This window comes from Nicotiana tabacum, chromosome 7 (genome assembly GCF_000715075.1).
Source record: "Nicotiana tabacum cultivar K326 chromosome 7, ASM71507v2, whole genome shotgun sequence".
NCBI classification, from domain to species: Eukaryota; Viridiplantae; Streptophyta; class Magnoliopsida; order Solanales; family Solanaceae; genus Nicotiana; species Nicotiana tabacum.
In genome coordinates, this window is record NC_134086.1 from 145,289,085 (window position 1) to 145,361,173 (window position 72,089).

Consider the following 72,089-nt stretch of genomic DNA (forward strand, 5'->3'; position numbering starts at 1 on the left):
TATTTTAGCTAAAACTCCTAGAATTAATCAGTCATCCGAGAATATACTACATGAATAAACTACAAATATAGGACAATAGTTCATGGGGTTTTGGAGATACCGGATAGTTTAATTAGGTATTTGACCAAAAAATTATAGTTTTTAGGCTTAGATAAATAGCCACGTGTAGTACCACATATCACTTTTTAGATGATTAGGAGTGTGTACTAGACGCACCTTTAAGAATGCAACAAGAAGGGTTTAATATGAAGGGTAATATAGTTCGGAAAAGTTTCGGGGACACCGAATAGTTTAAGAAGAAATTACACAATATATCACTTGGGCCATACAACCCATTCGAAAATAAGAACGGAGACATACAGTTTAAATTTCAAAAATCAGGAGTCCGCCTGGAGAATAGAGACATTCAAATTCAAATTTAGCAATCAGGAGTCCGCCTGGAGAACAGAGACATACTTTTCAAGTTTGATGTCAGGAGTCCGCCTGAAGAACAGAGACACACAGTTTAAATTTTAAAAGTCAGGAGTCTGCCTGGAGAATAGAAACATTCCATTTCAAAGTTAGCAATGAGGAGCCCACCTGGAGAATAAGGGAATACAATTCAAATTCTAAGTAGTCAGGAGCCCCCCTGAAGAATAGAATGGCGATTTATTGGTTGAAATCTCGCCAACCTAAAGAAAGGAGTGGCATTTTTAAAGTTGTTGTTGAAGTTGGGAGCCCGCCCAGATAACAGAGGCATACATTTCAGTCTTTACATTTCAAGTGTTGAAGTTGGGAGCCCGCCCAGATAACAGAGGCATACATTTCAGTCTTTACATTCCAAGCGTTGAAGTTGGGAGCCCGCCCAGATAACAGAGGCATACATTCAGTCTTTTCATTTCAAGTGTTGAAGTTGGGAGCCCGCCCATAGAACAGAGGAATACATTTCAGTCTTTATATTTCAAGCGTTGAAGTTGGGAGCCCGCCCAGATAACAGAGGCATACATTTCAGTCTTTTCATTTCAAGTGTTGAAGTTGGGAGCCCGCCCATATAACAGAGGAACATATTCAACATTAATTTTCAAGTATTAAAGTTGGGAGCCCGCCCATACAACAGAGGCATACATTTCAGGATCAAGTCAGAGGACAATAAAACAGAGGGTTACAATAGAAATCCCCAGCAGGAAACAATAAAATTCCCCGACACTGGGAAGCAGAAGGTTGCAATAAGAGGTCCCAGCAAAAACTCAAATGCATGTGTCTAAAGGAAGAAAAGCATCGGAAGAAAAGCACCGGAAAAAAAATGCAAGCAGACAAAAAAGCAAGGCAACAAAAACAAATTGCAGTCTAGCCTAGCTTCTTGTTTTCTTTTAAGCACGGTGTAACAAGGAGATCGGTAAGCAGTAGTAATAACATGCAACAACAGTAACATTGCAGTCCCACGGTAGTCCTAGCTACCAAAACTTCCCGAACTACATTGACCTGATTCCTGTTTAGCCTAGGATATGTAGGAAACCTTTGAAGCAAAGGTTCGGTCAAATCTTTTTCAAAAAAATGCTTCACACGGAGTACTCGGATGGGCAAAAATCGCTCGCTTTATCTTTGCACGAAAACCCTTCGTGTCTTCGGGCAAAGAGGGGCAGCTGTAAGCACGTGATTTTTGCCCTATATGAGAATTACTCCCAAAAAATTCAAAAATAAAATAATTTTTCTTGGTGTGCAATTTTTGTGATATTTTGTGGTATTTTTGTGTAATTATTTGTATGTTTGTCTGTGCATGTTTATTTGTTAAATTAATAAAAATAAAAAAATATGTCGCATTTTGCATGTAGGATTTAATTCTACAATTGTTAGTAATTAAGTTTGTTTTACAAAAAAATAAAAATTACAAAAATAGGCATCGTTTGCATTTTTAGCATTTAATGTCCGAATATACAATTTTATGCTTAATTATTACTTAATTGTGCGTTAATTGTTATTGGGAGTTAATTTGCGCTTTTATAACTTAATTTAGTTCTTAATAATAGTTTAAGTATTTTTATAATTTAGTTTTAGAAAAATAAAAGAAGAAAAGAGAGCAAAAAATAAAGAAAGTCGGAATTGGGCATCTTCTTCAAAATTCAAGCTACAGGCCCAAATAATTGCCCAACTTTCCCCATGACCCGGTCCACTTCAAACCGGGTCGACCCGGTCCGCTCCATTAACCCAACACCCCTTCTTCATTTTTGTCCAACACAAAACAAAACCAAAAAAATAAAAAATAAAAGGTGAATTATCACTATTAATAGTTTTATTTTTTGTTTTTTTATATATAAAAAATCCGAAAATATTTTTTTTATTTTTTTTATTTTTTATTTTAAAAAAAATATATAATAATTTCGGGAATGATTTAAAAAAATAATAATAAATAAGAAAAAGGGAAGTATTGAATAAAAAAAATATAAAAGTAAAAATAGGTGAAATTCTCTTTTTTTTTAAAAAAAAATAAAAGAATGTAGAAAATTTAAAAAAATAAAAAGTTTTGTGGAAATTTTTTAAAAAAATTAAAAGTAAAAGAATGTTGGAATTAAAAAATAAATATAAAGGTATCTGAAAATTTAAAAAATTTAAAGTAATTGAAAGTAGCATTTTTGAAAGAAAAAGAAAAGATAGTGGTTTGTTTTTTAAAGAAAAGTTAAATAAAGTGAGATTCTCTTTTAAAAAAATAAAAAGTGGGATTTTAAATAAGATAAAGTAATTAAAGTTGGAATTTTAAAAATAAAAGTAAATAAAGGTGGGATTTCTTTTTCTAAAAAAATAAAAGCAATTTGTAAGTGGGATTTCTTTTAATTAAAAAAATAATAAAATAATAAAAAACAAATCTGAAAATTTCGAAAATTTTGCTATAAATAGAAGAGAAAATTTAAGAAGAAGGGGGTGGAAAAAAGAGGAAAAACTAGATAGAGAGAAGAAGAAAAGAGGGGGCGGAAAGAGCAGTATACACTCGATATACACTCTGGATATACAGAATATACAGGGACAGAATTCATTTTGGAGAGAGTAAAAAAGATATAACCAAATTTTCTGAAATATTGAGAGCGGAAGAACACCATAGAGAGTTCAAATCTAGAAATAAAAACAAAGAGAGATTTCCGCACTATTTTTCTTCTCCATTTTTACTAGTTTTCTCCGTGTTGCTGGGATTTCTGGATTGAGGTGTTGAAGCTACTGTGTTGGGCTTTATGCTGCTGTATGTTGCTGTGTTACATACTACTTTGCTGACCTTCTTCTTCTTGTATTGACAATACCAGGTACACAAACGATACACTGGTTCATCTTGTAAGCTACTCGAAACATGAATGCAAAAAATGAGAAAGATTTGAAGTTGTAGTTTAATGTAGTCTTTTCTTTCTTTTACTGTTTGTATGTAAAACATTCTATGCGCTGCCCATGTAAACTCTTTAAACGACTCACTTTCGAAACTTAACTATAATAACTCGAAAGTATGTAAATAAAGTAGGACATTTTTCTTCATTTATTTTAGAGAAAAACGAAAAATAAAAAATGTAGTCATTCTAAGATTATTTTTTTTAAAAAAATAAATAAATAATGAGACGAGCCTCGCCAAATAAAATGCAAATTGCGGGGCCCTCAATAATTGGTCATAATAAATACTTAGAATTCGGGATGGACTGTTTAGTGAATTTCACTGCCTTCCCCAAAGATAATAACGCGTTAGACTCTTTAGACGCGATTTAATTAAATTACTTTCTTAAACTCTGGTGCACATTTATGTGACCCAAATCTAAATCTCAACGGAGTCGAAATGTGTCTCTAATCACGGGTACATTGATTGTGACGTGATCCGAGATGCATGTCCATGACGTTGCAAATTCCTTTAAAAAATAAGAATGAGATGAGCCTCACCGAATAAAAATACAAAATTGTGGGGCCCTCGGTAAATATTTGCTTTAAAATTGCTTAGACTTCGGGATGGACCGTTTAGCAAAATTTCACGGCCCTACCCAAAGTAAATGATACGCTAGTCGCTTTAGGCACGCCTTTTAATAATTTAATTTTCTTAAAACTCGGGTGCACATTTATGTGACCCAAATCCAAATCTCAACAGAGTTGAAATGTGCCAACAACCACGGGTGCATTGATGTGACGTGGTTGGAGATGTATTTCCATGATGTTGCAATTCTTGAAAAAATATATAAATAATGACGAAAGCGGTTAAAAGTTAAAACTTGCACATTAGCTCATAATTGTATAAAATCAGATAAACAAGCCGAATATGACAGTTGAGCGACCGTGCTAGAACCACGAAACTCGGGAATGCCTAACACCTTCTCCCGGGTTAACAGAATTCCTTATCCGGATTTCTGATTCGCGGACTGTAATACAGAGTCATTCTTTTCCTCGATTCAGGATTAAATTGGTGACTTGGGACACCCTAAATCTCCCAAGTGGCGACTCTGAAATAAATAAACAAATCCCATTTCGATTGTCCTTTAATTGGAAAAACTCCCTTGTCCTCACGCGGGGGCGGAAAAAGGAGGTGTGACAGCTACATATGTCCCAAATTGTGCTTCACAAACCATCCATCATAGACATAGAAGATGATTGCATTTCTCCTGAATAGTCAGTTCGACAGAAAATACCAGGAAAATATGCCAAATCTCCATATTTGCCAATTTTTGATTCGGGGGCATCAGGATCGGCGCACAAGCTCATTTTTGATATCAAGCATCCTTTCACGATCAAAATTGATGGTTTTGATCCATTGTCGCCATTGGCTAAAGAGTTTTGTGCGTTTGTTGATAATGGGATGGATACGAGGCGAAGGTATCTTCACTTTCTTTAATCTTTCATGTTCTGATTTTATACTTGTCAATGAATGTAGTTCTGATTACTTTTTATTTTTTGTGATTTGAAGTGCCAAAAATATATATCCCGATAAAGTAAATAAGCTTGCGGAAGCTTTTACTTTTGGCTCGTGTCATGTGACCACGAAGGATTGATTCCACTCACTTGCGTATTGCGGTCGACCTTTGATTGACACAATATTTAATAATTTTCTGTTCTAATGCCGTTTTTTATTTGTTGCATATCTTTATTGTTTGAGACCCCCATAATATATACATAGCTTTGTATAATCACAGTATAAGAGTATAAGATTGTATACTGTTGTATAAATATGTATACCTCTATATAATAGTGTATAAATTTCTATATTTAAAAAAATTGGTAGTGATGGTTGTTCTGTTTTATTTCTTATCTCAGCACTTGGATGTCCTCTTTTATTATTTGAGGAAGAGGGGAAAATATGGGCCGAGTGTTGCCATGCGGTTTACTACAACCGAATTTACCTTTGGTAACAAGATCAACTCCATGTATAAAGATTTCAAAGTGAATCAAGATCCTTCAGTGATTCCTGAAGGGCATGAGATAGAAGAGTACATTAGAGGATATTATTGTGATACAAATGTATTGTGGCACACTGTTGACCATGTCTTATTCCCTATCTATGTGAAGCGCGGAAGAGCAAAATTGGGCCATTAGATTTTGGGGTTGTTTACGTTCATAGATAGGTGCATCCACATCTATGACTCTAACCGTGGAGCTATTAATGATAGACTTGCTTTGTATGTTGCATTAACTTATGCAATTCTGATACCTTACTTCTTGAAGAGTTCTAATTTTTATGTCGAGAAGAAGGGCATTGATTGGAACAATGGTGCATGTGCCCCAACAGATCAAATGGTGGGTTAATCTCAATTGTTTTACTATTTTACTATTAGTGTACCTATTTGAATCTGATTTGTTTCCTTTTAATTACAGTGATTGTGGTGCTTTTGTTGCTGGCTTTGCTGAGTATTTCATCCTTGGTAAGGAAATTCGAAAAGATAATTTTGACATTGAGACACTTCGCACTAGGTGGGGATCTTTATTGTGGGATTATGGAAGGAAAAAACAACAGTCCAGTGCAATTAGTGGTGATGAAATTACAGGGAGACTTTTCAGGAAGAGGAAGAGGGGACGACCGAGAAAATAGTTCAGTTTTTTCCATTTTACTGTACTTTTTCTATGTATCAGGAGTTGTTGCCTAGTTTTGTCTAAGTACTATTCTGCTACCTGTGAGATAACCTTAAAGGATATTATAGATGTTTTTATTTTTGTGTAATTTGTGGTAGTCATTACACATTGTGGCTGTGAATGAATTACATTTTAATGAATATTTGAGTTACTTTTGTCCTTTAACAAAGTATGTATTTTCATTATGGTTGCAGTTTTGTTAATGTAGCAGGGTTTATACATATGTATACAATAATATACATAGTTATACAAACTTATACTCTCATTTATATATCTGTATATATATAATACCATTGATTGTTTACAGTTCTGTTTTGTATTTGTACAATCTATCAATATATTTAGCACCATTAAAAATAGCAAGACACTATTATTGGATAATCAAAACATGTATAATGAAACATCTCAACTGCTTGTGAAACTTAACTACTCAACATTTGTAACTCTATTGTTTGTGAAACTTAACTACTCAACATGACAACAAATGTAATAGGAAGTGTTATGTTTCCAACTATTTATTTTGGTCGATTCCTACATGTTTTTCTATTGTGATCACCTTGTCCACACACAAAACATGAAAACGCCCTCTTAGACTCTTTCTCTGAAGCAGGTTTGAGTCTTTCCTTTCTTGGCCTTCTTGCATTCCTTCTCCCTTTAGGTGGTAGGACCACATCTTCCAGCACCTCTGTTGGGATTACCCATAAACTCTCATCTGGCATCGGATTCACTGAAAATTCATAAGTTCTAAGGAGTTTATCCTTCTTGTAGTAAAAAGAGCAATACTGGCCAGGTTTCAATTGCTGGTTCTTTAAAACCGCCCAAGCATACGGACATGGAAGTTCATCCATTTAAAATTTTTCGCAACTGCATGTTCCCTCTTCAAGGCACACTATGTTTCGCCTTACCCCTTCAAACACAGTATATAACTGCTCTATAGCAGGCCTCACCTGCAAAAGTTTTTCTTTTTTTTTAAAAAAAAAGTTTAAAGAACATTATACATTATTATACAGAGTTATACATCCTCATACAAGCAGTAAAATGCAAGTCAGCAGTGCCAAACATCATTATATTTGATTCATTTTACCGTCATTTGCTCCGATGCAATCAGATTTTCCCGAAGGAGTTTGTTGTACTTTTCGCCAAGCTCTATAGATGTCTCCATTGCACTTTTTCTGTTTTTGTTGTTCCACTGTTGTAGCAAATTTGTCATGTACTCCAGCAATCGCATTACTGATAACTCTCTAGCATCCTTGTTTGCTGCATTAATTGACTCTGCAATATTGGAAGTCATTACCATCGACTTTTTCACTTTGGAATATGCCCTAGACCACTTTTCGTAGCCAATTTCGAACAAGTAAGGTTGTACCCTCGGATCAATTTTGCACATTTCTGTCATATGGTACTCAAACTTCTCTATCGTGTAAGCTCTAGCCAAAGCAAATAAGATATCCTTCAATTGTTTGTGATGTTTCTTGAATGTCCGCTTTACATTCTGCCACAAGTGAAACGTGCAAATACAATGTGGTACTTCTGGGTACACAGCTTTTGTGGCATTGAAGATGCTTTCATTTCTATCTGAAACTATACACATCCCTTCTCTAACTCCAAAAGTACCCTTTATCTGGACAAAGAACCACTCCCAAGATTTGTTATTCTCTAAATCTACAATTGCATATGCAAGTGGAAGGATTTTTCCTGTTTATACAAAATAGATATTAGGATTCAGACAATTATACAAATCTTATACACAGTTATACACAATTATACAACTTTATACCAACTGCAAATTTTATAAAAACAACAGCTGTGAAATCCGATACATTTTTATACATGAAACTACAACATTATACAAACTGCAGAAACAAGGTAGATGCAATCAACTCACCAGCTCCATCCTGTGTGCAAGCAGTCAATATGGTACCCTTATATGATGCTTTAAGGAAACTTCCGTCTACGATCATTATCGGTCTGCAATGCTTCTAGCCCTTGATAGATGCATATAACGAAACACATGCATAAAGAAAGCATCCATCTTTTGATTTGTGCAACTTTGTAACCGTTCCTGAATTTGTATGCTCCAACATATAAAAATACTTCGACAACTCCTTATATGAATCACTTGGACTCCCTCTTATCATTGCCATTGATATCTTTTTAGCTCTCCATGCTTTCATGTAGCTCACTTCAATCCCGTGTTGCTTTTGTATGTCCTATATTATATCATTTGCGGTGTAAACTTTTTTTGGATTAACATACTTGTCCTTGACTATACTAGCAATTACACCCGAAGTAGCTTGACGTTGTGTTAAGTATCTTTCACCATAGCCGCACGTGTGATTATTATTGTAACTTCTCACTTTGAATATGTTTGCCTTGAAAACGGCAGAAGATTTGAAACTCCAAGCACAATTGTCATCCATACACATAAGGTGATACCTAGGATTAAAGATCATTCAACTTCTAAATACACTTGTATACAAAAACATAACTACATATATACTAATTTTAATATCTATATACAAATATATACTACTTTATATATATAACAGAATATACAATTATTGACATACCTTGTTGCACTTGATCTCTTCACCTTGAATTGGAACCTCACGCATACAGCCAAGTTCTTCATCACATTCATAACTGTCTCTTTATCTAATAAACTTGATCCTCCTCAACAAATTCGTTCAGCATATTATCTATTATACCCCGTTTTCACTAAGTTTCGTGTTTTCAATCAATTCGATATCAGGCATAATCTCAGTGCTATCAATTGTGGATACATCTATAAAATTGGAACTTGTAGCAACCAAACAACTTGAACTTGTAGTAACCAAACAACTGAAACTTGTAGCAACCAAACGATTATCATAAATCTCTTTCACTGTCACAAACAAGGGATATTCAGTGAAATTCAAGCTTTTCTTCTTTAATTCGATATACACCTTAACACATGTATCGTTGTAAATCAGGATCTGTGGCAAACCATCATTTGGGAGAAAGTTAATCTCTATTGTGTTTAACTCACTATAGATCCTAATCTGTTCCGAAATAGCTGCAACTAAATTGTTGTAGCTAAATGTCGACTCGATTGTAAGCACAATAGCTGATGAAATTGATAAACTTGTTTTCTTCCCATTCACCACTATGAAGAACGTAAACTGAAAAAAGCTCCATCGAACAAAAAATTGAAATCAAAATTGCAGCAAAAATAAAAATTGCGCTGATTTGCAGCAAAAAAAATTCACTTTTCGTGTTTGATTTGCTGTTAATTCAAGATGAAGAAGAAATTCTAGGGTTTTTGGAGCTGCATTGATGGCAAGATCTCGTTTTTGTAGATTTGGGGAAGAAGAATGGAAAGAATCAGAGATCTTGCCATCAATGCAGCTCCAAAAACCCTAGATCGAACAATCAACAACTGATAGTATGAAGCTGAAGACGAATGGAGCTGAAGACGATGCCGAGAAAAGGAATGAGAACTCTTAATTGGTTTTCTCCTGAACATTCAACAACTGATAGTACTTTCACCTTCTCGGCCGAGTTTTTCAGAAGCGGTAATAGATCGAACTCTGGAAATGGCAAGGAGACCCGTTTTAGCCACTTTGTTGCAGGTTGCTTGAATAGATCCATCAGGGTTTTAGGTTTTTTCATTGTAATTCAATGTATCTCGTTGTATTCCATGTATTTCAATGTATTCACTGTTTTTTTTCATTGTATTTCAATGTATCCCACTGTATTCTATGTATTTCATTATATTCACTGTCTCGCTATATGCCATGAATGTATTCATATATTTTTTTAATTAATATAATTTATGTATTCAGATGTATTATATAATTTTTCTAAAGATTGCTATATTTTTGGGGTATTTTTCTGTTGAGAATCTTTTTTATAACTGAAAATACAAAATTTGTGTGTTATAATTGAGTTTGTTGAGTTATATTAGGAGTTTATTATGTTAATTGATTCACTTTCCGTTTTAAAAACAGTGTAATCCCCTATTTCACGCCGTGAATACTCAAATACAGTTGAATACAATAATCTGTCCAGCTGTAATCTCATGTTTCACTCCATGAATACAGTCGAATACACTCGAATACAACAACTGATTAGCCGGATTTCCCTGATTCACGCCTATTTTTGCTACTATATTCATGAATACAATAACTTAAATACATCAAATACATCTTATAACCACACAAAAGGTATCTATAATCCGTAATATAGCAAATGATATCTATAAATGACTAATTACTACCAAAAGATAGTGCTTTATGAAAATATCTCTAAATTGAAATATGGGCTATAAAGTTGAAAAGGAGGCATCTCAGTTGTTTTAACATGAAATTTTCCCATAGTTTAAGTAGGAAACTAACAATAACGTAATAATTTAGGATGGTTTTAGGATATTAATGTCAAATAAAAACACAATCGAGAAACATCATAATTGTCGAAATACATTTAAGAACAATTGCAAAACTCAGAACTAAACAGACAAAATTACGCAAGCAATAAAAATACACGGTCACAAACTGAAAGAGATGTGATTGTATTCCAGTGACTAGTGTAAGCACGTGATTTTTGCCCTATATGAGAATTACTCCCAAAACAAAATTCAAAAATAAAATGATTTTTCTTTGGTGTGCAATTTTGTGATATTTTGAATAATTATTTGCATTTGTCTGTGCATGTTTATTTGCTAAATTAATAAAAATATACAAAAATATGTCGCATTTTGCATGTAAGATTTAATTCTACAATTGTTAGTAATTGAATTTGTTTTACAAAAATTAAAAACTTACAAAAATAGGCATCGTTTGCATTTTTAGCATTTAATGTCCAAATATACAATTTTATGCTTAATTATTACTTAATTGTGCGTTAATTGTTATTGGGAGTTAATTTGCGCTTTTATAACTTAATTTAGTTCTTAATAATAGTTTAAGTATTTTTATAATTTAGTTTTAGAGAAATAAAAGAAGAAAAGAAAGCAAAAATATAAAGAAAGTCGGAATTAGGCTTCTTCTTCAATTTCAAGCCACAGGCCCAAAAAATGGCCCAATCTTCCCTACGACCCAGTCCATTTCGAACTGGGTCGACCCAGTCCATAACCCAACACCCCTATTATCTTACAAACAACACAAAACAAAAGAAAAAACCCTAAAAAACTAAGAAGTCATCCGCCCCCACCCCTCCTATCTTCTTCTTCTTCCTCAAGCTTCTCCACCTCCCATGGCTGCCCTTCCTCACGCCTCCACCACCTCAACACACAGACACACACACACGACATTCTCCATCGTCCCATCGACCCCAACACGAGCAGCCATGGCTGCTTTCTCCCCCCATTTCCCGTTGTCGAAACCAAATGACCATTGGAGTAGCTTCACGTTCGCCATTGTTGCTGCGTTTTCTTCCAGTCGTTGCAGCTGCTACTGCTGTTCCTTCGTCATCCATGGAGGGCCTTCTGCTTCCATCTTCTCAACTTCAAGTCCAAGCGACCAAGCTGCTCCGTTCTCCAAAACGCAGCAATGAGAGCTGCTCGAAACCAGCCCAAAAACGAGCTCCACCGTTGCTCCGTCGTGCTGCTGCGTCGCTGCTGCCTCTTCGCCATGACCAGCACTGCTGCTCACGTTTCTGTTACTCGTGTTGCTGCTGTTCCTTCTCCTCCGAGCTGCTGCTTCTCCGCCATGGACGAGCAAGCGTCGTGCTGCTGCCATGATAACGCCGTTGCTACTGCTTCAAAGTTCTTCTTCAATGCAAGCTTCGTCTTCTTCGTTTCTTCGTCGTTGTTTTGAATCGGTTAGTTGGTTTATGTTTCAAATTTCGTCCATATCTTGTTCGTTGTTTTCGGATCCAAAATCGCTAAATATTTGATTTTTGTTTTGTTTGTTGTTCATCGTTAAAATAATTTTCTAGTTTGTTCATATGTTTTGTTAAAATTAATTTTCAGATTTCAAAATATAAGTTTAATTGGTTGTTTTCATGTTATTTCATGTTTGTATTATTGTTTAAATGAATATTTGTTAGTTTAATATTAGTTACATACAAATTGAAGTTTAATTAATTGTTTCTTCAATTTGTTTCATGTATTTTATGTATTTTCCGGAAATTGTTAATATTGTTAAGTTCAAGCTTAAGTTCATAATTGTTTCTTCTTAGGTTTTGTTTTGTCATTTGCCTAAAAGAATTTAGTTGTAATAAGGGAAGTATGTTGGTTTTAATAATTTGAATCCATCGTTTTTATTTTTAGATTTAATTCATGTTCATATTATGTTTGTTTGATCTTGAATCCGAAATGTGTATAGTTTGATTTTTTGTTTATCATTTATGATTATTTCTTGAATTTGTCTCATAATCTTGTTTATAGGAATTGTTTGTTGTAATGTTGTTAGAGTAGTTGATTTTAAGTTCAATATTATTGAATTTAGAAATCTAAATATACTTGTTTGTTGTTGTTGTTGAATCCGAAAATAGGATTGTTTGTTGCTAAAATATTGTTCAATCAAATTTTAGTTATTCTTTGTTGTTCAATTTGTATTCATGTGATTTGTTGTTGAAATGTTGTTGAAATCATGTTCATGTGCTTTGTTGTTGAAATGTTGAAGAAATCATGTTCATGAAATTTGTTGTTTGAACTTGTTAGAAATTAATCATATTGTCTATATTTTGGTTATGTTTGATTAAATGATGTGTTATAGCTGATGGGTAGTTTGGTAATTTGTAGTGCGTTCAGGGGTAGTTTGGTAATTTCAGTAAGGTCGTAAGAGGTAGTTTAGGAATTGTACATTTTGAAATTGTTTATTTGAAGCATGGGGGACAAAATGAAATGGGGTGGGTTGTGATATAGTTGTTTAATATAAAGGGGGACAAGATTTAATTTAAAGGGGGAATCTTGCATTATTTTAAATGAAGCATGGGGGACAAAATATAATGGGGTGGTGTGATATGTTTATTTAATGTAATGGGGATGAGTGGAAAGATAATGGGTTGGGTAGAGAAAAAGTATTGATTTTAATTAATTATAAGGTTTATGGGATGTGTTATATATGTGAAGTCTTGAAGACATAGAAGAACAGAAATACAGAGAGAGAACACATACAGACGAGAAAAAATACACACACAGATAGAGAGAAAAAACGGACAGAGAATAGAAGAGAGAAAAATTCCGAAAAATATTTAAGCTTTCAAAATAAAAATAAAAGCTAAAAAAAAATACTGCTTTCTTTCTTTGTGTGAAATTAGTATTAATGGTTGTTGTTACATTTAAAGCTTAAAGCTTTTGTTTTTGGGATTACTACTCCACCGGTCTGTTACTGGGTTGTTACTGTTGCTGAGCAGTTGTTGCTATTGCACTGTTATTACTGTTGCTGATTTTCATCTTCATTTTCTTTTATTTCCAATATCAGGTACATATCTTTTAAACTCATGTTGTGAAGAGCTTCAACATGACAAGTAAATGAAGTTTGGAATTATAAGGATGTCTTCTACTCATTTAGATTTTATTAGTTTAAATTTCAGTTTTGTTTTAATTGGTTAATATAGTATTAAATCAATTAGTAGATTAGTTCTCTTTCTTAATAACTAATGGCTTAGTTATTTTAGGAACGCGATCAACTCATTTCTTTTAATATATGAAATAATGTCAATGATTTTTTTACAAAATATAGAGTTAAGTTTGCAAATAGTCGCATAGGCAGAGAATAAGAATTGGTTTATTTATCTCAAACTCAATCTCTGTAAACAAATTAACCAAACAATTATAACTTTGGACTAAAAACAAGTATATGAGAAGGATATGGGATTTACAAGCACGAATTGTAACATTTTATGTCAAGGATATGTAGAAATAGAATTCGCATTAAATGTAACAATAAAATTTCTGCAGAAACTATTAATTTGTTTATCAAATTAATTCTTTTTCCAGTTTTATATGCGATTCAATTTTTGGATATCCACGATAAAAATGGTAGTATTTTTAGTTACATGTTGTTTGTTTCTTTTTCATATCATTAATTCTTGAATAGTTTTGAGGTATATAATTCATACGCGTAAAATAAGACTTGTAGCAACGCCTAATAAATTTTGAATTCTTTGTCAAGAAATTTGGTGGCATCCCAATCGGTAATTCTCCACGATTCTTACATTTAAAAATAGATAGATGCAATAAACATTTATGGAAAATCTATACTACTATTAAGAATCTTTTGCGTGATTAGGGATGCGTTCGCGTAACCTGATTATATTTCTAAAAGCAATTCGGATTATGCGTTCGCGCAACTTCGAACGAACATTTAATAAAAAGGGGGCTCTTCGGAGAATATCAATATTAATTTCATATAACTCGAGATGTGCGGTTCAATATTTAATTATACAAGAGCGACGAACGTTCATAATTTTATTTTAGCACAATTTCGAACTTAAGTCTTTTTTCTTATATAATAGAAAAAATCGAATAAATAAATAAATAAATAAATAATTATTATATTGTGTATACATACGCGTGACACGATTTTCACGTTAAAAAATATTAATATATAAAACGAATACACGTACGCGTGATTCGATTCGAAGAAGGGTCTTTAATTATAAACAATTTAAATAGAAGCGGTAACAATAAAATCACGCAATAAAAATGTATTTAATAAATCAAAATAATCAAGCCAAATATAACAGTTGAGCGACCGTGCTAGAACCACGGAACTCGGGAATGCCTAACACCTTCTCCCGAGTTAACAGAATTCCTTATCCGGATTTCTGGTTCGCAGAATAATAAACAGAGTCATATTCTCCTCGATTCAGGGATTAAAACCGGTGACTTGGGACGCCTTAAAATTCCCAGGTGGCGACTCTGAAACAAACAAACAAATCCCGTTTCGACTGTCCTTTAATTGGAGAAAACTCCCCACGCGCCCCCGGGCGCGGAAAAAGGAGGTGCGACAGCTCTGGCGACTCTGCTGGGGACTTAACCCAGAACCACTGGTTCAGGGTTCAAGAATTTGAGCTTAAAATAATTGTTATAGTTGGCTTTATTTATTATCTGATTTTTTTACATGATATATGCCCAATGTGCTAAATGACACTTTTACCGCTTTAATATTATTTGAATTATGAATATATACAACTGCTACGAAACCCCCTTCTTTCTGAGTCTTCTAAATTTATGGTGCACACGTGCGCGTGGCCCACCTTTCTGTTAAAGTCATACCAAATAAGACGAAGTTGGGACAAGTAACTAGGCCGGGTAGACTTTCGTGCTCCCGGTACGTTGCCCCCGCTTCGGCTCAAACTGTCCGTTTGGGTAAGCCAGGGCTAGATCAATATGCCTCAGGTTTTTTCACTTAGAATAACTCAGCTTCATGCCGGATCCCTAGTAGGAGCGATTGTTTGCATCACGTGCATTTGACTTTGGAGACTCAACATAGGGGTTGGGTCTGTCTAGGACAGGTGTACCAAAAAAAATGACCATCCTGATGCATCTTACTTGCTGCTACTTGCGCATTTATTTGATCCGGATTTGTGTGTTGACTGACTTTTGAATATCATGAATAATATTTTAAAATTGAAAAAAAGAAATAGCGGTTAGGGAATTGACTGTTTATTTTTGAAAAAAAAACCAATGCCCAAATACTGTCAAAACTCTGCCGAAATTTTGAGAAAATGAAAAAAAATGTCTTATTAGTTTGTTTTATTAAAACCAAAGAAAAAATAGAAAGAAAAAAAAATCGTTGTTTTATCTTATTTATAGAAAGAAAAAAATCGTTGTTCTGTCTTATTTTTCAAAAAATAAAAATAAAAAAAAATATAAAAAGGAAAATAGTTTGTCTTCCCCTAAAAATGACAATGAAAAAGAGTCTTATTTTTAAAATAGTTTTTTTATTTGTTTCTGAAAATGCCAAAATGAAAATGAAAGAGTCGTGCTTGGAAAGTGGTTTTGTTATTTGCTGCTGGAAAAGAAAAAAATATATATATATAAATCCAAAAAGTTTTTCTTTATTTCCAAAAATGTATATATATCTTTATTTGTTGCAAAAATATTTGTCCTGCCAAAAAGTCTAGAAAAGTTTTTTTTAGACTCCCAATTTTCAAAACAAAAAATCCAAAAATATTTTCCATTATTGACTTCTTTAAGAAAGTCTTTTTAATTATTAAATATATATATATATATATATATAATAAAATAAAACAAATTCGAAAATATTTTCCTTCTTCTTTAAAAATTGAAAAGAAAATTCAAAATTCAAAAAAAAATATTTTTTTTTAGAAAGCATTTCATTTATTAAAGGTAAAATTCCAAAAAAATATTTTCTTTCTTCTTAGAATAAGAAAGAACAAAAAAAAATCTTCCTTTTACTTTTGAAATTCTCAAAGTTCAAATCAAAAGAAAAGGAATTCTTAGAAGTCTTTCTTTCAAAAAGAAAATCAATCAAAAATTCAAAAAAAATATATATACTTCATTTCTTCTTTCAAAGCAGTTCTTTTACAAATTCAAAATAATAATAATTTAAAATTAGTTTACTTACTTTATTCATGACCTGCCCGAACTACGCGGGTTTGATTCTCACCGGATGTGAGATACGTAGGCAACCCTCATCGGGTCCAATCCCCCTTTTTGTTAAAATAAGCCAAAAACCAATAAATAAATAAATAAAAAACGTGTCAAAATTTTAATTTTTTCATAAATAAGTCGGGCAGTGTCCAGCCTCCACTTTTTGCTAAAACAAAATAGCCAAAAAAAAATATATGTCAAATTTTAGTTTTGTCATAAAGAAGTCGGGTGACGCTGTTTTATCAAGACATAGCCGAATGTTCCCGAAAGGGACGCCGGAAGGCTGACTTTGCATAAACAGCCACCTTTGGGTCATTTTTTAAAAAATTGGTTCAGTTGACCCACACAGCCTTAAAAATCTTCGTCCCCGGGGCGCTGAAGGGCTGTGTTGCAACACCTGGTTTTTATTGTAATTTGAAAAAGAAAAACAAAAAGTCAACGGTCAGGTGAATTTTTTTTTAGTCAAAAATAAGCCGAGCTAGCTTCGACAGTGTCTTAAACCGTTCTTGCCGAAATAGTCTTAGAGTATCTTTCAGTTTTCGAAAGGTTATTTTCGTAAAAGAATGGACAAGTTTTTAAAGTGTCATAAAATAATCCTCTCCGGCCTCAAAATTTGGAAGGGGCCACATTTGCAAAAATAGCCGTTTGGTTGCATTTGTCAAACGGGGAAAGGAAGCTGGCCGTTTGTTTTTGAGTTTGTAAATCTTTTGATTAAAATATGTGGGTTGTTTGATTTTCGAGTTTGTAGGTCATCTTCAAACCATTGAAACCCAGTTTATTTTGATATGAAAATTGAAAAAAAATGATTAGTATTGTTCATCTTTTATTGGTCCGAACTACGCAAGGTCTGATTCATGTGGGGTCATGATACGTAGGCAATCTCCATAAGATTCGACCAAAACAAAAAAAATGAAAAAAAAATCGAAAAAAAAAATGAAAAAAATGATGAAAAAATGAAAAAAAAATCGAAAAAAAGAGAAAAATGAAAAAAGAGATGTTGTTAATAATGGGGACCAACTGAGTCCATTCTAACCTGTTTTGTTTTGAATCGCAAAGAAAGAAGGTGGTTGGTTTGTGGTAAGCCGAAAATACAAGACCCAGAAGCACACTTTGCGGGGATCAGGCATGATAACAGAAGCACTCGAATCCTATTGGGATTTGTTGACTAAGGTTGATGATATCGAAGTTGGAAATGGTCTGGACAATACTGATGCAAAGCTCAGTGGATAAAGGTGCCAATTTTGATAAAGTGGGAGGATGCTCTGTTCTTTGGTTAGCAAAAGAGAAGCTGGTGGTGGCTTATTTTGTTGTCATTTCTGTTGTCCGGATTATTATTAGGGTTGTAATCCGAATATTGTCTTGTGTCAAACCTTCTTATCTTATCGATTTGTCATATCAGTTTGTTTAAGTTTTGTCAAGGCTGTGTTAGGATTTTATTCTGGTTATTTTGTTTGTTTTATTATTCAAACCATCTCGCCGGTAGTCTAAAGCAAATCCGGTCCTTTATTATTTCCAGTTTTCTTTTTGTTTGGTCCTTTTATCATTTTTATTCAACGCCGATTCTAGTGACATGACATGCGCACACAGTTTGGGCCTAGTCTTTAAAGTTAATCATAAAACTCTGGAGAGGTGATCAAAGCATTTAAAGGAAATAAGAACGGTTTGAGATTATTTGAAGCCCGAGTCATGTGGAACTGGGGCAAGTAAAGCACAAAGAAAACCGTTTAAAAACAAGATTCGCCAAATTGGCGTGAGGGTCGTTCATGATAATAAGAGTGAGAGTGTCGCCCAACGGTGCTTTAGAAATGACAAATGTTAACATAATTGTCAAGTCCAGCACCATCGGAAGAGACTATAAATCTATGTTCAATTGTGTTGTTTGCACTTGGCATATTTTGAAGACTGGAATGACGAAGGTATTTTGTTCTGCTACCTAAACACTTTATCCTTCGTTACCCCCCTTTTTTGAGCCTTATTTATTTTCTTTCATACCCCTCGTTCGGAATCAATAGCAACGACTAGGAAATACGAGCCTGGAAGGTAAAGGAAAAAAAAACAAAAAAAAACAAATGAAAACAGAGGAATTGGGAACTACGTTTGACCTGATTCCTCAAAGAGGATACGTAGGCGCTTCACGGCTCGGTCATAGGGTGCATAGTGTGCATAATGTGCATGATATGCATGGTGTAATAAATTAAAAAAAAAATTATAAATAAATAATCCCCAAGCAAGAAACTGGTGCAAGGGTTGCGCTTGTGGGAAGCAAAAAAAATTGGTTCCGAAGGTTGTAATTTTAAAACCCCAAATTTATTTTGTTTTTGAGCCTTTAATACCCTTTCTTTCTAGCCTATCCAAAACCCACACTACGGTCCAAAGAAAGACCTTCTGACCAGTCTGCAAAAGATGTCAAGTCAGACAAATGAGAGTCTTACCAGCGAACATAACATTCTGTTCCACAGCAGAAAGGACTCTAATCTCCAGCAGAGAGATTCATACCGGCAACACTCCAAATCCCCAGCTGGAAAGTGATACAAATGAGAAAGTCTTATCGGTGAAAATCTTCACGGAAACCATAAGGCGATGAAAGCTGAGAGAAAAACCAAAATGAGAGAGACTTGATAGTGAAAACCCTTCGGGCACTACAAGTCGAATAAGATTAAGAATCAGATGGGAATTGCCAATTGAAGGTCTTGAAAGACGATTGACGGCAGAGGATAAGGCTACAGGTGCATGTCATGACCATTAGAGTTGGTATATGCATTTGATAGGTTTTTCTTTATAGTTTCTTTTGTTAAAGAGTCATCTTTTTCTGTTGTCTTTTATTCTGTTTCCTTTTATCTTTTCCTTTCATAGAAAAATTCCCCAATAGAGTTTGTTTGGTCAGAACCAGTGGGAAATGACTTCAAAATAGGCAATCAGCTTTCCAAGATAAGATCTGACTAGTACATCCAAGTAGTATAGTCAAGAAGGAACAAGCGCGAGGCCAGTGTCAAGAAAGATATCCCCAACAAAAGGGTCAACGAGTGTCAAGAGGGATACCGTTGCCGAAATCAAAGGTTATAAACCTCAAGGCCAAGGCCGGTAGACAAATTAAGGAGAGCAATGAGCATGATTTGGGAAATTCATGCGAGACTAAAAGGTCGGGGAAAGGCCAATTTCCGAGCTGTGCCACAAAGGAAGAGGGATATCCCCAGCAGAAAGGATTATCCCCAACAAATAATATCATCCCCAACAAGTTGTGGGACGCAGAGCAAGGAAGGAGAAAGGGAAAACCATCCCAGTGGAGTATCACAGCCAACCACCACGCTTTAAGCTAACAAATGTTTGATTTGAAACAGGTAAAAAAAATTGGCATTTATAACGGAAATGCATGCCACAAGAAAGATTGTCAAACTGGGGCAGAAAATTTTCCTTTCATTTGGAAAATTTTCTGGAAGTCAGATACCCATTCGGGGTAGAATGAATATAGCACCAGTCTCAAGGGAAGTGGTCTTTGAACCAGTTTTACCCCAAGCATAACAAGTTTAATAGAGGAAGTTGTTCCCCAGCAGACAGAATAAAGGGATGACATTTGTGTTCAGAAAAGCAAAGAGCCATTATCATCCCCAGCAGCTTCCAGAAGAATGAAGCATCGATTTGAAGGGATAAAACTTCTCAGCAGCATTATCCTCAACAACGTTATCCCAAAAAGATAACACTTATATCCCCAACAGTGTTGAAAAAAAAATTGAGGGGAAGAAAGAAGACTCCCGCAGTGGTATTATCCCCAGCAAGCAAGAACAAAGCAGAGCGAAGGAAAAAGAAAAAAAGAAAAGAAGAAATCAGGCGTCCACCTGGAGAATGAGGATGAAGAATTAAAGAAGAAATCAGGCGTCCACCTGGAGAATGAGGATGAAGAATTAAAGAAGAAATCAGGCATCCACCTGGAGAATGAGGATGAAAAATTGAAGAAGAAATCAGGCGTCCACCTGGAGAACAAGGAAGAGAAATGGAAGTATTAGAAGTCAGGCGTCAACCTGGAGAACAAGGAAGAACAGTTGAAGTATCAGCAATCAGGCATCCACCTGGAGAACAAGGAAGAACAGTTGAAATATCAGAAGTCAGGCGTCCACCTGGAGAACAAGGAAAAACACCAAAGCTGGGGCAGAAGATTTTTTGCCATTGTCGAAAATTTTCTCGGAGGGACGAGGAAATCAATTCAAGTTTTAAGAGGAAGCAAGACAACACGATTCGAAGAAAAACAGTCGGAGTTAAGACAATTCCAAGATTTTGAAAATGGGATCATCCGCCCTCGAATAGGATATTTTGGGTTCATCCGCCCTCGAATAGGATATTTGGGTTCATCCGCCCTCGAATAGGATATTTGGGTTCATCCGCCCTCGAATAGGATATTTTTGGGTTCATCCGCCCTCGAATAGGATATTTTGGGTTCATCCGCCCTCGAATAGGATATTTTGGGTTCATCCGCCCTCGAATAGGATATTTTGGGTTCATCCGCCCTCGAATAGGATATTTTGGGTTCATCCGCCCTCGAATAGGATATTTTGGGTTCATCCGCCCTCGAATAGGATATTTCCATTCCTATCTTCAGGCGGGCTCCTGACTTCAAATACATAACTTTTAAAATAAACGTCTTTCCTCTCTTCAGGCGGGCTCTTGACTTCAACAACAACTTTGAAAATAAATCGTCATTCCTCTCTTCAGGCGGGCTCCTGACTTCAAACAATACATCGCCATTCTTTTCTTTAGGTTGGCAAGATTTCAACAACTTTTAAAAATGCCTTTCCTCTCTTCAGGCGTTCTCCTGATGTCAAACTTGAAAAGTATGTCTCTGTTCTCCAGGCGGACTCCTGATTTCAACAACAACTTAGGAGGAAATGTCTCTCCTATGGGTAAAATAAACTTAGGAGGAAATGCCTCTCCTATGGGTAAGACTAAACTTAGGAGGAAATGCATCTCCTATGGGGTGAAACTAAAAGAAACTTAGGAGGAAATGCATCTCCTATGGGTAAAATAAACTTAGGAGGAAATGCCTCTCCTATGGGTAAAACAAACTTAGGAGGAAATGCCTCTCCTATGGGTGAAACTAAACTTAGGAGGAAATGCCTCTCCTATGGGTGAAAACAAACTTAGGAGGAAATGCCTCTCCTATGGGTGAAACTAAACTTAGGAGGAAATGCCTCTCCTATTGGTTTAACAACAACTTAGGAGGAAATGTCTCTCCTATGGGTGAAACTAAACTTAGGAGAAAATGCCTCTCCTATGGGTAAAAATTAAACTTAGGAGGAAATGTCTCTCCTATGGGTGAAAAAGGAGATGCATTTCCTCGAATAGGATATTTTGGGTTCATCCGCCCTCGAATAGGATATTTGGGTTCATCCGCCCTCGAATAGGATATTTGGGTTCATCCGCCCTCGAATAGGATATTTTGGGTTCATCCGCCCTCGAACAGGATATTTTGGGTTCATCCGCCCTCGAATAGGATATTTGGGTTCATCCGCCCTCGAATAGGATATTTTGGGTTCATCCGCCCTCGAATAGGATATATGGGTTCATCCGCCCTTGAATAGGATATTTTGGGTTCATCCGCCCTCAAATAGGATATTTTGGGTTCATCCACCCTCGAATAGGATATTTTGGGTTCATCCACCCTCGAATAGGATATTTCGGGTTCATCCGCCCTCGAATAGGATTTTATTTTTTAAAGTTGTTGAAATCAGGAGCCCCCCTGAAGAACAGAATGACGATGTATTGGTTGAAGTCAGGAGCCCGCCTGAAGAGAGGAATGGCGATTATTTTCAAAGTTGTTGTTGAAGTCAGGAGCCCGCCTGAAGAGAGGAAAGGCATTTTTAAAAGTTGTTGAAATCTTGCCAACCTGAAGAACAGAATGGCGATGTATTGGTTGAAGTCAGGAGCCCGCCTGAAGAGATGAATGGCGATTATTTTCAAAGTTGTTGTTGAAGTCAGGAGCCCGCCTGAAGAGAGGAGAGGCATTTTTAAAAGTTGTTGAAATCTTGCCAACCTAAAGAAAGGAATGGCGATATATTGGTTGAAGTCAGGAGCCCGCCTGAAGTGAGGAATGACATTCATTTTTAAAGTTGTTGTTGAAGTTGGGAGCCCGCCCATAGAACAGAGGCATACATTTCAGTCTTTAATTTTCAAGCATCGAACTTGGGAGCCCGCCCAGATAACAGAGGCATACATTTCAAGTCTTTAATTTTCAAGTATTGAAGTTGGGAGCCCGCCCAGATAACAGAGGCATACATTTCAAGATCAAGTCAGAGGACAATAAAACAGAGGGTTACAATAGGAATCCCCAGCAGGAAATAATAAAATTCTCCGGCACCGGGAAGCAGAAGGTTGCAACAAGAGGTCACAGCACAAACTCAAGTGCATGTGTCAAAAGAAGAAAAGCACCGGAAGAAATGCAAGCAGACAAGGAAGCAAGGCAACAAAAACAAATTGTACTCTAGCCTAGCTTCTTGTTTTCTTTTAAGCATGGTGTAACAAGGAGATCGGTAAGCAGTGGTAATAGCATGCAACAACAGTAACAATGCAGTCTCACGGTAGTCCCAGCTACCAAAATTTTCCGAACTACATTGGTCTGATTCCTGTTTAGCCCAGGATATGTAGGAAACCTTTGAAGCAAAGGTTCGGTCAAATCTTTTTCAAAAAATGCTTCAACGGAGTACTCGGATGGACAAAAAATCGCTCGCTTTATCTTTGCACGAAAACCCTTCGTGTCTTCGGGCAAAGAGGGGCAGCTGTAAGCACGTGATTTTTACCCTATATGAGAATTACTCCCAAAACAAAATTCAAAAATAAAATGATTTTTCTTTGGTGTGCAATTTTGTGATATTTTGAATAATTATTTGCATTTGTCTGTGCATGTTTATTTGCTAAATTAATAAAAATATACAAAAATATGTCGCATTTTGCATGTAAGATTTAATTCTACAATTGTTAGTAATTGAATTTGTTTTACAAAAATTAAAAACTTACAAAAATAGGCATCGTTTGCATTTTTAGCATTTAATGTCCAAATATACAATTTTATGCTTAATTATTACTTAATTGTGCGTTAATTGTTATTAGGAGTTAATTTGCGCTTTTATAACTTAATTTAGTTCTTAATAATAGTTTAAGTATTTTTATAATTTAGTTTTAGAGAAATAAAAGAAGAAAAGAAAGCAAAAATATAAAGAAAGTCGGAATTAGGCTTCTTCTTCAATTTCAAGCCACAGGCCCAAAAAATGGCCCAATCTTCCCTACGACCCAGTCCATTTCGAATTGGGTCGACCCAGTCCATAACCAAACACCCCTATTATCTTACAAACAACACAAAACAAAAGAAAAAACCCTAAAAAACTAAGAAGTCATCCGCCCCCACCCCTCCTATCTTCTTCTTCCTCCTCAAGCTTCTCCACCTCCCATGGCTGCCCTTCCTCACGCCTCCACCACCTCAACACACAGACACACACACACTACATTCTCCATCGTCCCATCGACCCCAACACGAGCAGCCATGGCTGCTTTCTCCCCCCATTTCCCGTTGTCGAAACCAAATGACCATTGGAGTAGCTTCACGTTCGCCATTGTTGCTGCGTTTTCTTCCAGTCGTTGCAGCTGCTACTGCTGTTCCTTCGTCATCCATGGAGGGCCTTCTGCTTCCATCTTCTCAACTTCAAGTCCAAGCGACCAAGCTGCTCCGTTCTCCAAAACGCAGCAATGAGAGCTGCTCGAAACCAGCCCAAAAACGAGCTCCACCGTTGCTCCGTCGTGCTGCTGCGTCGCTGCTGCCTCTTCGCCATGACCAGCACTGCTGCTCACGTTTCTGTTACTCGTGTTGCTGCTGTTCCTTCTCCTCCGAGCTGCTGCTTCTCCGCCATGGACGAGCAAGCGTCGTGCTGCTGCCATGATAACGCCGTTGCTACTGCTTCAAAGTTCTTCTTCAATGCAAGCTTCGTCTTCTTCGTTTCTTCGTCGTTGTTTTGAATCGGTTAGTTGGTTTATGTTTCAAATTTTGTCCATATCTTGTTCGTTGTTTTCGGATCCAAAATCGCTAAATATTTGATTTTTGTTTTGTTCGTTGTTCATCGTTAAAATAATTTTCTAGTTTGTTCATATGTTTTGTTAAAATTAATTTTCAGATTTCAAAATATAAGTTTAATTGGTTGTTTTCATGTTATTTCATGTTTGTATTATTGTTTAAATGAATATTTGTTAGTTTAATATTAGTTACATACAAATTGAAGTTTAATTAATTGTTTCTTCAATTTGTTTCATGTATTTTATGTATTTTCCGGAAATTGTTAATATTGTTAAGTTCAAGCTTAAGTTCATAATTGTTTCTTCTTAGGTTTTGTTTTGTCATTTGCCTAAAAGAATTTAGTTGTAATAAGGGAAGTATGTTGGTTTTAATAATTTGAATCCATCGTTTTTATTTTTAGATTTAATTCATGTTCATATTATGTTTGTTTGATCTTGAATCCGAAATGTGTATAGTTTGATTTTTTGTTTATCATTTATGATTATTTCTTGAATTTGTCTCATAATCTTGTTTATAGGAATTGTTTGTTGTAATGTTGTTAGAGTAGTTGATTTTAAGTTCAATATTATTGAATTTAGAAATCTAAATATACTTGTTTGTTGTTGTTGTTGAATCCGAAAATAGGATTGTTTGTTGCTAAAATATTGTTCAATCAAATTTTAGTTGTTCTTTGTTGTTCAATTTGTATTCATGTGATTTGTTGTTGAAATGTTGTTGAAATCATGTTCATGTGCTTTGCTGTTGAAATGTTGAAGAAATCATGTTCATGAAATTTGTTGTTTGAACATTGTTAGAAATTAATCATATTGTCTATATTTTGGTTATGTTTGATTAGATGATGTGTTATAGCTGATGGGTAGTTTGGTAATTTGTAGTACGTTCAGGGTAGTTTGGTAATTTCAGTAAGGTCGTAAGGGGTAGTTTAGGAATTGTACATTTTGAAATTATTTATTTGAAGCATGGGGGACAAAATAAAATGGGGTGGGTTGTGATATAGTTGTTTAATATAAAGGGGGGACAAGATTTAATTTAAAGGGGGAATCTTGCATTATTTTAAAGGAAGCATGGGGACAAAATATAATGAGGTGGTGTGATATGTTTATTTAATGTAATGGGGATGGGTGAAAAGATAATGGGTTGGGTAGAGAAAAAGTATTGATTTTAATTAATTGAAAGGTTTATGGGATGTGTTATATATGTGAAGTCTTGAAGACATAGAAGAACAAAAATACAGAGAGAGAACACATACAGACGAGAAAAAATACACACACATATAGAGAGAAAAAACGGACAGAGAATAGAAGAGAGAAAAATTCCGAAAAATATTTAAGCTTTCAAAATAAAAATAAAAGCTAAAAAAAAATACTGCTTTCTTTCTTTGTGTGAAATTAGTATTAATGGTTGTTGTTACATTTAAAGCTTAAAGCTTTTGTTTTTGGGATTACTACTCCACCGGTCTGTTACTGGGTTGTTACTGTTGCTGAGCAGTTGTTGCTATTGCACTGTTATTACTGTTGCTGATTTTCATCTTCATTTTCTTTTGTTTCCAATATCAGGTACATATCTTTTAAACTCATGTTGTGAAGAGCTTCAACATGACAAGTAAATGAAGTTTGGAATTATAAGGATGTCTTCTACTCATTTAGATTTTATTAGTTTAAATTTCAGTTTTGTTTTAATTGGTTAATATAGTATTAAATCAATTAGTAGATTAGTTCTCTTTCTTAATAACTAATGGCTTAGTTATTTTAGGAACGCGATCAACTCATTTCTTTTAATATATGAAATAATGTCAATGATTTTTTTTACAAAATATAGAGTTAAGTTTGCAAATAGTCGCATAGGCAGAGAATAAGAATTGGTTTATTTATCTCAAACTCAATCTCTGTAAACAAATTAACCAAACAATTATAACTTTGGACTAAAAACAAGTATATGAGAAGGATATGGGATTTACAAGCACGAATTGCAACATTTTATGTCAAGGATATGTAGAAATAGAATTCGCATTAAATGTAACAATAAAAGTTCTGCAGAAACTATTAATTTGTTTATCAAATTAATTCTTTTTCCAGTTTTATATGCGATTCAATTTTTGGATATCCACGATAAAAATGGTAGTATTTTTAGTTACATGTTGTTTGTTTCTTTTTCATATCATTAATTCTTGAATAGTTTTGAGGTATATAATTCATACGCGTAAAATAAGACTTGTAGCAACGCCTAATAAATTTTGAATTCTTTGTCAAGAAATTTGGTGGCATCCCAATCGGTAATTCTCCACGATTCTTACATTTAAAAATAGATAGATGCAATAAACATTTATGGAAAATCTATACTACTATTAAGAATCTTTTGCGTGATTAGGGATGCGTTCGCGTAACCTGATTATATTTCTAAAAGCAATTCGGATTATGCGTTCGCGCAACTTCGAACGAACATTTAATAAAAAGGGGGCTCTTCGGAGAATATCAATATTAATTTCATATAACTCGAGATGTGCGGTTCAATATTTAATTATACAAGAGCGACGAACGTTCATAATTTTATTTTAGCACAATTTCGAACTTAAGTCTTTTTTTATATATAATAAAAAATTTCGAAAAAATAAATAAATAAATAATAATAATTATATTGTGTATACGTACGCGTGACACGATTTTCACGTTAAAAAATATTAATATATAAAACGAATACACGTACGCGTGATTCGATTCGAAGAAGGGTCTTTAATTATAAACAATTTAAATAGAAGCGGTAACAATAAAATCATGCAATAAAAATGTATTTAATAAATCAAAATAATCAAGCCAAATATAACAGTTGAGCGACCGTGCTAGAACCACGGAACTCGGGAATGTCTAACACCTTCTCCCGGGTTAACAGAATTCCTTATCCGGATTTCTGGTTCGCAGAATAATAAACAGAGTCATATTCTCCTCGATTCAGGGATTAAAACCGGTGACTTGGGACGCCTTAAAATTCCCAGGTGGCGACTCTGAAACAAACAAACAAATCCCGTTTCGACTGTCCTTTAATTGGAGAAAACTCCCTACGCCCCCCGCGGGGGCGGAAAAAGGAGGTGCGACAGCTCTGGCGACTCTGCTGGGGATTGACTAGTCTTGAACCACTGGTTCTAGAATACACTACTTATTATGCCTATGATTCAGTTCCCCTCAAATTCAATGAAATGCAATCTAACTAATCTGGTAATATAACATTGAATATTTTACTAGTAGGTAGAATTATGTATAACGGAAAATAAGAAAATACAGAGCCCAGTAGTCATTTCCAAGCATTCCTTGACCAAGACAATACAAAACTAGTCTATAGAAACCATGATTATGGTAAGGAGAAACATAATGCCTAAGATATGTACATGCTTGTCTTCAAGTACAAGCTGAGGGAAAGCTCAGAATTTCGTTTCAATTTCAACTACTAAAAGCTGAGACCAAAGTAATTGGAGAAATGATCGTCATCATCATACAACTAACATAGACACAACCACCAAGTTAATTCCCCTGTAAACCAATCTTCACAAAACTAGTATTAACAGGAAAATTGGATACAATCTACCCAGCTCAAAATGTCGGTAACATCCACCCGACCGTCCAGCCAAGAAGGAAACCTGCACCAACAAGACCCAAACCTAGTGCAAAAACAACTGCATATCTGCTCAAGTCATACTTGGAACAGGCTCGTTTGGCTCGTTTGACCCTAGCATATTTCTTCCGCGGTCTCTTAGTTTTCTGGGGTACCCATGGCAGCATTACCGGTAATATGGCCGATATCGGCTGGTTTCTGTTGTTTTTAATCTGGAAGTACAGGTTCTCTAATTGCAGTAGCTGGAACCATTGCTTATAGGCAAAAAGTTGTGATGCTTGTCTAAAGACCAGCTGCACAACGTGCTCCTTCTCTGCAAAGGCTTGCTTTGCTGCATTTTCAGCTTCCCTTGCACGAGTTTGAGAATGACGAAGTGCTTCTAGTAGTTGGGCCTTGCTTTCGTCATCACTAGATGTGTTCATTTCAGGCACGGGCTTTTGGCTACTGGTGTCACTGTTCCTCAAACTATGTATAAATAAAAATATCTTTTTAAGAACATCAAACATGCTGAATATACACACTAAAAGTAATACTATTTGAAATCAACCCAGAAATATAAAAAAGGGAAAAGCGGGCTATCAGAGTATACGCACCTTCACTTAAGAGGAGTAAATGACACTGCTATCTCTATTTTTGTATTTATTTTTTTAATTGTTTTTTAGTCACTACTATCTCCTATTGATCACTTGGTCCCATGACGTAAAACTCTAACAAGTTGCATGCACCAGATTGCCAGCTAAGTAACAACATAATAAATCAATAAACTATCCTTGAAAGAATGAACATCTAATTAGCAGCAAAATCTGGAGTGAAGTGTCAATCTTATCAAAAGAACAATGCAAAATGAAGTCACAGTTCTCGTGTTACATTGCGTTTGATGTGTGAGACAATCACCCATGCCAGCATAAAAAATTGTAATACTTCTTTAAATTAAATAAATGCATCATCTTTTTCCTAGGGTTTTCAAACATTGAGATCCCATCTCAGGGAGTTCTTCCTCTTGAAGCAAACATAATATCAGTAATTATATGATCTGGCTGGTTCGTAAGCACCAAAAGGCTTAAGGTGAGAATACATGATACTACTACTATGGGAGGTAGAGTGAAATCCCACAAGTGGGGTCTGGGGTAGTGTGTATGTAGACCTTACCCCTACCATGGGAGGTAGAGAGGCTATTTCCGGTAGACCCTCAGCTCAATGAACGATGAAAAGAAAATTGACTCCCAATTTCTCTAAATGACTGTAATTTTCACCAAAAGGACCGAGCAATCAAGATTTAAAAAAACTACGAAACCGTATAGGTACAACCCATTTCCATAATCTAAATTGTGCAATTCATCCTGGAAAAAAAAAGGGCAAGTTTGTCAAGCCAGTGCAATAGAAAACCTGCCTTGAAGTATCACTGTCATGATAAGCATATGCACGACGAAATCTAATAAAGTCCTAAGCCGAGAAGAATGCTAGACACACATATATGGACATCACGTCAAAACTCAACCTCATGTATATAAGTTGTATTGAATAATGTACGTATGGACAGTAGAGCTTTTTCCCACTATTATAAGAATGATATACAATACATTAAATAGTGAGGAAAGCTAATACACAATACCTTGTTGACTTGCAAGCATGGAGCTGTGAGTGCCCTTCAGCTTCTAATTGAGATGGGCGTTTAAAAGAAACATTGCCCCGTTGATGAATATTCTCACTGTCGCGAGACATATCTCTGGATTTGGGACTCACAGAAGCATCATAAATCTTAGTATCAACATCCACATCGTGATCCCGTTTAACAAAATTGTTCTGTGGCTGGGGAAGATCACAGTTCTCAATAAAATCATGTGATCTCTGTGCAACCAATAAAGCAAGTTCCTCTCTGTCTGCAGTTCGCCACCATGGCTCAGATTTCTCAACACCAATCCAAGGATACTCCGTATCAAACGAAAGCTCATCAAACTGTTTACACTCTGTGAAATCAACTACATCTTTCTTACTTGCTTCATAAGGATACCTTCCGTCCTCAAGGTTAAGGCTATCCTTGGAAATGTCAGTGAACACATCTATTAGTTCTTTGTGTCCAACTCCCAAGTCACTATTTACATGGCTTGCAGATCTTTTAACCTGATAATCTAGAGATCCACCAACTGTGACTTCATCCACGTAATCATCATCTGCTTCACTCTGATCAGTGAACTTGCTATTTTTAGGGGTTGAATCTAAAACTGGTCCAATACTTTCCATCTCCGCTTCCAGAGAATCTACAGTTTCACTCACTAAGCCTCTTTGATACCCATAATTAGGTTGAAGATGCAGCCACCATCTTGTATTAGGGGATAAATCACAATACGAAAAGTTCCTGTTAAAGGGCAGGAAACATGTGCTAGAAGGATTTTGTGCATCAGCACCATTTGCAGGCCCAGTATCAACCTGTTTCGCTGAGGGTGATGCTGATGAGCAGCACGCCAACTTCGGAGCTCGTTTGGCATCTTCTTGAACCAAACATCGATTAGCTGCTCTTTGCCAAGCGGTTCTTGCTTCTGCCACAGCCATTACTGACCCATTCTTCTGCACATTTTTCTGTCACATAGCAAAATCTGTCAGACACTGAGGGCATCAAGTTTCACGCATCAAGCTGAGGACTTAAGTGAAAGGAAATTACTACCAAAGTCAATCATGAGAAAGCTAATCGAAGTTTTGTACAACATAAAACATTTCCAGGAACACAACTATCGGCAATCTCCTCTTGCATTGATCTAATCCGTTCATCTTTTACGCCAAGGAAGTATTTTTGGTAAAAGGTAACGGAAAGCTCACACACACACTAAAAATTAGGTAAAGAAGAAGGAAACACATGAAGATACTCATTATCTGAAGTTTTCCAGATGATTAATATGTACGTATTAGTTCATCAACAAAATCAGGTGAATGAAGAAGCTAATGCCTGTTGTATTCCTATTTGTGTTACACATCATATTTTGAACAGAGAAGTAATAATGAAAATAGTTGCCGAAAGATAGCCATACATAATGATACAATGGTAAATCGACGCACGCATTTTTACACGACCTTATTTGGTATAATGTTGGCTTGAGATGATTTTAAATGGAGGAACATGGTCAGTGAGGATTCATACAGTCGCCCACCTTGTTTGAGACAGAGGCGTAGTAGTAGTTGTTGATAATTAGGCGACCTCACCACTACAAACAGTCTAAATCTACCACCAAATGCTATAAAACAGAGTGGGTTTTAAAGCAAGCAGAACCCCCCTCTCACGCTGACAGATTCTCAAAACAGAATCGCAACCACCCTACTTCAAGGTGAAGGCTGAGTAGCATCATAATGCAACATAAAAATCGAAGTACCATTCAAGATGTTTGACCAAAGAATGCAAATTTACCCCAAAATCCCTTTTTAATTTCAGAAAGAAGCGCATGAATCTTCTGGAAGAATATTTTTTCTTTCCCTTTTGAAAAGAATTTCAACCACTAGTTTACTTATTCCAAGTCCTACTCCAGGGAATCTCCCCTTGGAAACCAACTTACTAGTCTTACTAACAGCAAATACCCCAAAAGAGAGAACTTTACACAACCACATGCACAACAAACACCTCTAAATGAGCAAGATCAAATAACAAACTCATCCTCATCAAAATAATTCACAATAGATATCAAAGAAAAATAACAGGAGTTAACAAGCAGCTACATATTCCCACTCTCACAAAGAACTTGAATTAAGCTTTGCATAATAAACAACCACAAGCAACAACAACAACAACAACCCAGTAAAATCCTACAATGGGACCTGGGGAGGGTAGTATGTATTACATCTACCCGAGGGATAAAGATGAGGTTTCCGATAGACACTCGGCAGAGACAATATAAATAAAGAACCACAAGCATCAGTTTTTTTAATCTTAGACTCCTAAAATCTTTAAATTAACCATCATAATCATCATCAGCAGATAGCATAAGCATAAAACAAAAAAAGCTAAGATTTTTAACTCCACCCCCAAAACCAACATGGAAAAGAAGTAAAAGACAAGAACACCACAAGCATAATTTTTAATAATAAAAAGAAAATTACCAAGCACTTCAAAGTTGAAACATGCTCATTAAAATAAACAATTATGTGCGAACACTTACAGTAAGCCAGAGAAAAACACCTGAAAACAGTGAAGTATGGATAAGTAAAAGAGGGTTTACAATCTGGATGAAGTTTCAGTTTTTTGCTTTTTTTGATGTTCAGAGGACACGATTTTCACTCATCTTTTGTCAGAGAGAAGAGACCCGCCACCCCACCCCCTCAGCGCCAGCAGTTTCAGCATCCTTTTTTTTGTTTTTCAGTTACTTGTATCATCCCATCTTTTGTCTGTCGGTTTTCGTTTGCAGTTGCACACTCTACGCTGTCGTTTTGCACAGCTTCTCTCCTAAACGACGTCATTAGCATGATAAGTTGTTTTTCCGGTTTTTCCTTCATGTTTTCTTCAGAAAAATAGAAATTTTGTATAGTAATTCATATGTAAGTACACTGTTTTTAGCTTATACGCCTCAAATAATCCCCCCTCCCCCCTTTTTTGGTTTGTTTGTTGTGGTTAACTTTAAGAAAGAGACTTGTGGTCAAAATTAAAAACGTCATGTTTTGCTCTCATTTTACTAATCGTTCAAAAGTACATGTGAAGGGAAGGAAAACAAAAAGTAGAAGATAATTGTGTACTAGTAAAATTTTCATTATGTATGAGTAAATATTTGACACATATGAACGTAGTAGTGAAAATTATGTTCTGCGTACAATTGTATACTCCTTCCGTTCAACCTATATGGCTAGTCTAACTGAGCATTGAGTTTATTAAAAAAAAACTATGATCTTATTATAGTATTTGTATGATTATAATATATTTGAAACTTATGGTCATTTTCTTATGAAGAATAAAATAAAATATTTACAACCATATAGATGAATGGAGTATATAATAGTAAAAGCAATATTAGGCTTATACAAATTATCTTGCTGACTCGATGAATAGATAAGTAGAAGATTAGTGGGTCCGAGCAGTGATGAATAGAGATAAGGGACTTTTAATTGGGATTTTTATTTTCCTTTTGTAGTGTCATCAGTATATTTTGCTTCAGCTTTCAAGGCGTTGGTGGATCTTTGTTTCTTGATATTTTTATGATAATCATTAAATACATACTATTGAAAATGACTCCACAAGAGATCTCACATTGCAAGAAATCGGTTATTTTCGTATGTGGGTTTTTTTTCCCAGTAGAGAGGTATGGCGTGGTCCACTGTTCTTATTGCTGGCAAAAGACGATTGTACAACAAATAGAATTCAATGAAGAGAATAGTGGTCAAGAAGTTACTAAATTTAAATCCTTCATGATATTATTGGAATGAACTTGGCTTGTTCGATAAAGCATCACAATTTTAAACTCCAATTTAAGATGTAAAAGTAACCAAATAGTGAGTCCTCTAAATACAAAAAATTTATACAAGTGATACCAACTAACTCAATCAATCAATAGTTTATTGATGCATGTACCCTATGATTTGAATAATAATCTATGTATTTGAATAATAATCTATGTAAATCTTTTGATCTGATTAATTCAGATTCATATTGCATAGAGCTCATCAAGCGAGAAACACTTTCTATCAAAACCTTTTTTTATTTTTAGAGTAAGGGTGTTAAACGGGTGGGCCGGGACGGACCTGAGTTATTTGGACCCGTACGGGTTTTGTTCCGGGCCGGTTCCGGGCTTGGTCTTAACGGGTTTAACGGGTTCGGTTCATCCGGGTAAAATTGAACCATACGGGTTACGAGTTGAGGGGGCCGGGCCGGGTTTAGTGTTTGTTTAAATTTTCTTTTTGGAATTTTGTATAACTATTGTAAGTTATATTAATACTTTGTATTAATTTAAAGAACACAAGGAAGATGGGAAAAAATTGCACTTATAAATTGCAAGTACTACATTTATTTCAAAATACAAAATTAAAGTTTGCATTTAAAAAGTAAATTAACAAAAAAATAGTAAAACTAAATTTTCATGCATAATAAATTAATAATACTTCAAATTAATCTAACAAACTAAAACATTAAGCATAAATACGTCTAATAATTTTAAAATAACACAAATTGTCGAAAAATCTTAAATACGAATTTTCAGAGGACGCTCAAAACAATACTTTATATGCCTCCTTAAATTGCCTATGCCACACTCTGAACGAAATTTTAAGACTTGACCACAGTTCTTGCACTTTAATTTCTGACCTTCTTCATTTTCTTCTACCATCTCAAAGTGTTGCCAAACATATGAGCGCACTCTAGAAGTACGAGGCATGATTTAACTTGAGATTTGAGAATTGAGAATTTGAGATTGAGACTTGAAATCTTGCAAATTGGAGAATGAGAGAAATTGAGATTGAGAAATGAGTATTGAGTAAAGGTGTTAAACGGGCCTGGTTGACCCGGTTCCGGACCGGCCCAGACCGGTAGAACCCGGGACCGGCCCGGACCGGTAAGGAGGGCTGGGCTGGGCTGGGTAGGGGGGTTGGGGGGTTTGGACGGGTTAAATTTTTGAAACGGGTAACCGGCCCGGTTGAACCCGGAAGAGTTACTGTTCACCCTTACGGGGTTAACCGGACCGGACCGGTTCAACGGTAACTTTTTTTTTGTTTTTGTTTTTATTTTCGAATTGAGTGGGCCCACAGACCGTTGGCAACAGTCAGATCATTTTTTGGTCCGTTGGCCAACGGCAATATTGCACAAATAGCCTTTTTTTTATTTAAATTTTTAACCCTTTTTCGATTTACAGAACTAACCTTCTCTAAAACTATAAATACCCCCCCCTTCTTCATTTCTTCACTCAATACTCATTTCTCAATCTCAATTTCTCTCATTCTCTCATTCTCTCATTCTCCAATTTGCAAGACTTCAAGTCTCAATCTCAAATTCTCAAATCTCAAATCTCAAGTTAAATCATGCCTCGTACTTCTAGAGTGCGCTCATATGTTTGGCAACACTTTGAGGTGGTAGAAGAAAATGAAGAAGGTCAGAAATTAAAGTGCAAGAACTGTGGTCAAGTCTTAAAATTTCGTTCAGAGTGTGGCACAGGCAATTTAAGGAGGCATATAAAGTATTGTCTTGAGCGTCCTCCAGAAATTCGTATTTAAGATTTTTCGACAATTTGCGTTATTTTAAAATTATTAGACGTATTTATGCTTAATATTTTAGTTTGTTAGATTAATCTGAAGTATTATTAATTTATTATGCATGAAAATTTAGTTTTACTATTTTTTTGTTAATTTACTTTTTAAATGCAAACTTTAATTTTGTATTTTGAAATAAATGTAGTTCTTGCAATTTATAAGTGTAATTTTTCCCCATCTTCCTTGTATTCTTTAAATTAATACAAAGTATTAATATAACTTACAATAGTTATACAAAATTCCAAAAAAAAATTTAAAAATAATACTAAATCCGACCCGGCCCGGCCCCCTCAACCCGTAACCCTTACGGTTCAATTTTTACCTGGATGAACCCGAACCCGTTAAGACCAAGCCCGGACCCAGCCCAGAACAAAACCCGTACGGGTCCAAATAACTCAGGCCCGAACCGGACCGGCCCACCCGTTTAACACCCTTAGTATTGAGTGAAGAAATGAAGAAGAGGGAGAGGGGGGTATTTATAGTTTTAGATAATGTTAGTTTTGTAAATTGAAAAGGGGTTAAAAATTTAAAAAAAAATAGGCTATTTGTGCAATATTGCCATTGGCCAACGGACCAAAAAATGGTTTGACCGTTGCCAACGGTCTGTGGGGCCCACTCAATTCGAAAATTAAAAAAAAAACAAAAAAAAAGTTACCGTTGAACGGGACGGTTAACCCGGTAAGAGTGAACAGTAACTCTTCCGGGTTCAACCGGGTAGGTTACCCGTTTCAAAAATTTAAACTGTCCAAACCCCCAACCCTCCTACCCAACCCAACCTCCCTTACCAGTCCGGGCCGGTTCCGGGTTCTACCGGTCTGGGCCGGTCCGGAACCGGGTCAACTCGACCCGTTTAACACCTTTATTTTAGAGCTCAAAACGAAGACCTTTCATTTAAAAAAAAGGAGCTCCTTTCCTTCAATCATTCTCAGGATTAGGCTTTAACTAACTCTTGATTACATTAATCATGGAGAGACCAAACTTCAACTACTCTTCTTGGCTTTTCCTAAGAAGGAATTAATAATTAAGAAATTCAGACGAAATCAAGAATCTTGTTGTCTTTAATTAACTCATCATCTCGCATCACATACATATTTTAAGTTTACAGTTATCACACCTCCTTTTTGCGCGCCCCGCCCCGAAGGGTAAAATGCGCGAGGGAGTTTTTCCAATTTGAGTGACAATATTCGAAATGAGATTATTTATTTAATTCAGAGTCGCCACTTGGGAAAGGTTTGGCTTTTGGTGTCCCAAGTCACCGGTTTATCTTGAATCCCAAATCGAGGAAATTTTTGACTTTTCCAAATGAAGTCTGCGAACCAGAAATTCTAAGTAAGGAATTCTGTTAACCCGAGGGAAGGTGTTAGGCACCCTCGAATCCCGTGGTTCTATCACGGTCGCTTAAATTGTTATAATGGCTAAATATCTGATTTAAATACATGTTGTGACTTATGTGCTTTTATTAAATTTAAACCGCTTTCATTATTACCATTTTTTATAGAATTGCAATGTCGTGAAAATGCATCTTGAACCACGTCGCAATCAATGCACCCGTAGTTGTTAACACATCTTGACTCCGTTGAGATTTGGATTTGGGTCACATCAATGTGCACCCGAATTTAAGAATGTAATTTAATTAAGTCGCGCCTAAAGAGCCTAACGCGTTATTATCTTTGGGGAAGGAGTGAACTTTTCTAGACAGTCCATCCCAAAACCTATGTGTTTATTATGATCAATTATTGAGGGCCCCGCAATGTGTATCTTTATTTGACGAGGCTCGTCTCATTACTTTTAAAAAAAAGGATGTCCTAAAGTGACTACATTTCTATTACGTTTGTCTCTAAAAAATAAAAGAAAGAAGACACCAAATTTACTTGTTTAAACAACTACATGCTAAATCTTTACTATGTTTGCCGAATCCGAATTTTGTTTGGTTACCTGATTGGTTGTTTACGAGGTGAGAGTCACCTCATGCCTTGTCTTCGACGAGTGAATACGCTTGTTAAATTGCTAAGGGAGATTGCAAGCAAACTAATAACATATACTAAAGTTACATTAAACGACCTTCAAATTTGAATTTTAAAACTAGCTTATTTGGGCTTTATTAATGGAATCGACTGTTTATTAGGAAAACTACTACTAATTGAACTCAAAAATGCCTATTAGTTTTCCTCAAAAGTCATCGCATTATTTCGAAACAGTGAATCCATATCGAAGCCCATATCGAACCTATATCGGAACAAGTAGTCTAACAAGAGAGTTGGCGTACATGGCCAAACTGTTAACGTAACCACATGAGAATTTGTTTGGGATACATTTATCCTGAAGTCAAATGGAACCAAATACAACAGATTTGACAGTTCAGAGGTCTAGACAAAATACATACAGATGCTTGCCATGATTCTCTGTTATAATGTCATAACTAAATCAAGACCCAATGGTTATATGCATTAAAATACGTCTGATCTAACCAACAATGCTATCTAATAGTTCATCTCAATCAGAATGTATGTTAATTCATACAGAGCAATTGCAGTTTGAAGTTAAACAAATGTAGGCCAACTTATCATTCAAACTATGACTATATTTTAAACATAAGCATTGTGAAGTAAACAACATTCATTTCTTTATTTCTGCTTCAAAACTTCAAGCTTTCAACAACACATGGTTTCAAAAGTGTGTACCTGGAAGTGTTTACAGTTGAAGAAGAAAAGAAGTCAGCAGAGTAACAATGGCAACAAATGCAGCAGCAACAACAACAGATAACAACAGGACAAATCCCAGAGCAAGGTGCAACTATAGCCGATAGAACAAGTAGTAGCAAAACAACAGCAGCACACAGTGCAGTAGAAATAATGCTCCAAGACAAGACCAAGTCCAGGAGAACAAACAATGCAAACCAAACAATAGACTTATTCGAGACTTGGAAGAAATCAGGATTGATTGAACAGGTTGCACAAATGAAACCCAAACAACAGTGTCACACCTCCTTTTTCCGCACCCAAGAGGGTGCAAGGGAGTTTTTTCCAATTAAAGGACAATCGAAACGGGATTGGTTTATTTATTTCAGAGTCGCCACTTGGGAGATTTAGGGTGTCCCAAGTCACCAGTTTTAATCCCGAATCAAGGAAAAGAATGACTCTATATTACAGTCTGCGTACCAGAAATCCGGATAAGGAATTCTGTTAACCCGGGAGAAGGTGTTAGGCATTCCCGAGTTCCGTGGTTCTAGCACGGTCGCTCAACTGTTATATTCGGCTTATTTATCTGATTTTAAATACAATTATGAACCATGTGCAAATTTTATCTTTTAACCGCTTTTGTCATTATTATTATTTTTACGAGAATTGCAACGTCGTGAAAATATATCTCGAACCACGTTACATCAATGTACCCATGGTTATCGATATATCTCGACTCGGTTGAGATTTGGATTTGGGTCACATAAATGTGCACCCGAATTAAGGAAAATAAATTGTTAAAGGCGCGCCTAAAGCAACTAGCGTCTTGTTATTTTGGGGAAAGTCGTAAAAATTTGTTAAACGGCACATCCCGAATTCTAAATACTTTAATATATACATGCATCTAGAGGGCCCCGCAGCTTTGTACATTTTATTTGTCGAGGCTCGTCTCGTTCTATTTTTAAAAGGAATTTGCGACGTCATGGACATGCATCTCGAACCACGTCACAATCAATGTACCCGTGATTAGAAACACATTTCGAATCCGTCGAGATTTGGATTTGGGTCACATAAATGCACACCCGAATTTAAGAAGGTAAAATTATTAAATATGCGCTTAAAGAGGCTATCGCGTTATTATTCCGGGAGGGTCGTGAGATTTGCTAAACGACCCACCTTAGGGACTGAATGCTTCAACATATATATATTTAACAAGGGCCTCGCAATTTGTGTGTTTTTCTTTATTTTTTGTCGAGGCTCATCTCGTCCTTATTTTAAAAGGATATCCTATAGCAACTACGTTTCTTGTTGCGTTTGTCTCTACTAATTGAAAACAATAGATAGCCCTAGTTAATTACATGCTTGCAAGTTATCTATACAGAATTCCGAGTGCTTGCACAAAATCAGAAGCACGGCCACGTACGCAGTCGGCCGAGCAAAAATTAAGGGCCCAAATCCAGCCCATGCGTGATGGACCAGACCTGGGCCATTGTTTGTTCGATGCAGGCCTGCTTGGTCTGTTTCGACCCGGGCTCGACCTTCGTGAGGTTGAGATTGCAGTCTCCGTGTTCTTTGTCTTAAAACATGGTTTACCAGTTATATGAAGCAGTTTATCAGAAAGGAAAGAACTTAACTAATAGAGTACGATTTTCATGCTTGGCCTACATTAAAGGACATACTACAAAGTAAAACTAAGTCTAAGGTACAACCTATTTCATTGGGAATATTTTCACCTATCAGCATACATATATAAACTATCATTCAGCTAATCTATATTGATATACACTGGGCATACAAGCTACTTCTATTGTCAACACAGGAATGAAAATTATTATACAGTACATGATATCTAATGTAACAATCTATGTATGAAAGTCAACTTCAGGTCTTTTCTTTTTGTATTCATGCTCAATTTTCCAATTACATTTGACAGTGTATTGGTTGTGTACCTGGTATAGAGGACAAAAGAAGAAAGGAATGATCAGCTGGGCAGTATGCAACAAACACAGCAACAGCAGATACACAGCAACAACACAGCAACAAACCAACAACCACAAGTGTTTTCCACAGTCCACAGACAACCAGCAACAGTTTCCAGAACAAAGAAAACCAACAGATGGTCGAGCACCAAACAAGTAATCCCAGAAAAGAGTAGTGAAACAACAGAAATAACAGAGTATTCGATGCAGCAACACCAGCAGTTCAACAATCACAAGCAGCTCAATCAGGGCAAACAACAGAACTTGGCCAAGACAGCTTGACCAATATGAATTCTTCTGTAGTTTTCACACAGTGTTTGGTTACAGTGTTTCTGGAAATTTCCTTATATTTTTTCAGTTTTTCTTCAACTCACAAGACCTCTCTCAAGACTAAAATTTCCAGCCCCTTTTAAGTTCTGAAATGGCCTATTTATAAGCCAAACAACCAGTGCAGTCAAGCTGCCTGGATCCTGCCAATTTGCAGACTGCCCATACCTATTAAATCCCATGCCTAAGCATCTTTTTGATGCCAGCCCTTTGTTCCCCACGCTTGGCTTATTCCTTTTATTCAAGAGATGGATGGGTTCATTTAAGTATTCATTTTAAACCCCATACTCTTGTGTCTTGTTCCCCATTGGCATTAGTTTAATCCCAATTTAGTACCCTACTTGTCAGCTCATTTAAACTAAGCTTTTCTGTTCTTTTCAAACCCCAGACTACCCTTGTTAAACCCTGATTATTACTGCCCTAAACCCATTGCAGCATCAGGGCATTTTGAACTTCTGAAAGTTCAAATTCAGAACTGCCCATGGGCTGAATCTTTTCAGTCATTTTGCAATACAAACAAACCCATTTCAAACAGTGTCGGACATTCAGTTAGTGACATGGTTCGATCAGTCATGTGACATTATTAATTAATTTGATCAATTAGTTATAGAAAACCAATCGACGATGTTTATCGAGTCGACTATACTAAATACAACAGGTAATAATCAATCGTTCACATAAACAATACGTACAGGGACCCAAAGGGCATCGGACAACTTTTGTTCAATTACTGGGAACCTATATGAATTATTTATGCGACGACTATCCTAATCGAACATGTATATCACAGAATATATTCAGAACATACACAGAAAACAATCGACCAAATAAAAAGGTCTTTGACAGAGATGGAAGAAAGTAAGAAAATTATCAGACAATAACACACAGTCACAACAAAGCATGCTAACAACTCAATCAAAATTAAAACAAAGAGAAGGGAAAACTTACTGAAAGAGTTTAAACCAAACTGACCCAAATCCGACTTAGCTTCGACCATTTGAGGCCGAACAAACTTTAATCAGGGTGTTCTCACACGAGAACACCTTGATTAAGGTCTATTAGACCTCAAACCCCTGTTAAGACCGGCCGGATTCCAAGGCTATTCGTGTTCTAGGTTTTGGGTCTTCAGATCTGGTTTTTTAGGAGTTGTGGGTAGATTCGGACCAAACCAAGCCTGGTTTGGTCACGAGGGAGGTTAGGGGAGTGTCTGGTACGAAGATGGTGAGGTTTGGTATAGGTCCGGGTTCGACTCGAATCTTCAAATGAAGATTCGAGATGAAGGAAGGTGATTCGAGGCTAGGGGGTAATAGATCCATGTTCAGGAGAGTGAGGGGGTCCTAGGGTGTTCAGGAGGTGGTCATCGGCGTTCATGCCGCCGGGTTCTGGTGAAAGGGAAATCAGGGCGGCTGCTAGGGTTTGGGGGGGGGGGTTTCAGTGTTTGGTGAAGACGATGAGTGGAGAGGGGGTTCGGATAGGGGGCGCGGGGTGTTAGGTTAGGTTTATATATGGGGAGGGTGATTCAATCCTGGCCGTTGGATTGATTACAATTGATGGTCAGGATTGGGGAAGCTTAACAATACGGTGCCGTTTGGTTAAGTAGGGGGTCGGTTAAAATGGGAATGGGTCGGGTCACGAGGGCCAATAAGGGCCATCGGATCAATGGAGATGAATGGCTCAGATTAACCGTCCCTAAAACGACGTCGTTTGGGTCCGTACTTGGGCAGGTCGGTCTTGGACTGGACTGGTGTGCCGGTTTTGGGCCTATTTTTGTTACATTTCTTGGGCCCAAACTGATTTTCATTCACTCTTTTCTTTTGTTTTTTTTTCTAATTTTAAAACCAAAAATGAAATAATAAGAACAATGAAATTAAAACAAACAACAATGTAACATTTTAACACAATTATCACAAAAATATTTAAGTAAGTTAAATCACAACCTAGAACGAACGATGCATATATATATATTTTGAATTTTCTTTCAACGACCGAATTACGGTTTGATTACCATGACAGACGTACTTTGTATTTTGATCGATAAGATTAAATGCAAAATGGACCGAACCACAAATGACTAGCAGTACATGTCATGAAAAATTGAAAATTTGCACAGCGAGGTCACTGGTCATTATTTTTGTTTTCTTTTGGAGTGATTGTCCGTGAAGCAAAAATCACGTGCTTACAGCTGCCCCTCTTTGCACGAAGACACGCAGGGTTTTCGCGCAAAGATAAAGCGGGAGATTTTTGCTCGTCCGAGTACTCCGTGTGAAGCATTTTTTGAAAAAGATTTGACCGAACCTTTGCTTCAGAGGTTTCCTACATATCCTGGGCTAAACAGGAATCAGGTCAATGTAGTTCGGGAAATTTTGGTAGCTGGGACTACCGTGTGACTGTAGTGCTCGCTGTTGTTGTGCGCTGTCGCATGCTGCTGCAGGATTCTACCGCTCGCCGATCTCCTTGTTACATTGTTCTGAAAGGAAAAACAAGAAGCTAAGCTAGACTATGGATCATGAGATCTCATCTATCCTCGACTTGTTCTTGTTGCCTTGCTTTCTTGTCTGCTAGCGCTTTCCTCCGATGCCTTTATTTTGTGAACTTGGGGGATGATACTGGTCCTTCGCCTTTTCTGAATGTCAGTTTTCATCACTTCGCTTGATCCGCTGGGAACATGGCCCTCTTCTTTAAGCCTTTCAATGGTTTCTTCAGTGGTATGACTTTCTTCACCAAAATTGTTATGTTGGGCATGCTATAACGTTCCGCAAACTGCTTCTTTTGAGACGCGTTCCTTCTTCCTTTTGAATCGCGCGTTTGCCTTTGCAGCCTTCTGCTTCTTGATGCTGGGGTTTTTATTGTTTCCTGCTTGGGGATCTCTGTTGTAACCCTCCGCCTTCAGGTGGGGTTACTGATTCCAGAATCTAGAGCTGAAAAGTATTCCCGCATTTTACTGGTGGGCGACCTAGAACTTAAATGTTTTCCCGCATTATACTGGTGGGCGACCTAGAACTTAAATGTATTCCCGCATTATACTGGTGGGCGACCTAGAACTTAAATGTATTCCCGCATTATACTGGTGGGCGACCTAGAACTTAAATGTATTCCCGCATTATGCTGGTGGGCGACCTAGAACTTAAATGTATTCCCGCATTATACTGGTGGGCGACCTAGAACTTAAATGTATTCCCGCATTATACTGGTGGGCGACCTAGAACTCAAATGTATTTGAAATTGTTTCCCCGTTCTTCCAAAAAAAAAGAATTTTTTTTTTGACAATCGACGGAAAATTTTCTGCCCCGGTTTTTGGTGATTTCCCTGGCGTTGCGTCTTGCTGCCAACATTAATCCTTTGTTTTCCTGCAACAAACAAAAAGGAGTTAGTTAGTTTCAATCGTGGTGGGAGGAGGTGTCCTTCCGGCGGATGATTTTTCCTCTCTTCCCCTTTTTCTTGCTCTATGTCCCCATAATTGGTTGGGTGGACAAACTTGCTTGCTGGGGGTTTCTGGCCTGCTGGGGGCTGGTTTTCAATTTATCCCCCTTCCTGATTTCTCTTTAAGTACATGCTGTGGGAGTCTGCTTCTACTCCCGAAACCACTCCCTTTAGGAGCTTACTTCCTCCGAAACTGCAAGGCACGATCATTGCATTGCCTGGGGCCGGCCTTTAAGACTGTTTGTGTTATCCTGCATTGGATGAATTCCCCTTCGGTCTCTGGTAGTAAGCTTTGAAAAATCCTTTTCAAGACAAATTTTAGGAAGAGAAATAAAAGATAAAAAAAGGAGAAAATCTTTCTGAACCAATATTTGGTGGGAGAAGAAACTCAGAAGAACTTATCTGGAGGACATGACTGGTCCTCGTGATCATGACGTGCACCATAGATTCCCGACCCAGTCTAGTTGTATCAATCGATTTGCCCGATGGTCTGACTTGCTGGGGATGATAAATGAGTGTCCATTTCGTTGCGAATGTGGTTGCTTTTTTGTTGATCTGTCTTGTCGCCTCATAGTGCCCTTCGAGGGGTTTTCACTAATGAGACTCTCTCTTTTCTCTCATCTCCCGGTGCCTTATGGTGCCTGTGAAGGTTTTCACCGATAAGACTTTCTCATTTTATATCTCTCATCTTGCGTCGCCTTTCGGTGCCTGTGAAGGTTTTCACCGATAAGACTCTCTCATTTTATTTCTTCATTGAGTAATCGGGGTGTTGTCGATACGACCCTCTCTTCTGGAGATTCCTTTGACCACCAATTCATTCCCAGTCTTATGATCTCTTCTTTGCTGGGGATCGGTGTATTATTCTCGGCTTTATTTGCCTGACTTGGCATCTCTTGGATATTGATCGGGAGGTCTTTTGGACGTCGATGTTGGTTTTGGTGTGGGGCTAAAGAAAGTCTATCAAAAATGAAAATAATTTTGATGGGTGATCTGCTACAACTTTTGGAATCAAACCTTTGTTGGGACTTAAAACATAACCTCTGCCCCAGTTTTCTTGCTTGGGGAATTTTATTTTTTATACTTATGTTGAGCTATGTGCGTTACGCACACTGTGCCTATTATGCACACTATGTACATTATGCATCCTATATACACTATGATGCACACTATGACCGAGCCGTGAGGCGCCTACGTATCCTCTTTGAGGAATCAGGTCAAACGTAGTTCCCACAGTTTTGTATTTCTTATGATTTTTATCTTCTTTTCCTTTTCTTTCTCCTTTTTTTTTCATTTTCCTTTTTTTTTCTTTTCCATTAGTGATTCCAAAAGAGGGGTATGAAAGAATAACTTAAGGATCAAAGGGGGAAGCAAGGGTTAAAGTGTTTGGATATAAGAAAGAATTGCCTCCGTCATTTCATTATCCAATAAATACCAGATACAAACAAAAGAACCAAAAATTGCCATAATCTATAGAAATTACGCATAATATCTCTTGACTACATCAGAATTGATAGCCATGTCGACACATCTTCCCTCGATATCTGTCAAACACAAAGCACCATTGGACAACACTCTGGTCACGATATAAGGCCCTTGGCAATTTGGGGCGAATTTGCCTTTTGCCTCGATCTGATGCGGGAGGATCTTCTTCAATACCTGCTGCCCTACTTCAAACTTCCTAGGGCACACCTTCTTATTGTATGTTCTTGCCATTCTCTTCTGGTACAGCTGACCATGGCACACTGCCGCCAATCTTTTCTCGTTTATCAAGCTTAACTGTTCCAACCGAGCTTTGACCCATTCATCATCATCAATCTTGGCTTCAACGACAATCCAGAGGGATGGAATTTCGACCTCCGCCGGTATTACGGCTTCAGTTCCGTACACCAACGAATAAGGAGTTGTACCTATGGAAGTCCGGACAATAGTGCGGTAACCCAACAAAGCAAAGGGTAATCTCTCGTGCCATTGTCTGGATCCTTCCACCATATTTCGCAGTATCTTCTTGATATTCTTATTGGCTGCTTCGACCGCTCCATTCGTCTTGGGACGATATGGGGTGGAATTGCGGTGGGTAATCTTGAATTGTTGGCATACCTCTCTCATCAGGTTGCTGTTAAGATTCGCACCGTTATCCGTGATGATCACTTTTGGGATTCCAAATCTGCAGATGATATGGGAGTGAACAAAGTCCACCACTGCCTTTTTGGTTACCGACTTGAAGGTTTTAGCCTCAACCCATTTGGTGAAGTAATCAATGGTCACAAGAATGAACCTGTGGCCGTTGGATGCTGCTGGTTCGATAGGTCCAATGACATCCATGCCCCATGCTACAAACGGCCAGGGTGCTGTCATCGTATGTAACTCTGTTGGCGGAGAATGGATCAGATCTCCATGTATCTGGCACTGATGGCATTTCCTTACGAAAGTGATACAGTCGTGTTCCATGGTGAGCCAATAACACCCTGTTCGAAGGATTTTCCTTGCCAATACATATCCGCTCATGTGTGGCCCACAAACTCCAGCATGTACCTCTGCCATAACCGTCGTGGCTTGACCGGCATCTATACATATCAACAATCCTAAATCCGGGGTTCTTTTGTACAACACTCCTCCGCTGAGGAAGAAACCATTCGACAAACGCCGAAGGGTTCTTTTTTGGTCTCTAGTGGCCTGTTCTGGATATGTCCCCATTCTGAGGTATTCCTTGATATCATGAAACCAGGGTTCGCCATCTGGTTCATCTTCTACGGCGTTGCAATAAGCGTGCTGATCACGGACCTGGATGTGCAGAGGATCAACATACATTTTGTCAGGGTGGTGCAGCATTGATGCTAAGGTGGCCAAGGCATCCGCAACCTCATTGTGAACTCTCGGGATATGTTTGAACTTCACTGATCGAAATCGCTTGCTCAGATCATGCAAGCACTGTCGGTATGGTATGAGCTTTAAATATCGTGTTTCCCATTCACCCTGAATTTGATGTACCAAGAGGTCCGAGTCTCCCAAGACCAAAACGTCTTGGACATCCATGTCCGCAGCTAAGCGCAGACCCAGAATGCAAGCTTCATACTCGGCCATATTATTGGTGCAATAGAAGCGTAGTTGAGCCGTAACAGGATAATGGCATCCTGTTTCAGAAATGAGTACTGCTCCTATTCCAACCCCTTTTGCGTTTGCAGCTCCATCAAAGAAAAGCTTCCAACCCGGCTCCTCCGGTAATTCCAACTCATTTGTATGCATTACCTCTTCGTCGGGAAAATACGTTCTTAAAGGCTCGTATTTTTTATCAACAGGATTCTCTGCTAGATGATCGGCCAGCGCCTGGGCTTTCATGGCTGTCCTCGTCACATAGACGATATCGAACTCTATGAGCAGAATTTGCCATTTTGCTAACCTTCCCGTGGGCATAGGTTTCTAAAAGATATACTTCAACGGGTCCAAACGGGATATGAGATAAGTAGTATATATAGACAGGTAGTGCTTCAAGTTCTGAGCTACCCAAGTTAGGGTGCAACATGTTTTCTCGAGTTGAGTGTACTTGACCTCATGTACTGTGAATTTCTTGCTAAGATAGTAGATGGCCTGCTCCTTCCTTCCTGTGTCGTCATGTTGCCCCAGCACACAACCAAATGAATTTTCCAGTACCGTCAGATAAAGAATTAAAGGCTTCCCTGGCTTAGGCGGGACCAATACGGGTGGATTAGACAGATACCCTTTGATTTGGTCGAAGGCCTCCTGACACTCTGCCGTCCAACCTACCGCAGCATCCTTTCTCAGCAGCCGAAATATGGGCTCACAAGTTGCGGTGAGTTGAGCGATGAACCTGCTGATGTAATTGAGTCTACCCAACAAACTCATTACCTCTGTTTTGTTCCTTGGCGGTGGCAAATCTCGGATGGATTCAATTTTGGATGGGTCTAACTCAATCCCCCGTCGACTGACGATGAATCCTAGCAGCTTTCCTGATGGAACTCCGAATGCGCATTTGGCCGGGTTAAGCTTGATATCATACCTTCGGAGTCTTTGGAAAAATCTCCTTAGGTCTGTTACATGGTCCTCCTGACGCCAAGATTTGATGATCACATCGTCAACGTACACCTCAATTTCTCTGTGTATCATGTCATGAAACACAGCAGTCATTGCTCGCATATATGTTGCCCCGGTGTTCTTCAATCCGAATGGCATTACCCGATAGCAGTAAGTTCCCCATGGCGTAATAAACGCTGTCTTTTCCGCATCCTCCTCGTCCATTAGGATCTGATGATAACCCGCATAGCAATCTACAAAGATCCGATCTCGCGCCCAGCGCAATTATCGATCAAGATATGGATGTTGGGTAACGGAAAATTGTCCTTGGGACTTGCTTTGTTGAGGTTGCGGTAGTCGACGCACACCCTGATTTTTCCATCCTTCTTTGGGACTGGTACCACATTGGCCAACCACTCGGGATATCGAGTGACCCGAATGACCTTTGCCTGCAACTGCTTAATCACCTCTTCTTTGATTTTTACACTCATTTCTGTTTTAAATTTCCTTAGTTTTTGCTTGACCGGGGGGTATGCCGGGTCAGTGGGCAATTTGTGAACCACTAAATTGGTGCTTATTCCAGGCATATGGTCATATGACCATGCAAAAACATCTTTGAATTCCATGAGGGTTTTGATCAATTCTTCCCTGACATTCGGCTCAATGTGGATACTAATTTTTGTCTCTTGGACGTTATCAACGTCTCCTAGATTCACAGCCTCAGTGTCATTTAGGTTAGGCTTGGGTTTTTCTTCAAATTGGCATAGTTCTCGGTTTATCTCTTCGAAGGCTTCACCTTCATCACATTCAGATTCATCCTCACAAACGACCTCTTGTATCATTGAGTCAGATTCAGATTGATTTATTAGACTAGGTCGAAGATCCGCTGTGCATGCCATGTCATTAGAACCAGTAAAAAGAGAACTGTTCAGAAAGGAAAAGAACAAAACAAAATTAAAATAGGGAAAAGGAGAGAACTTTATTAAATTTGCGGGATAAAAGGGTTCACACTTTTACAAAACAAAAGTAAAATTTGGATTACACCCTGAAATAATCCGGACAAAACAAAACACACAAAACATAAATCAAAGCCTACTACCAAGACTCCCCTCGGACAGGAAGAGGAGTAACTGTCCAATTGTTGGTCTTGGCCTCAGGCCCCACAAACTGTATCTCTGTTCTGCTGGAACCTTCTCCAGCTTCTACCATACTGACATCAGCGAATAACCTCTCAAAACTCTGATTCAGGTCCCCATCCATACCAATCAACGGTCCTAGGATCTTTGGGACCGGTGACCCCTTGGCACTTGCTTTGACAAAAGACCTTGAGAGACGTGGCACTGGTTTAGGCAGAAACCAGACCCTCTTCTTCATTTTTCGCGCTTGCTTCCTATCTGCTACGGTTGGTTTGAACCCCAATCCAAAAATTTCCAGATTTTTAGGAAGGGAGACAGGTGGGACAATCCCTTGAAGCTCGACTCCCAGGCCTTTTCCTGGCACAAATCCATTACCCAGCATTTTTGAGACCATCATGACTGTTGTGGCAGCTACCCTAGGGTGCGGGATGATTTCTCCTTTAGAAATTTTGTTGGCCGACCCTGTATCGAAAATCTAGTAGACCCAAGGACCTTTGTCATCAGCGGTCTCTATGAAAGGTACAATGGCTCCGCCCATGGTGCACGTCGTATCCTCGCCGTGTAACACGACCTCTTGTCTTTCCCACTCGAACTTCACCATCTGATGTAGGGTGGAGGGCACCACCTTGGGTGCATGAATCCATGGTCGTCCTAACAGCAGGTTGTAAGTTACTGTGGCGTCTAATACCTGGAATTCCATGGTAAACAGGACTAGACCGATGGTCAGTTCAAGTACAACATCCCCCATAGTGGCTGTTCCGTTTCCGTCGAACCCTCGGACACAGATACTGTTCTTGTGGATCCTTCCGTGGTCGATCTTTAACTGGTTCAGGGTAGATAGTGGACAAATATTGGCGCTTGAGCCGTTATCCACCAATACTCGAGTTACCACCGAGTCTTCACATTTGACAGCTAGGTATAGAGCTTTATTATGCTCCGTACCTTCCACCGGCAGATCATCATCTGAGAATGTTACCCTGTTCACCTCGAAAATCTTGTTGGCAATGGTTTCCAGGTGGTTTACAGAAATCTCGTTGGGTACATGAGCTTCGTTCAATATCTTCATCAAAGCCCGTCGATGCTCCTCAAAATGGATCAGTAATGACAGCAGTGAGATCTGGGCCGATGTTTTTCTCAGCTGTTCGACCACGGAGTAGTCCTGCACTTTCATCTTCCTCAAGAACTCCTCAGCCTCTTCTTCGGACACAGGTTTCTTGGTTGCAGCTGGGTTGGTTCTTCTTAGCTCTACTGGAGCAAAACATCGACCTGATCGAGTCAGCCCTTGCGCTTCACAACTAACTTCTTCCACCTGTTTTCCCTGGTACATCACCACCGCCTTTTCATATTTCCAATGCACAACCTTGCTATCAATCATCGGCAGCTGGACTACAGGCTTTATGGTGACCAGTTCTCTATATGCCCCCTTTAACACAACAGCAGGTGTGGGCGGAATCCCTGATATTACCAACTTGTTTGGCTCGGGTTTGCTTGTTATGGCGGACGGGCTCTTTCCCAATATCACTACTGGCTTGACGCTTTCTCCCTGTGACTGTACCCTCGTTCCCCCACTGGTTGAGACTTCTTTCGGGGCGGCCTGGATCATCATCACTGTTTGTGAGGGTTTTCTCAACTCTCCTCCCTCATATACCAACTCAATCATGTGAGTCTCGTGATGCGTTGACAGTGAGTTTTGGTTGATGTTAGGAGCCTCCGGTGTCTGGACTTCGATCTTATTGGTGTCAATAAGATCCTGTATGGCATGCCTCAATTTTTAACACTTCTCGGTATCGTGCCCGAGCATCCCTGAGCAGTATTCACAACTTATTAATCGATCCAAATTCTGAGGTGGGGGATTTGGTTCTCGAGTCTGGACAGGACTAACCAAACCCAATTGCCTCAGCTTGTGGAACAAAGCGGTGTAGGTTTCTCCCAACTCCGTGAAAGTTCTCTGTTTCCGCAACCTGTCATTCCTAGCATCTGGATTTCCCCGAAAGCCTGCCCCTGAAGGGTTTCTATACGCCCTTGGTGGAGGGTAGGTGTTTTGTGGTGGTGCATATATGTTCTGGGGAGCCGGCGCGCGCCATTGCGGGCGAACCGGAGGCTGAGTGTATGCTTGGGCCTGGTGTACGGAACAATGTGGTTCTCGAGGTGGATAGAAATTTTGTGGTGGGTTGTATGGGTAGTTTGACCTGTGAGGACTGGGTTGGTTGTAGTGTGGCCGGCCAGCCCTGGACCAACTGCCTGCCTCGATCGTGGCAACCTCTTCTTTCTTTCTTCTCAGCGCACCTCCCGTGCCGCTTTGAATAGCCTGGGTTGTGGCCTTGAGTGCCGAATAGTTCAAGATTTTGTCAGACCTCAGACCTTCTTCTATCATGACCCCTATCTTGACCACCTCGTTGAAAGATTTTCCAACCGTTGTCACCAAGTAACCAAAGTAGGTTGGATCCAATGTCTGCAAGAAATAGTCCACCATCTCTCCCTCTCTCATGGGAGGATCGACTCTAGCTGCTTGTTCTCTCCAGCGGAACCCGAACTCGCGAAAACTTTCCCCGGGTTTCTTCCCAGTTCTTAATAACGTGAGACGGTCAGGGACTATCTCGAGATTGTACTGGAAATGACCTGCAAAAGCTTGCGCCAGATCATCCCAAGTATACCACCTACTGGAATCCTGCCTGGTATACCATTCTAGTGCAGATCCGCTCAGACTTTGGCCGAAATAAGCTATCAGCAGCTCATCCTTGCCGCCTGCCCCTCTCATTTTGCTACAGAATCCCCGCAAATGTGCCATGGGGTCACCGTGCCCTTCATATAGATCAAATTTAGGCATCTTGAACCCAGCCGGGAGTTGGACGTCTGGGAAAGGGCATAGATCTTTGTATGCTATGCTGACTTGGTTGCCCAGCCCGTGCAAGTTCGTGAAGGACTGCTCCAGGCTTTTGAACTTTCTCAATACTTCATCCTGTTCAGGGGCCTTAGCCGGCTTTTCAATCTCTGCCGGCACTTCCAAATGTGGATTGTAAGCCTGTGGTTCGGGGGCATGAAACGTAGGCTCAGGGGGATAGTACTGTGTATCGTGAGCCTGAAATAATGGCTCACTGGTCGTTCTATGCAAAGGGGCTGATGTTGGTCCCACAAAAATGGGAATATTGGGTGTTGGGAGAGGTTGATGGGGTGGTGGAGCTTGGGAATCATGAGGGCTTCTTTCTTGATGATAAAGGAGATTTGGGCGGCTTGTGGAAGGGCCAGAGTGAGGGTATTCCGGCGTGTGTCCCAGTGTTTCAGGGCGCTTTTGTGTTTTGGCTATGGCTAGCTGCATTGCACTCATCTCTAGTCCCATCCTTTCAATCTTTTCCATCGCTTCTTTCAACAACTGGCTCATCGGCCTCTCTTCCTCATTATTATTCTCTGAGGTAGTCATGCTTGTTGCTATCGGTCCTTTGGATCTGGTTTGGTAGGAGTGTGTTGCCAGAGTTCTTTAACAACTAACTTGTCTGGTTTCAGACAACAACAAACTTTGTTAGCGTTAGAGTTTAACAGATTTGATCATAACACATGGAGGATGCAATGCTCCTAGGCAGTTAACCGTTTCTACATGCTTTGCTTCAAACAACATGCGTCATCCCGGCTTGCTCATTTGCCCCTTTTTATTTATTTTTGTATTTTCTTTTCTTTCTTTATCAAAAGCGGTCGAATCTTATGGGGATTGCCTACGTATCACGTCCCCGCGCGAATCAGACCAGGCGTAGTTCTGCCTTAAAGTAAAGAAATACAAAATTCTTGTGAAATCATTAAATTCATTCTCAAAATTTTGCTATTACAAATTACTTCAAACAAGGAATAGCAACAATACAGACTCCACGGTTCTTTGACCCTATTTGATTGAAGGAAAAATAGAAAACAACATATGGGAAAACATCAAAGCCTAAATAAACAAGACTCGACCAAAGGTTAATTTTCCAACTTAGGGACCCGCGAGGCATCATTCGGCCTTTTCGCGGTTCTAGGTGCGAGATCCCTTTCGAGCTGCTCCAACTCGTGCATGGTCTGTTTGACATAACCCATCACTGCTGAGAGAACGGTAACGCAGGTCATGTTCTCACACCGCCGACACCGTCTGATGATGGCATGGGCAATGGCCCTGATCTTATCTCTGGTTTGTTTCTTCTCTATGAGTAGGTGTCTTATCTGATCACTGCACGTCTTGAATACCTGTGAGTCCTGTATATGCTGATTCTTCAGCTGCCGCACTTCTGTCTTCATTTGGGCCAACAAGTCGTAACAGTATCTACTCTCCAATTGGAAATCCCTGGCCTGCTTAACTGCTTTAAACTCAAGTGTAGCCATCTCTCTCTTTATTTTGGCAACAGTCTTCTCGTGGTCACGTTTCAGTTGGTTCAAGCATCGGCGATGCTTATCTACTCTTGTTACCCACTGTGCCTTGAACTCTGCTATGACCTTTTCGGATTCTTCTAACCCGTCTCGCCATTCCGTGATTTCTCTTTTCAAACCCTTTATCAACTGCTGGTCTGATCGACTTCTGGGCTGCTCATCAAGAGACAATCTCAATTTTTGGATTTGGGCCTTAAGTTCTTCATTCTCTTGGATCAATCTATTCTTTTCGCTTCGATCCGCCGCGATTTGTACGCTGTTATCGAATTTCAGACTGTCCATTTGTAGCTTCAAATCACCAATCTCTGCCCGATAACCCTTCTCTTTTGCTAACCAGTTCCATTGCCCTTGGGATGATTCTACGAAATCTTTGAGATGCGGTCTCTTAGCCGGTCTTTTGTAGGACAGGCTACCTCTAAACCAAGCGTGATATCCTGGGGCGACTTCCCCTTTTGCCGTATCAATCACACAAGTGTTTGCTGTCAGATGTTGGCACTCACTCCAGATTTGGCGAACTTCTTCTTCAGGGAAATGACCGTTCGGACTGATTTCAATCACTTGGGTACTCAAATCTTCATCTTTCGGTACCACTTGGTACCTCCTAAGTTGCCTCAAAACCCGATACGGTGCATAGGGTTGGATACTTTTTAGTCCCATCAGCAGAAAGTGAGGTCGGGTTGCCGGCATGTGTATGATTTCCTCAATAGGTGACCATCCGAGCGTCCATTGGATTTGGCTGGCAGTGAGAGTTCAGAGAAATGAGGTCCATGATGTGACTCCCTCAGGTAAATTGAGCCCTTTAATTCTCGTGTAGAATTCTCCAATACAAGTTTTCTCGGGCGAACCATAACCCAAAAGCGAGGAGCGATGGCATAAATGATCGGTCATCCACATTTGCAACAGTAGGTTACATCCTTCGAAAAAGTCGCCCCTGGCTCGACAAGCAGTGAGAGCCCGGAAAATGTCAGCCATAATCATAGGCGCTAGAGTACTTTTATCTTGGGTAAGCAAAGTATTGACGACCCCGGTTACCTTTAGATCAATGTTTCCATCTTTCCTAGGGAACACTATAAGACCCAGAAAGGCTGTCATAAAAGCCACTAGCCTGTGTTCGTCCCACTTTTGTCGGTTGCCTCTACTGCATAGTTTGAAATCCGGCTTATTGAACCCGCCCACGTGGCCGTATCTAGCATATATGAGGTGGAGACTGCAGAACCCTTTGGCAAGATCTGGATGGTGGAACGTTTGAGGTATTTTTAGGAAATCTAGAAACCGGTGTACCGTGACAGCTCTAGGTGCAATCAAGTATTTGAACCTAAAAGGGGCTTCATCACTTCCGATGTACCCTGCTATTTCTTCCAACGTCGGGGTGAGCTCGAAGTCCGAAAAATGGAACACGTTGTGCGCGGAATCCCAACAAGTGACCAATGATCTGATAATATCACCCCGGGGCTGAACGTTTAGTAGGTCCGGGAGACCTTTCAGATATTTCCTTACTTTGTCTTGCCCTTCTTTGCCTAAGTCGTTCCACCATAACCGCAACTCAAAAAGGATCTTGGTCATTACTGAAAAAGGTTCGTTTTGTATCGTGCTCATCCTGCACATTTATTAGGGTGATTATGCCAAGTGAATAAAATAAAAAAACTTTTTTTTTAAATTAGGGGTCTAAAAACTTTTCAAGACTTTTTGGCAAGACAAATATTTTTGCAACAAATAAAGACATATATTTATATATATATATTTTATTATTATTACTCGGATTTTCATAAAAATAATAAAAAACATTTTTTTTATTTTAAAAAAAATAAGACTCTTTTTCATCTTCATTTTTACGACAAGACACACTATATATTTTTGAAAAACAAAATAGAACAACGACCTTTTTTTTCTTTTTTTCTTTTTTTTTTCATTTTTCTTTGCTTTTAATAAAACAAACTAATAAGACGTTTTTTTTTCTTTCTCAAAATTTCGGCAGAGTTTTGACAGTATTTTGGCATTGTTTTTTTTCCAAAAAATAAACAATTAGCTCCTTGACCGCTATTTCTTCTTCTTTTTGTTTCCAATTTCACATTGTTCATAATATTCAAACACCGGTCAGCATGCGGGTGCGAGACAAATAAATGCACGGAAAACAAACAGGATGCATTAGGATAGTCCTTTCATATCAGGTTGCTAGTCCTAGACGGACCCAACCCCTGTGTTGAGCCCCCTAAGTCAAATGCAACGTGATGCAAATAAGTGTTCCTACTAGGGATCCGGCATGGAGTTTCGTTATACTAGGTTTATAACCTGGGTATATGTTCTAGATTGTGTACCCGAGCGGACAACTCGAGTCGAGGAGGGGCAACTTACCGGGAACCAAAAGGCCGTCCGGCTTCGTAACTTATCCGTCCTCTTCCTTATTTTGAGTATTGACACTAACAGAATAGGGAGCCTCGACCAGCGAGCTTCTCCCCGGAGGTAAGAAGAGAGAGGTTTCGGCACAGTTTATATACAGTTCAAATAATATCGAAGCGGTAAAAGCGACATTTAGCACATTAGGCTTAAATATGTAAAAATCAGATAGAACCAAATATAACAATTTATCTAAGCTCGAATTCTAACCCTGAACCAGAGATTCTGGGTTTAGTCCCCTGCAGAGTCGCCAGAGCTGTCACACCTCCTTTTTCCGCACCCAAGAGGGTGCAAGGGAGTTTTTTCCAATTAAAGGACAATCGAAACGGGATTGGTTTATTTATTTCAGAGTCGCCACTTGGGAGATTTAGGGTGTCCCAAGTCACCAATTTTAATCCCGAATCGAGGAAAAGAATGACTCTATATTACAGTCTGCGTACCAGAAATCCGGATAAGGAATTCTGTTAACCCGGGAGAAGGTGTTAGGCATTCCCGAGTTCCGTGGTTCTAGCACGGTCGCTCAACTGTTATATTCGGCTTATTTATCTGATTTTAAATACAATTATGAACCATGTGCAAATTTTATCTTTTAACCGCTTTTGTCATTATTATTATTTTTACGAGAATTGCAACGTCGTGAAAACATATCTCGAACCACGTTACATTAATGTACCCGTGGTTATCGATATATCTCGACTCGGTTGAGATTTGGATTTGGGTCACATAAATGTGCACCCGAATTAAGGAAAATAAATTGTTAAAGGCGCGCCTAAAGCAACTAGCGTCTTGTTATTTTGGGGAAAGTCGTAAAAATTCGTTAAACGGCACATCCCGAATTCTAAATACTTTAATATATACATGCATCTAGAGGGCCCCGCAGCTTTGTACATTTTGTTTGTCGAGGCTCGTCCCGTTCTATTTTTAAAAGGAATTTGCGACGTCATGGACATGCATCTCGAACCACGTCACAATCAATGTACCCGTGATTAGAAACACATTTCGAATCCGTCGAGATTTGGATTTGGGTCACATAAATGCACACCCGAATTTAAGAAGGTAAAATTATTAAATACGCGCTTAAAGAGGCTATCGCGTTATTATTCCGGGAGGGTCGTGAGATTTGCTAAACGACCCACCTTAGGGACTGAATGCTTCAACATATATATATTTAACAAGGGCCCCGCAATTTGTGTGTTTTTCTTTATTTTTTGTCGAGGCTCATCTCGTCCTTATTTTAAAAGGATATCCTATAGCAACTACGTTTCTTGTTGCGTTTGTCTCTACTAATTGAAAACAGTAGATAGCCCTAGTTAATTACATGCTTGCAAGTTATCTATACAGAATTCCGAGTGCTTGCACAAAATCATTTTAAACCCCATACTCTTGTGTCTTGTTCTCCATTGGCATTAGTTTAATCCCAATTTAGTACCCTACTTGTCAGCTCATTTAAACTAAGCTTTTCTGTTCTTTTCAAACCCCAGACTACCCCTGTTAAACCCTGATTATTACTGCCCTAAACCCATTGCAGCATCAGGGCATTTTGAACTTCTGAAAGTTCAAATTCAGAACTGCCCATGGGCTGAATCTTTTCAGTCGTTTTGCAATACAAACAAACCTATTTCAAACAGTGTCGGACATTCAGTTAGTGACATGGTTCGATCAGTCATGTGACATTATTAGTTCATTTGATCAATTAGTTATAGAAAACCAATCGGCGATGTTTATCGAGTCGACTATACTAAATACAACAGGTAGTAATCAATCGTTCACATAAACAATACGTACGGGGACCCAAAGGGCATCGGACAACTTTTGTTCAATTACTGGGAACCTATATGAATTATTTATGCGACGACTATCCTAATCGAACATGTATATCACAGAATATATTCAGAACATACACAGAAAACAATCGACCAAATAAAAAGGTCTTTGACAGAGATGGAAGAAGGTAAGAAAATTATCAGACAATAACACACAGTCACAACAAAGCATGCTAACAACTCAATCAAAATTAAAACAAAGAGAAGGGAAAACTTACTGAAAGAGTTTAAACCAAACTGACCCAAATCCGACTTAGCTTCGACCATTTGAGGCCGAACAAACTTTAATCAGGGTGTTCTCACACGAGAACACCTTGATTAAGGTCTATTAGACCTCAAACCCCTGTTAAGACCGGCCGGATTCCAAGGCTATTCGTGTTCTAGGTTTTGGGTCTTCAGATCTGGTTTTTTAGGAGTTGTGGGTAGATTCGGACCAAACCAAGCCTGGTTTGGTCACGAGGGAGGTTAGGGGAGTGTCTGGTACGAAGATGGTGAGGTTTGGTATAGGTCCGGGTTCGACTCGAATCTTCAAATGAAGATTCGAGATGAAGGAAGGTGATTCGAGGCTAGGGGGTAATAGATCCATGTTCAGGAGAGTGAGGGGGTCCTAGGGTGTTCAGGAGGTGGTCATCGGCGTTCATGCCGCCGGGTTCTGGTGAAAGGGAAATCAGGGCGGCTGCTAGGGTTTAGGGGGGGTTTCAGTGTTTGGTGAAGACGATGAGTGGAGAGGGGGTTCAGATAGGGGGCGCGGGGTGTTAGGTTAGGTTTATATATGGGGAGGGTGATTCAATCCTGGCCGTTGGATTGATTACAATTGATGGTCAGGATTGGGGAAGCTTAACAATACGGTGCCGTTTGGTTAAGTAGGGGGTCGGTTAAAATGGGAATGGGTCGGGTCACGAGGGCCAATAAGGGCCATCGGATCAATGGAGATGAATGGCTCAGATTAACCGTCCCTAAAACGACGTCGTTTGGGTCTGTACTTGGGCAGGTCGGTCTTGGACTGGACTGGTGTGCCGGTTTTGGGCCTATTTTTGTTACATTTCTTGGGCCCAAACTGATTTTCATTCACTCTTTTCTTTTGTTTTTTTTTCTAATTTTAAAACCAAAAATGAAATAATAAGATCAATGAAATTAAAACAAACAACAATGTAACATTTTAACACAATTATCACAAAAATATTTAAGTAAGTTAAATCACAACCTAGAACGAACGATGCATATATATATATTTTGAATTTTCTTTCAACGACCGAATTACGGTTTGATTACCATGACAGACGTACTTTGTATTTTGATCGATAAGATTAAATGCAAAATGGACCGAACCACAAATGACTAGCAGTACATGTCATGAAAAATTGAAAATTTGCACAGCGAGGTCACTGGTCACTATTTTTGTTTTCTTTTGGAGTGATTGTCCGTGAAGCAAAAATCACGTGCTTACAAACAGTAGGAAGAAACAATTTCTGATTTTTTGTATGTTTTTCTCTATTGTGTATGTGTCTGTATATATCTAACAATCAAGTCTCGAAAAATCTGAGTCCAATTTTCAGTCTAAAAAATATGTCTGCCCCCTCCAACTAATGGAAGTTCTTCTCCCTTTTATAGCCTAACCTCAGGCTATTCACAGCCTGTTAAAACACATCAGAACCCCTATCTTTCTTGCTGTTTTTCCATTCAACATTTTAAAATATGAAACATTCCCATGAGATTCCTGACAGCCCTTTTAATTGGCTTATTAAACTAAAAGTAGACATGGGCAGCAAGAATATAATCTGACAGCATATGCTGTCAAACTATTTTAATCTTAACAAAGGCCTTTATGCACATGTTGTGCACAAGTGCACATGCCCCCCAATTCAGACTGCAGTTACAGACCAGACCCTTAAATTTCTGATTCAAATACAACAACTATAAGTAGTTAAACTCAATTCCTAATTTGATTTAAGTAGGATTTCAGCAGAAAAACCAATCAAATTATTATCATTCAAAGCTTTGAACTTATTGACGATGTGTATCGACTCGACTATACTAATTACAACATATACAATCGAAAACCATGATCAGAACTCTAACAGTATCAACATACGATTCAAATTGTACTGACTAAGCAAAAGTTGTACTGGGGAATCAATTAATCAGTCAATTTCAAAGTTCAATTGATTGCACAGCTCATACACATATACACATTATCAGTGAATAGAAGACAGACTCGATCAAACACAGAGGTGGACAACAACAGTTGATAAAATTTTAAAGACACAAATTAAACAAAACATTTGGCCATACGAACAGACCTTTAACAACACACGTACTGAATCAAGGAAAAGAAAAACACACCTACCTTAAAGCCCTGGAAAATCAGGAAGCCTTAGCTCGTATTTGAAAAGACCCTTCTTGGGGTTGAACGGACTTTAATCGAAGTGTTCTCAACTGAGAACACTCCGATTAAGGTCCATTAGACCCTAATCAACTTGGCTCAAACGGACACAGACCAGGCTCGGGGTTTCTAGGGTTCCTAGATGGCAGATTTAGGATTTGGGTTTCCACGGTTAGATTCGGACCAAACCAAGCATGGTTTGGTCACGAGGGAGGTCCGGGGACTGTCTGGTGTGAAGCTGGGGTAGATCGGTGTAAGTCGAGGTCCGACTCGAATCTTCAAATGAAGATTCGAGAAGGTGGGAGGGGATTCGAGCTAAGCGGTTGGTGGATTTGGGTTCAGGATGGTGAGGTGCATCTATGGTGTTAAGGTGGGGGTCATCGGCGTCCATGCCGCCGGGATTAATGGTGAGGGTAAAGGGGGCGGCTAGGGTTCCTGAGGTTTTGGGTCTGTGGAAGGGATGACTAAGGCAGGGGGGGGGGGGGGTTTGGATAAGGGGCAGGGTGTGATATGAGGCTTTTTATACGGGGTGGATGATTGTGTCTTGGCCGTTGGATTGCCACTGATCAACGGCTGTGATCTTTCCATTAAAAGAAACGGTGTCGTTTGCTTTCATACTGGGGTGGATCAGGTCGGGTTTCATTGGGTCGGGTCTGATAACGGGTAAAGGAGATGGGACGAGGGCTGTTAGATCAACCAATCAACGGCTCGAAGAAATGATGCCTATACGGCGTCGTTTGGGGCGTCTTACAGAAGGCCTGGTTGGACTGGGTCATTTGCATTGGTTTGGGCCTGATTTTATTTAAAATCTTGGCCCAAATCTAATGTTTTCCTTCTTATAATTAAATAAAAATTCTTAAAAATAAAATCATACCAATATTAATAAATACTCAAAACAACAATTATTACTCACATTGACATTTAATTAAAAAATAAAATCATTAAATGCAAACAAAAAATAGAATAAAAGACACATATATTTTACGATTTTGCTTTTAAAATCAATTACGGTTCAAATACACACGACACACACACATTTTTTTTTTATTTTGTTTTATAAAAAAAATAAAAATGGACAAAATCACAAATAATTAACGAAACGCCACGTAAAAATCCAAAAATTGTACAGCAAGACCAATTGCTATTATTTTATTTTCTTTTGGAGTGATTGTTGCATAAAACAAAAATCACGTGCTCACAGCTGCCCCTCTTTGTTCGGAAACACGAAGAGTTTTCGCGCAAAGATAAAGTGAGCGGATATGAGCGACTTTTGCCTATTGGAAAACTCCGTGTGAAGCACTTTTTTTTGAAAGATTTGACCGAATCTTTGCTTCGAAGTTTTCCTACATATCCTGGGCTAAACAGGAATCAGGTCAATGTAGTTCGGGAAATTTTGGCAGCTGGGACTACCATGGGATTGCAATGCTTGCTGTTACTGCTGTTGCTGTTGTCATTGTTGCTTTACTGACCGCCTTATTACAACCAAAGAAAAATTGAAACTGAACTAAATACTTATATGCATGTCAACTGCTAGTTACAAGATTCCTATCTATGATTCTTTTACAACTTGATCTTGGGTCTTAGCTGATTTTGCTTGGAGACTTCGATCCGAATCTTGATGCTTGCGAGTTGTAGGTGCTTGTTTATCTCTGGGATACTGAGTGAGACGTGATTGGCAGAGTTCGGGACCTTGATCAAGTCTTGGAGCGATCCGCCTTCCATTTTCTCCGGTATCCCGGGACATCTTCTTCTTCTTCCCCCTTTTTTATTCTGGGTTGAGACTCATCTCGTGGGTCGTCTTGATCCATGCGCCTCGAGGTTAGACCTGCGGGGAAAAACAAACGAACGAAATTTTCTGCCCCAGTTTCACTAGGAAAATTTCGTGAGTTATTTGCCAGGAAGTTCATAGAATTGATGAAGGAATTGGAAAATTTCAGTTTCCAAAATGCCAATTCCGGGATTGGATCAACGATACGGCCACAAGATATGAATGCTCAGTCTAGGGTTGGAGCCCTAAGGCTGGCGGGATGGAAATAGTTCAGTTCAGGGTTGGAGCCCTAATGCCGACTAGCTGGGGAGAAGCTCAGTTTAGAGTTGAAACTCTAATGCTGACCAACTGGGGAAAAGTTCAGTTTAGGGTTGGGGCCCTAATGCTGACTGAATGGACAAAAGTTCAGTTTAGGGTTTAAAACCCTAATGCTGATTAAAGGGAAAAATTTCAGTTTAGGGTTTTAAAACCCTAATACTGACTAAAGGAAAAAGTTCAGTTTAGGGTTTAAAAACCCTAATACTGACTAAAGGAAAAAGTTCAGTTTAGGGTTTAAAAACCCTAATGTTGACTAAAGGAAAAAGTTCAGTTTAGGGTTTAAAAACCCTAATGCTGACTAAAGGGAAAAGTTCAGTTTAGGGTTTAAAACCCTAACGCTGACTAAAGGGAAAAGTTCAGTTTAGGGTTTAGAACCCTGATGCTGACTAAAGGGAAAAGTTCAGTTTAGGGTTTAAAACCCTGATGCTGACTAAAGGGAAAGTTCAGTTTAGGGTTTAAAACCCTAATGCTGACTAAAGGAAAAGAGTTCAGTTTAGGGTTTAAAACCCTAATGCTGACTACATGGAAAAAGTTCAGTTTAGGGTTTAAAACCCTAATGCTGACTACATGGAAAAAGTTCAGTTTAGGGTTTAAAACCCTAATGCTGACTGAATGGAAAAGTTCAGTTTAGGGTTTAAAACCCTAATGCTGACTAAAGGAAAAGTTCAGTTTAGGGTTTAAAACCCTAATGCTGACTGAATGGAAAAAGTTCAGTTTAGGGTTTAAAACCCTAATGCTGACTACATGGAAAAAGTTCAGTTTAGGGTTTAAAACCCTAATGCTGACTACATGGAAAAAGTTCAGTTTAGGGTTTAAAACCCTAATGCTGACTGAATGGAAAAAGTTCAGTTTAGGGTTTTAAACCCTAATGCTGACTACATGGAAAAAGTTCAGTTTAGGGTTTAAAACCCTAATGCTGACTACATGGAAAAAGTTCAGTTTAGGGTTTAAAACCCTAATGCTGACTAAAGGGGAAAAGTTTAGTTTCGGGTTTAAAACCCTAATGCTAACTAAGGGAAAAAGTTCAGTTTAGGGTTTAAAACCCTAATGCTGACTAAAGGGGAAAAGTTTAGTTTCGGGTTTAAAACCCTAATGCTGGCTAAAGGAAAAAGTTCAGTTTAGGGTTTAAAACCCTGATCCTGATTAAAGGGAAAAGTTCAGTTTAGGGTTTAAAACCCTAATGCTGACTAAATGGAAAAAGTTCAGTTTAGGGTTTAAAACCCTAATGCTGACTAAAGGAAAATTTCAGTTTAGGGTTTAAAACCCTAATGCTGACTAAAGGAAAAAGTTCAGTTTAGGGTTTAAAACCCTAATGCTGACTGAATGGAAATAGTTCAGTTTAGGGTTTAAAACCCTAATGCTAACTACATGGAAAAAGTTCAGTTTAGGGTTTAAAACCCTAATGCTGACTACATGGAAAAAGTTCAGTTTAGGGTTTAAAACCCTAATGCTGACTGAATGGAAAAAGTTCAGTTTAGGGTTTAAAACCCTAATGCTGACTACATGGAAAAAGTTCAGTTTAGGGTTTAAAACCCTAATGCTGACTACATGGAAAAAGTTCAGTTTAGGGTTTAAAACCCTAATGCTGACTGAATGGAAAAAGTTCAGTTTAGGGTTTAAAACCCTAATGCTGACTGAATGGAAAAAGTTCAGTTTAGGGTTTAAAACCCTAATGCTGACTACATGGAAAAAGTTCAGTTTAGGGTTTAAAACCCTAATGCTGACTACATGGAAAAAGTTCAGTTTAGGGTTTAAAACCCTAATGCTAACTAAAGGAAAAGTTCAGTTTAGGGTTTAAAACCCTAATGCTGACTGAATGGAAAAAGTTCAGTTTAGGGTTTAAAACTCTAATGCTGACTACATGGAAAAAGTTCAGTTTAGGTTTTAAAACCCTAATGCTGACTGAATGGAAAAAGTTCTGTTTAGGGTTTAAAACCCTAATGCTGACTGAATGGAAAAGAGTTTAGTTTAGGGTTTAAAACCCTAATGCTGACTAAAGGAAAAGTTCAGTTTAGGGTTTAAAACCCTAATGCTGACTAAAGGAAAAGTTCAGTTTAGGGTTTAAAACCCTAATGCTGACTGAATGGAAAAAGTTCAGTTTAGGGTTTAAAACCCTAATGCTGACTACATGGAAAAAGTTCAGTTTAGGGTTTAAAACCCTAATGCTGACTACATGGAAAAAGTTCAGTTTAGGGTTTAAAACCCTAATGCTGACTAAAGGAAAAATTCAGTTTAGGGTTTAAAACCCTAATGCTGACTTAATGGAAAAGTTCAGTTTAGGGTTTAAAACCCTAATGCTGACTAAAGGAAAAGTTCAGTTTAGGGTTTAAAACCCTAATGCTGACTAAAGGAAAAAGTTCAGTTTAGGGTTTAAAACCCTAATGCTGACTAAAGGAAAGATAAAAGGGAATCTCGTGGAAACTTACCTTTCGAGTGAATTCTTTATTGCCAAACTATTTCTTGTACTCACGTACCTTCTTCTTTGGGTGACACCTACTTCTTGCACGGTTGTCTTGGATTATACCTGTTTCAACCTCTCAAACAAAGAACAATTGTTAGCTCGGAAACGGCGGTTGGTTTGGTGACCTTGATTGTTCCCATTGCTTTGTTGCGCCCTTATTTCTGTTAAGAAATCCTGCCATTGAGTGGATTCAAATGGTAAAACTCTTTTGGACTGCTCAGGCTTGTATTTCCAAATTCTGTGATGATTTGCCTTGTAAGGCTCCCTTTTTTGTGTCCCGTTTTGCTTGGGGATTCTCAACGGGGATTTTATTGGGGGTACTCTGTGGAGATTTGTACAAGGCGGTCTTGCCGGGGATTTGTTGCAAAGCGGACTTGCTGGAGATTTGTTGCAAAACGGGCTTTCCAGGATTTGTTGGGGTGAGCTCGCTGGGAAATCTTTACAAAAGGGACTTGCTGGGTACTTGTTGGGGAAATCTTTTTTTTTTTTATTTAAACAAAGGGAGACCCTGTGGGGATCTGCACAAGAGGGAAAAATCTGTGGGGATCTCGCTGGGGCAGACTCTTTGGGGAATATTTACAAAGTGGATTCTTTGTGTGGATTTGTACAAAAGGAAAGCCCTATGGGAATTTGTACAAGGCGGACTTGCCGTTGATTTGTTGGGGTAGGCCATGCTGGGGAAAAATTTCTCTTCTCTTTTTCTTTTTGTGACTTTACTCCAAATGCAGTCAACATTATGATCCATCAGGTTTGGACAATCGTACCAATGAAACGAGGTATTTTCCTTCATGAGACGGAATTTCGTGAAACCAAACCTGCCACCTATCCTTTCTAGTATATCTGGGACTTGGTTAAAAATGAAAGGGATTAAAAGGAAAAATAAAGTAAAGACACGGAGAAAGCAAATTTCAGAAAAGAAGTGTCCTTTTCGGGACATGAAAGACTTATCTGAGGGAAACAATGCTGACTTTAAATGGATATGACATGCTTTTTGGGTTGGACGCCTGACCTTCAATGAACTTGCATTTCCCCCTGAACCAAAATGGATCTGCGTTTTCAAAATGGTGGGACATGCCAAAATCTCTTGAGGTGGAGTCATCCTTTCGGCCAACAACGCCCTTTGCGGGTTTTCGCTAGTCGACCTCTCTCATTTCTCTTCATGTCGTCGCTTGATAGCACTCTTTGCGAGTTTTTACTAAACAAGCTCTCTCATTTTGGTTTCTCTACTCCCGTCGCCTCGCGGTGCCCGTAGGTTTTCACCGTCGAGACTCTCTCATTTTATTTCTCTCAATTTAGAGTGTGCCGGTCTCCATTCGTGACGCTTCTTGGCTTCCCGCTACCTTTGGTAATTGATCTGAAGGGTTGTGCTTGGTAAAGAGAGGTAGATGATACTACGACTTTTAAACCGTTTGACGTGCCCCGGTTTCAATTTCAGGGTAAATGGGATTTTATTGTTGGTGTGACTGAACCTCAGGGAGAGGCTGCCTACGTATCCTTTCGGAATCAAGTCAGACATAGTTCAGGCCTCGATCAATGTTTTGTTTTGTTTGTTTTTTTTTGTAACCGGCTCAAAGGCTTGTAGAGAGAGTTGATAGTGGGAATAAAACCTCTAGCATTTCAAATGTGTCAGGACTGCTTGGGTGTCATTCAGACATAGTATCTCTTGACTGCATCTGCATTTACTACTGTTTCGGGGTCATTTCCTTCGATATCACCTAGATACAGTGCTCCTCTTGGCAATATCTTTCTGATGATGTACGAGCCTTTCCAATTTGGAGCAAATTTCCCTATTGCTTCCTGGTGATGTGGCAGAATGCGCCTCAGTACCAGTTGACCTACTTCGAAATTCCTAGGTCTGACTTTCTTGTTGTAAGCACGGGCCATTCTTCGTTGGTACAACTGTCCGTGACAAACCGCGGCCATTCGTTTCTCATCAATCAAAGTCAACTGCTCCAATCGAGTCTTAACCCATTCGATGTCCTCGATTTCTGCTTCAACAATGGTTCGAAGCGAAGGGATTTCTACTTCCGCTGGTATCACAGCCTCGGTCCCATAAACCAAAAGATAAGGAGTTGCTCCTACTGACGTGCGTACCGTAGTGCGATACCCCAACAATGCAAATGGTAACTGCTCATGCCACTGTCGGGAATTCTGGATCGTTTTCCTCAAAACCTTCTTGATGTTTTTGTTTGCCGCTTCTACAGCGCCATTGGCCTTTGGCCGATAAGGAGTAGAATTCCTATGCGTTATTTTGAATTGCTCGCATACATCTCCCATCAAGTGACTATTCAGGTTTGCTGCGTTATCTGTGATGATAGTTGCAGGAATACCGAAACGACAAATAAGATTTGAATGTACAAAATCCACTACAGCTTTCTTGGTGACCGACTTGAGAGTGACGGCCTCTACCCATTTTGTGAAGTAGTCGATGGCAACCAGTATAAATCTATGTCCATTTGAGGCTTTCGGCTCGATCGGACCAATGACCTCCATGCCCCAGGCGACAAATGGCCAAGGTGCAGACATGGGATGCAATTTCGTGGGAGGTGCATGAATCAAATCACCGTGCACCTGACACTGATGACACTTCCGAACGAAGCTAAAGCAGTCCTTTTCCATGGTCATCCAGTCATAACCTGCTCGAAGGATTTTCTTCGCTAAGACATACCCGTTCATGTGAGGTCCGCACACACCTGCGTGTACTTCGTGCATGATCTTTCTCGCCTCCTCGGCGTCGACACATCTTAGTAGGTTGAGGTCCGGGGTCCTCTTGTACAATAATTCACCGCTCAGAAAGAAACCACTTGAGTGCCGCCTAATGGTTCTCTTTTGATCTCTAGTAGCATGCTCGGGGTATTCTTGTGTCTTCAAAAACCTCCTGATATCATGGTACCAAGGCTGTGTATCTGATCCTGCCTCGATTACGTTGCAGTAACCGTGTCTTTCCCTGATTTGGATTTCCAAAGGATCGACTGGGCGTTGCCCGGGTAGGGTAGCATTGAAGCCAGAGTAGCAAGTGCATCCGCTAGTTCATTGTGACACCTCGGGATATACCTGAACTCTATTGATTTAAAACGCTTGCCGAGGTCCTCCACGTGCTGTCGGTAAGGGATAAGCTTGACATCCCGAGTTTCCCATTCACCTTGGGCTTGCCGGATAATCAGGTCAGAATCTCCCATAATCAGTAAGTCTTTGACATCCTAATCGATCGCCATATGCATGCCCATGATGCAGGCTTCATACTCAGCTGTATTGTTTGTGCAAAAGAAACGCAGTCTAGCTGTGGCTGGATAATGCTGACCGGAGGGCGAGATCAAAATTGCCCCAATCCCTACACCTTTGGCATTTACGGATCCATCAAAGAACATCTTCCAAACATGAGCGTTCTCCGAGACCATTTCTATAGTGTTTATTTCTTCATCTAGAAAGTAGGTACTTAATGGCTGGTATTCCTTATTGACTGGATTTTCGGCCAAAATGATCTGCTAGCGCCTGGGCTTTCATTGCCGTGCGAGTGACATAGACTATGTCGAATTCAGTAAGCAAGATTTGCCACTTGGCCAGTTTTCCAGTAGGCATCGGTTTCTGAAATATATACTTCAAAGGATCCAGCCTGCTTGTGAGGAAAGTAGTGTGGGCTTGGAGGTAATGTCTCAACTTTTGAGCAACCCACGTCAGAGCGCAACATGTTCTTTCCAGCAGAGTGTACTTAGCCTCGTAGCCGGTGAATTTATTGCTCAAGTAGTAGATTGCTTGTTCTTTCTTTCCGGTTATGTCATGTTACCCGAGGACGCAACTGAAAGAGTTTTCCAAGACTGTCAGATACAAGAACAGCGGTCTCCCTGGCTCTGGCGGGACCAAAACTGGGGGGTTTGAAAGATATTCTTTGACTTTGTGAAAAGCTTCCTGACATTCAGCCGTCCATTTGATCGTCGCATCTTTCCTCAACAGCTTAAATATAGGCTCACACGTGCTTGTCAGCTGGGCAATAAATCGACTGATATAGTTTAATCTGCCCAACAAACTCATCACGTCTTTCTTCGTTCTTGGGGGAGGTAGATCCCTGATAGATTTTATCTTTGTTGGATCTAATTCGATACCTCTCCTGCTCACTATGAAGCCCAAAAGCTTGCCCGATGGAACTCCGAAAGCACATTTGGCTGGGTTCAGCTTCAAGTCATACTTCCTCAGTCTCTCAAAGAACTTTCTCAAGTCTTGGATGTGATTATCCTGCGTCCTGGACTTGACTATCACGTCGTCCACGTACACCTCAATTTCTTGATGCATCATGTCATGAAAAATGGCAGTCATGGCCCTCATGTAAGTAGCCCCAGCATTCTTCAGACCAAATGGCATGACCCGACAACAGTAGGTGCCCCAAGGCGTGGTGAAAGCAGTTTTCTCGGCGTCTTCTTCATCCATCAATACCTGATGATATCCAGCGTAACAATTTACGAAAGATTGTATCTCGTGTTTGGCGCAATTATCAACGAGGATGTGGATGTTGGGCAGTGGGAAATTATCTTTGGGACTTGCTCTATTCAGATCTCGGTAATCTACACATACCCGAGTTTTCCCATCTTTTTTCGGTACTGGAACCACATTTGCCAACCATGTTGTATACTGGACTACCCGAATCACTCTCGTTTTCAATTGTTTGGTGATCTCCTCTTTAATCTTGTCACTGATCTCAGTTTTGAACTTTCGTTGCTTTTGTTGAACTGGAGGACAATCAGGGTGAATTGGCAATTTATGAACCACTAGATCGACACCTAATCCCGGCATGTCATCGTATGACCAAGCAAACACATCTTTAAATTCAAAAAGAAGTTGAATTATCGCGTCTCGCATTTTCTTGTCCGTGTGAATGCTTATTTTGGTCTCCCGGATTTCTTCAGGAGTTCCTAAATTAACCGGTTCGGTGTCATTCAGATTTGGCTTAGGTTTATTCTCAAAATGTTCCAACTCTCGGTTTATTTCCCTAAAAGCCTCTTCTTCATCATATTCTGGTTCTGCATTATTTCACAATTAAATAGCTCATTGTGATCTGGGCGTGAAGTCCGCAAGCATGTCATATTTAAAGCCGCGTTATTATAACTGAAAGAAAAAGATAAAAGAAAAACAACAAAATCAGAACAAAGGAGAAAAATGGGAAAACAATGACGATTTTTTAAATTTTTTTTATTTTCTTGAAATTTTGGAAGACAACAATGTTTGTAACTCAGGAATGCAAAACAACAACTGAAGGGAAGAAAAACATCCAAGTTATATCCTGGAGATAACTTGGGATGCAGAAAAGGTGGCAGGACAGGTCTACCGGACTTCCGCCTAGTCGGGAATGGCGTGGCCTCCCAGTTTTGGAGTTTGGCATTTTGCCCCATATATAGAATTTCGGTGGTGCTAGTGCCTTCTCCTGGTTGAACCATATGAGCCTCGTAGAGAATTTCTCTCATTGCCCCACATATCTCCTCGATTTCCTCGGCCGTGAAAACCTCGTCGTCTTCTTCTTCAGTGTATCTTGGTCCGACAAAGGTTTCATATAAATCTGGCAGTGGCCTAGGCAATTTCCAGCCCTTATTCTTCCTTTTCTTCGCCCATTCTTCATCTTCTGGAGTGGGTTGAAAACCTATCCCAAAAAGTTTTTTGGCGGAAGGCAGGGTGATGGGTTCCGTTATTCCCTGCAATGTTCGTCCGAACCCTTTTCCTGGCCTGAATCCGTGCCGGATCATCTCTTTAGCCACCATAACCGAGGCGTTAGACAAGAAAGGTTGGGGGCAAGGTTTTCCCTGTTCATGCTGCTCTGCTAACACAATCTCGAAAGCTTGATAGACCGTGTGTTCACTCCCTTCTCTTGGTTCAAGATATGGGATGGATGGGTACCGATAAATAGCATGCTCGTCTTCTCCATGGACCACAATCTCTCGGTCTTCGTACTCAAACTTCACCATCTGATGAAGAGTGGAAGGCACAGCTCCTGCCACATGAATCCAAGGTCTGCCAAGGAGGAAATTGTAGGATGTATCCATGTCAAGCACTTGGAAAGTTACCTCAAACTCTACTGGCCCTATGGTCAAAGCCAAGTCTATTTCTCCAAGGGTGTCTCTTTTGATGCCGTCAAAAGGCCTCACGCAGACATTATTGGGGTGGATTCTTCCGGTCCCAATTTCCATTCTCTGTAGCGTGGAGAGCGGACAAATATCAACACCTGAACCCCCATCCAACATTACCCGCTTGACGTAGTAGCCTTCGCATTTAACTGTTAGATGCAGGGCTTTGTTGTGTGCCGCTCCCTCTGGGGGTAGATCATTCTTGCTGAAAGAGACTTGGTTGATGGCAAAGAACCTCTCTGTCATCCGTTCTAGTTGTTCAACTGAGGTTTCAGCTGGTACATATGCTTCATTCAGGGTCTTGAGTAATATCTTTTGATGCTCGGTTGACCTCATTAGCAGAGATAGCATGGACACTTGCTCAGGGCACTTGCGCAGTTGATCTATTACTTCGTAGTCTGGCATTTTCATTTGTTGGAAGAAAAATTTCGCTTCTTCAACGCTTACAGGCTTCTTTGGTGGGAAGCGTCTCCGTGTGGCATTGTTCAGCTCTTGGGTGTTTGAATACCTTCCAATGAAAGTATTTTCCGGAAGTTCTCCCGTGACTTCTTTACCTTTGTACGTTACCAACGTCCTCTGATAGTTCCACGGTACTGTGGACGGGTTGGTCATCGGCTTTTGTGGCACGCGTCCGATAACCACTGGCTCATTCAGCCGAGGTGGTTGAATCATCCCCTGGACCACATAGGCGCCTTTCGGTACATACATAGGTTTTGCCCTTTTGACCTCGAAGCTCTGCGGCTTCTCTGCTCGACCCCGTGGGATGTAAAAAACTCCATTCTTCACAGGCACCGCCTTCTTCTCCACCTTCTCTTCGGGCTCGCACTTTACAGTATTGGCCTTTTCCCTTTTTTCTGGTTTCTGGGCTGTTTCAGGCTTTTTCCCTGCGTCAACAATGGCGATTATAGCTTTCAAAGCAGGGTCAAATTCTTTGTCTTCGCAAGTCATTCCGATCAGCGGCCCATTATTGTGAGCAGGTAATGGATTGTTAGTCACATTTGGGACCTCCTCGTCCCTTAACACTATTTTCCCTTGCTATATTAAATTCTCGACCACTCTTTTCAATGACCAACAGTCATTTGTATCGTGCCCCTCGGCCCCTGAATGATAGGCGCATCTGACACCGGCTTTGTAAGAAGGTGACGTCGGGTTGTGCCTTGTCTGAGGGACTGGCTGCAGGAAACCCAACTGAACTAGCTTCGGGAACAAAGTAGAGTATGGCTCACCGATAGGCGTGAAAGTCCTCCTCCTAGGTGGCTCTTGAGGACGGAAGTTATTTTGCGGAGGTTGTGGGTTATAGTGGTTGCGGTAAGGAGGCTGATTTCTGGGAGGTGGAGCTTGGCCTCTGTTGGCTTGGTGCGGCGGATGGACATAAGGCTGGGCGTTCATGACCATGTAGGGATGAGGAGGAT

At 39.0% G+C, this 72,089-nt stretch overlaps 2 protein-coding genes across 4 annotated transcripts; both read right to left on the reverse strand.

The window, feature by feature from the left end:
- Positions 1–6,572: 6,572 nt before the first annotated feature.
- LOC107820115 (uncharacterized) lies at positions 6,573–6,905 on the reverse strand. Its single transcript, XM_016646330.2, has one exon. The coding sequence runs from the start codon at positions 6,903–6,905 to the stop codon at positions 6,573–6,575; it is 333 nt and encodes a 110-aa protein (XP_016501816.2).
- Positions 6,906–27,915: 21,010 nt separating this feature from the next.
- LOC107794611 (uncharacterized) lies at positions 27,916–32,594 on the reverse strand. Of its 3 annotated transcripts, none has more exons than XM_016617121.2 (3): positions 32,419–32,594; positions 29,869–30,833; positions 27,916–28,721 (listed from the first exon to the last, which is right to left on the reverse strand). In XM_016617121.2, the coding sequence occupies exons 2-3, from the start codon at positions 30,804–30,806 to the stop codon at positions 28,235–28,237; spliced, it is 1,425 nt and encodes a 474-aa protein (XP_016472607.2). In that variant the 5' UTR covers positions 30,807–30,833; positions 32,419–32,594; the 3' UTR covers positions 27,916–28,234. The 3 variants fall into 3 exon arrangements, with proteins under 3 accessions (XP_016472607.2, XP_016472600.2, XP_075073921.1); XM_016617114.2 differs by having other exon boundaries at positions 32,399–32,594; XM_075217820.1 differs by lacking the exon at positions 32,419–32,594 and adding an exon at positions 32,340–32,361.
- Positions 32,595–72,089: the final 39,495 nt, after the last annotated feature.

Excerpts from the sequence above, each read along its gene's own strand:
- LOC107820115 (XM_016646330.2), bottom strand. The coding sequence starts at position 6,905 with ATGGATGAACTTCCATGTCCGTATGCTTGGGCGGTTTTAAAGAACCAG.
- LOC107794611 (XM_016617121.2), bottom strand. The coding sequence starts at position 30,806 with ATGGCTGTGGCAGAAGCAAGAACCGCTTGGCAAAGAGCAGCTAATCGA. Across the intron at positions 28,722-29,868 it reads CATGCTTGCAAGTCAACAAG|TTTGAGGAACAGTGACACCA; the intron begins GTATTGTGTATT and ends ATTTATACATAG.